General features: G+C 52.2%; 4 protein-coding genes across 4 annotated transcripts in view; 1 reads left to right on the forward strand and 3 right to left on the reverse strand.

The window, feature by feature from the left end:
• Positions 1–6,298, reverse strand: part of LOC134154684 (transmembrane protein 209-like) — a 12,027-nt gene extending 5,729 nt beyond the window's left edge. The window contains exons 1-8 of the mRNA XM_062601365.1: positions 6,162–6,298; positions 5,987–6,045; positions 5,115–5,246; positions 3,891–4,129; positions 3,271–3,479; positions 2,627–2,798; positions 1,603–1,674; positions 370–466 (exon numbers count right to left, since the gene is read on the reverse strand). Of these exons, the coding sequence (XP_062457349.1) occupies positions 370–466; positions 1,603–1,674; positions 2,627–2,798; positions 3,271–3,479; positions 3,891–4,129; positions 5,115–5,246; positions 5,987–6,045; positions 6,162–6,298 (1,117 nt within the window). The remainder of the gene's footprint in view (positions 1–369; positions 467–1,602; positions 1,675–2,626; positions 2,799–3,270; positions 3,480–3,890; positions 4,130–5,114; positions 5,247–5,986; positions 6,046–6,161) is intronic.
• A 24,190-nt stretch (positions 6,299–30,488) lies between these two features.
• Positions 30,489–36,214, forward strand: LOC134154685 (uncharacterized). Its single transcript, XM_062601366.1, is given in 16 exon segments — positions 30,489–30,669; positions 32,265–32,361; positions 32,470–32,522; positions 32,525–32,631; positions 32,722–32,830; positions 32,969–33,085; positions 33,200–33,267; positions 33,299–33,344; positions 33,475–33,616; positions 33,698–33,881; positions 33,994–34,093; positions 34,178–34,296; positions 34,431–34,468; positions 34,740–34,852; positions 34,954–35,020; positions 36,088–36,214. Coding segments are annotated over 16 exon segments (1,668 nt in total).
• Positions 36,215–38,173: 1,959 nt separating this feature from the next.
• On the reverse strand, positions 38,174–41,177 carry LOC134154686 (uncharacterized). Its single transcript, XM_062601367.1, is given in 13 exon segments — positions 38,174–38,413; positions 38,454–38,572; positions 38,657–38,756; positions 38,869–39,052; positions 39,134–39,275; positions 39,406–39,508; positions 39,631–39,822; positions 39,942–40,037; positions 40,123–40,190; positions 40,305–40,421; positions 40,560–40,668; positions 40,759–40,863; positions 40,974–41,177. Coding segments are annotated over 13 exon segments (1,779 nt in total).
• A 2,456-nt stretch (positions 41,178–43,633) lies between these two features.
• LOC134154687 (transmembrane protein 209-like) lies at positions 43,634–56,391 on the reverse strand. The gene is made up of 16 exons (XM_062601369.1): positions 56,387–56,391; positions 56,136–56,188; positions 55,245–55,371; positions 55,069–55,127; positions 54,200–54,331; positions 52,976–53,214; positions 52,356–52,564; positions 51,712–51,883; positions 50,689–50,760; positions 49,456–49,552; positions 47,952–48,077; positions 47,429–47,526; positions 45,372–45,486; positions 45,174–45,271; positions 44,280–44,353; positions 43,634–43,688 (listed from the first exon to the last, which is right to left on the reverse strand). The coding sequence occupies exons 1-16, from the start codon at positions 56,389–56,391 to the stop codon at positions 43,634–43,636; spliced, it is 1,731 nt and encodes a 576-aa protein (XP_062457353.1).
• Positions 56,392–60,948: the final 4,557 nt, after the last annotated feature.

The following is a 60,948-nucleotide window of genomic DNA, read 5'->3' on the forward strand; positions in this document are numbered from 1 at the left end:
CGTAGACAGAGAGGGCTGACAGGCAACCATCCTTGCAACGTGTGATAGTTTTCTGACAGTTTAAGATACAAGGATGTTAATCTGAGCCTTTAACTCTCCAGGAATGAATTCAGAGGAAACAAGAGGCTTAAGAATTTTATGCTATTGCAGCATCAGCATGCCTTTATCAGTATTTCCAGAAATCCTATGAAGAATCCTTCCAGTTTAGTAAAATGCATTACATGAAGCAAAGATCACACCAATACAAACAGGAAACGGAACTGTAATTCTTAGCAGACTTGTTTTCTATACTACCTATGCAGTGCCCTGCTATGGGGTGGCCTGCTACCAACCACCACAGGGAACCCCCCAGTTACTCTATCATCATACCTCCAACCTGCATTTCTGGGTACCCCGTTCTTCTCAGCTGACTGCTCACAGACTCAGTCTCTTGTACAAGTGGCACTAAAATAGTCCCATTAATCCACTAGGAAAGAGAAATGCAAAAATTAAAAAGCTTAGAAGCAACAAGAATGTGACAAAAATGTTAGTTTACTCTCTAGTCAGCATCACTGTTACAATCACAAAGGAGTTTAACAACAGGAACTTTGAAGTCAACCAAGGAGGAAAAGTAATTAAGAGCATCAATTTAGATAGGGGTGATTGGCTCTAGAAAGACCCTCTAAAATGCCAAAAATTCACTATAGAGGACTTGGGAAAACAAATCTCCAGAAAGCAGTGATACTGATAAAGCTTTCCTGAACAATGAGAAAAGGGGTATTCTGAGGCACTGCACGTCACTCATAGTGGTAATTTAAACTTTCATGGGTCCACTCCCTCTCAAAACCCTTTCAGGAAATGAAGGGCCTGATAAACACAATATGTGACACTTGTATGTGACACGATTTGGGAACTGAAGCCAAGCTGCCTGTAGGTTTATGAACAGATGCTTAGGAATCTGGTACAGAACAGTCATAACCCCACATCTCATAGAAATCTTTTACTTTTCACTCGTCCCACTACTTAGAAGAACTACATACGTGATAGTTGCTGACTGAAGGGGTAATTCAAAGTTAGGCTTACAAATTATTTTGTCATAGTATGTGATTGTATTTCCTCTGCTAAAGCAATTGCCTAAGACCAAAATTTTCTTTTTGTTTTTTTATTACACTCCTCAAGGCTGTTGGAAAAAGTCAACGGGCTGGCATTTCCCATGCTTTATTTGAGTCCAGAAGGAGTTTGAAATACAGGAGAAAAAAAACAGGAAAAATTCAGAAAATTGGGTTGTAGAAAGAAAAAACAAGTCTTTTCACATCCACTGTGTGTTAAGATGCACGTGTCTTCATTCAAAGGTGGGTGAACTTTACAGCTGTAAAGTTTTCAGAACAGAAAACACCTAGGTCAGCAAGTGCAAAAGTTCAGGTTGAAAATGTGTCCTAATACTTCTTTGTTACAAGCATGCTGTTCTAGTCTCCATGTCCAAGCCCACCCTAATCCTCAAATAGACTCAAATATGTAATTCTTTTCACTTCCTTAGGTATACATGGAGCACTGAGGTACTTTTTCATTCTGCTGTACCTATTCTAACAGCAAGAACAGGCAGTTCATAGGGACCGGACTTACACTTCTGAACCTAGCGGTCCAGGAATCCAGGTAATCAAGCTGTCGTCGATTCACAATCACCCTTGCCCAAACCTATGGAAAGAACATTATTACCTACATACAGCAACCTAACAGAATACTAAAGAGTTTTTAGGGCCTACGACGTTTTCTGACCGCAGCCACACCACATAATTCAAATTGCATTTGTTCCAGAACTCTCATCTAATGGCTGTATCATGTGAATTCTACAGTAGCTTACCATACTACTCTCCTACTCTCTTTTCACAGTACACTAAATCTCCCGTGAGTCCAAACGCACAGTTTTGCGTTCCCTGCTCTGTTAGGATAAAATTGGTCCAAGTTGCAGGGTAGACTAAGTTAATGTACGACATAAAGAAAACAGATCAAATTTAATTAAAAGCTACGTTAATGACATTCTTTTGAATCAGACTTATTCCAGACACAAGTGTAAAGGAGAACAATTTTACACACCTTCAACTATTTCACTACATTAGGTACAGGTCAGTTTCCAGTCATTTTTTATGTCACAAGTTTATTTTATCCAGAGTACAAAATGGTAAAAAAAAGTTCCACAGCCACCATTCTTGAGTTGAACTCGAAGTCTGTCTGTTCTCAGACACACAGTAATATTAAACAACTTCAGATAAAATAATTCTGAAGAGTTGGCCAAACCAACAGAAGTTTCCAGCTTTCCACCGTGGCCTACACGGTGAGTATTAGTTAATTACAAAGACCACAAAGCATGAAACCTGAAATTCTCTCAGGAGTCAGTTTTCCACCTAAACACAGGTACCTTGTTCACCAAGGAAGAAATCATTTTACAATTTTACAATTGTAAAATTTTACAGTCCGGAATTTGAAATGTATACCCCTTGTGGCAAAAAGTCTTACAAGCTGTATGAAGATGGTTAAATGCTATAGGATTTCTCCCTTTCTAGCACCGTTGACGGAGTTCACATTTGGATGGAGCCACATATTTTAGAGCCCTGTTTTTCTCTCTTGGCTCCTTTGGTGCTGAGCTTACTTCTTCTGCAGTCAGTGGAGAGCTCAGACGAGCTTCGTCCTTGTGTGCTGATGGAGCTTGGGGCATGCAAGCCACCTGATACTGGTACTTTCTCAGCACCTGTGCTTGCTCTACTAAGGAACGGCTGTAGTTCCAAAAGGTTGGGCTGCTGGAAGGAGAGCTGGAACATGAACTTGCTGAAATGACATTGAACAGCCATAAAATTATCACCAAGTAATCACAGAAGCAACACTGCAGGCAATAGGTCACTATATTAAGGCTTTGACAGGAGAGATGTGCTCATGAATTATCATAAATACATACACCAAAATCTGTCTGCATAAACACTGATTTCATCTTTATATTAATAAGGCACTGTCCCTATCCCAGACAAAAACTGCCTGCAGGTAATTCACCACCTTTAGCTCAACTGCCTTCTCCACAAAATATCCCTCTCATCGAGGTGATAAAGCCCTTCAACTCATTGTAGTCCACTATACACAACAAATGCTACAGAGATTATTAGTATATCTATAATATAGACTAGTACTTCAGCAGCTCTCTTTCTGTGCAGGAATCTTTTCCAACTTTTCTCATCCACTCCTCATCAATAAAACCAACATCCCCTCCTTGCCAAGCTTTTCAGGCTACATGAAGTTATTTACGTACCCAACTGAAGTCTACGCTGTTTCTCTTCTTCGCTTCGAAGGTACTTTTGCAGTGACTTGCGGTCTGTGATTTCATCATCTTGACTCATACGGGAATTATACCGCATTGGTGAAAAGTGGCAACAAGACCTTAGCCCGGTGCTTTCCACTGGCCCAACACTTGAGGCATATGGTGAACCAGTAGGAGAAGAGCTGAAGCTGGAAAGCTTTGGGAAACAAAAGCAAACAGTTGTGTCACATGAGGAAAGTGAGAGTTCCATTTTGACTTTATAAACTAAATGAATAGATCGACTCAACATAAGAATTGATTACTCTGCTGATTGCTGCTATAAAATATGCTCTCGTTTGGGGGAAGGTTTTTGCTATTTTGTAGTTACATTCTAGTTTCTTATTTTTGCTGTGCTCTGAAACAAACTAGCTACTCTAAAACAAATAAATTAACACCAGGGAAAGAGGATGAATACTGACAAGACAAATTTCATCTGCTTTGCAAACAAAGCGAACACACACACAGGACCCTCCACTGCCGGCCGCACACCTCCAATGGCTTACAGCACAACACAAGGACACGATAAGCAAAGCCAAACCGTTCCCCTTGAAGCCACCTTGGTCATTACCTTACTGTAGCTGCTGCTTGGTGAATAGGTTAAAGCACTGCTATAAGAAGCGCTGTTGCTTGACAGAGCCTGCCGCTGAAGGCTGTACCCTGAGATACAACCAGAAGTAAATTTTGGACTGGCCCTGAAGGGCCGGGATGGGCTGTAACTCAGCACAGTTTGACCCTGGACTCTAGGAGAAGGCGTAGAAGAAGGGACTTTCTTCGCTGCCAGCTCATGTGCTGGAATTATTTGTACCGCTGCAATAAGCAAAAAAACCCACAATCAGCACTGTACATGCAGCAGCCCAGAACTCTCCTCCTCACTTTAAATACACAGCAAAACACACATACACAACTCTCTTCCCTTAAGGAAATTCTAGGACACTAAAAAGACTATTCTAGTCTGACCCCTACAGGATTCAGCAGTCAACCCCAAAGACATAAAAATCAGAAAACTGGGACACGTGATCATAATTCAATACAAATTCTACAATTTAAAATTTCAGTTAAATTCTACCAAGCACCTTTGCATAGCCCGAGGCAATTATTTAACTTATTTGGTCAGCTACTCTACCTGCCTGCTTCATGTGTCTTTAGCACATCTAATGTCTCATTTACCTGTGCAAACCCAGGTATTACACTCCTCAGCTGCGGTGATATAACCCTACTCCCGTATCTGCCGCTCTTTCTCTGGAGGCAGCCTAGTAGTATGTAACACATTGTACTAGCACCTTGCTTTTGCTGTATTTTCAAACTCTGCCAAGTTTTTCTATATTTGACAACATCACTTAGACGTTCAGAACTTTTCAGAGCAACTGCTCTCTAGCCTGTCATTTTCAGACTGCACACTAAGGTCTCTTTTCTCTTTCTAATTTGGCGCTCTCCAGTCAGTATGATGATAGTAGGATACCAAATTTAAATACAAACCTATACACTCTGCCTTGTTCTCAATCCCATTTATAGGTTACAAATTCCTTGTCCAGCTTCATAAAGTTTAAGTCTCTCTCACTGCCCTTTAACAGCCCACTCTCCTTTTCTCCTTTTGTATTGGTTGTTTCCTCTCCACTTCTCCCCTTAATTGCTCATCAATTTATCACTTTTATTTTGAATTTTTATAGGCTGCAGTTAGTTCATCTTACCGCTCTTGTCAGATGACGTAACTGAGAACTCACTTCACTAAAGATTCATGGGCTTGAGAAAGATATCATCTTTAAAAAAAGTATTTATAATTTATAACACCTACCTGCATTCTGCATCCCTAGAAGGATCTGCTGTCTACGAGTCATGACCAAGGTAGTTGGTGCCATTGTGTACTTGAAGTACATCCAAAAATCAAATAAGGCATTCAGACTGAACAGGGATACAAGCGCAAGCTCTAGAACAAACACAAAGGTTTTTATCATGCTAGGCACCATAAACAGGAGTGACAGTAAATGATCTGAGAAAACAAGTTTATACACAAATCAAGAATAGTTTATTGTTAGGGCTACCAATAACTGCCAGTCTGAGCACGGACGTAAGACAACTTCTCCTTTTCATGCAAGAACCATTAGAGATAAATTTCCTTTCTATATTGAAATTCATTTCTGTTGCTACAATATGTATTTGTAAAAGCGAAAGGTATTTTCCAGACAGGATACAAAGCACTGCAATGAAGTTTCATGCTATTTATCAAGTGTCTTCTGCCAAACCTTCTGTCACTCGTTACCTGACATTGCTCTCACTCTTCTTCCTTTTCATCCGCTAATAGTATTAGATACAATTACTTTTGAGCCTACTCATTTGAAACCAAATTTGATTATTTGGAAATGTCCTGCAGCCCTACAATACAACACAACGCTACTATTTCAACTATTCCCCAAAGCCTTATTGCACACATTAAACACATTTAAGGTAGGAAACCTGTTCTTCACACTCTTTCTTACTTGTCACTAAAATGATGAAATTCCAACAGCACCAAAAGGGATAAAGGAAAACAAAATGAAGCTTGGTTATTAAAAAACAACAACAACAACGAAAAACCCCAAACCTTAAAAATGCTTTCCCCAGCAAGAAGAATGAAGGCTGAAACCTTCCCTCCTCCCTAAAACTAATTCACATGCTGTGACAACTCACCAATATACCAGAGCGGCCAAAATGCGATGTTGTAATAGGAACTTATAAGTTTTCCAGTCCTAAAAAGAAAAGGAAGAAGCGATCAATTTAACAGTAACTGGGTCCTATGAAATATTTAAGCATATACAAAGTAGAATGCTTTACTTAGTTGAGTCAGATATAACAATCAACATACATGTCAGTATATATCATCCCCCCAACAGACATATTAAGGAGGCCCCAGGCCCAGACCACTTTCCGCTCTTCAGCCTCCCTCCTAATCTTCACAGTCCTGTCAAGGAGCGAAGCTGCAGAAATCTGTTCTGCCGCCATTGTCTGTAACAGGAAGCACACAAAGAAAGTTAAAGATTGAAAATTTATATACAGTTAGATTCTCACTCTGTACAAGACCTTTAAAAAAGTAAAAAAGCAAAAAGAAATTACATAAAAGGACTTCACATTGAGGTACCAAATCGTGTGTAGTGTTAAGAATGAGCTTCACTGGTTTAAAAACAAAAAACAAAAAACAAAAACAAAAAACCCAAAACAATATTCCTCTTATAAACTGCATAAGCACTGTCACCTCTTCACAGTGAAACAGTTTCCATTTTCTCCACTGAGGTACAGAGGACAGAAAAGAGAGCCAGATTCCAACAGCGTTTTTGAGAAATAGCATTTTTCGGAATGCTGAAGCAACACTGCCTTCTCCAAGCAAGGAAAAAAGACCAAGAAAACATCTTGCACAACCTGGCAGTTTTCCTACTGAAAACACCCACCTATCTCCTTCTGTCAGCTCAGGACAGCTCTGTACCCTCCCCACACCCTCCCCCCTTTACACCACAAAATGCCCTATGTAACAGAAATAACGCTTCCTACATATTCTACTCCTCTCATCACTCTAGCACACACCATGCCACACACACACACACACGCGCGGGCGCGCTTGTCACCCGCCGGCAGCCCGCCGCACTCCCAGGCCTCGCTGCCAGGCCCTGAGTCGGCAGCGACACCGCCGCTCCGCTCCGCTCCGCCCCCGAGGGCGCCGCGGCCCAGGCCCAGGCCCAGGCCCCGCCCGCCGCCCCCACCGCAGCCGCCTCCAACGATTGGTCGCGCGGACGTGACGTCACCGGAATCAGTTCTGCGGGGGGAGGCGGGGCGGGGGGGAACGCCGTTGCCGGGGAGATGCCGTTAACGGCGGGGGGGAGGGGGGCGGGGGAGACGACTCCGCTTTTGAAAAACAACGTTCGCCCGTGCACAGCCCGGCCGCTTTCCTACTGAAAACCCCCGCCCGTGTCCGTCTCCAGACCCTCCGCACACCCCCCCGCCTTTACGCCACAAAATGCCGCACACAACAGCAGTAACACTGGCCACTTTCCCTGCTCCTCCCATCAGCGCAGGAAACTGCCACGCCTCCCCCGGCCACAGGCTTCAAAACCTCTCAGCTACTTCGTCGCTGAACACAAACATACAAGAGTTACCTCAGAGAACACGCGGTTTAACTGAAATGACAGGATTTCACACGCACAGCCCTCTCCCACCTCCACCACCCTAGACCCTTCCCCACACCCCCCCCCCACTCTGGCACACACCACGACACGCACGGACACTTGTCACCTGCCAGCGGCCCGCCGCGCTCCCAGGCCTCGCTGACAGGCCCTGAGCGCGCACTCCCCGGCTCCCCTGCAGCCAAACCCCGCCGACCACAAGCAGACTCGGCCCCGCAACCAGCAGGCGCCCCGGGAGGGCGGCGACACCACCGCTCCGCTCCGCTCCGCCCCCGAGGGCGCCCAGGCCCCGCCCCAGGCCCAGGCTCCGCCCGCCACCCTCACCGCAGCCGCCCTCACCGCAGCCGCCTCCAACGATTGGTCGCGCGGACCCGTGACGTCACTGGAGGCAGTTCCGCGGGGGCGGGGACGCCGTTGCCAGGGGGATGCCATTGCCAGGGGAACGCCGATCCCAGCCGGATGCCGTTGCCAGGGGGACGCCGTTGCCAGGGGGACGCCGTTGCCAGGGGGACGCTCGTGCAGCCGCCCCGGACGCCCCGGCCGATGGCGCCTGCCCGACCCGGCCGCAAGCGGCGCCAGGCGCCATGGCGGCCCCAGCGCGGCGGCCGCGACGCCCCCCGCACCCTGCCGCCCGCCTTGGCCGCCACCGGCCGTGCCCACACCCGGCCGTACCCTTCCCCTGCTCGGCTCCCACTACGGCCGCGTGCGGGCACACCCCCCGGCTGCCCCACGCCAGAGCCTGGCCAAATGTGTTGCTCCTGCCTGCAAACCTCACCACGAGGAGCAGGGAGGAATAAAAGCACCGCTGGCCGCTGAAAGGGAGCACAACGAGTTACAGCAGACCGCTCTGTGAGCGCGGGCCAGCGGACAACCTCAGCTGCTCCAAAACCCTTCCTGCCTTTGCCTCAGATCCCAAGCACCAACCTGAAAGTAAGAAAGCCTAAAAAAGGAGATTAACTACAAGCCTAGACTGCACAGTTATCGATAAACACAGTGTCTAACGCTTGGCCACTCTGTACAGTGTGCTGTAGGTGACCCTGCTTGAGCAGGGGGGGTTGGACGAGATGATCTCCAGAGGCCCCTTCCAACCTCCACCCTTCGATGATTCTGTGATGGGCGCTTTCTCTCGCAGCTCCTGCTGTGGGGGGAATGGAAAATGCGTGGAGGACAAAGAGGCTAGAAGCTGGTCTGAGGTGCGGATCCTTACCGAGGCTTGTCAGTCTGCAGAGAGAAGGGGACTCAATCCTCATGTAGTGCTGATGAAAGTCTCCCTGAGCAGGCGCTCAAGCAAAGCTCCTGCCTTTGCAGATGCGCACGCACCAGATGGAACGATGAAGCCTGGTCCTCCAGAATCGCCATTGCTAGTGAGGGGCCGCAGGCTTTGCCCTGACTTGGGCTTGCTGGAGTGTCAAGGTGGAGCAGAGTGGCACTTGGAGGAGGCTCTCCTTCAGCAGCTTAAAGGCCTGCCAGCTTTCTTGAGCTCCTTTGCCCTTCTGAGCTGCCTCCCCTGGCGTCCCCCTAGCAGGTCTCTGCAGAAGGGGAAGCCTGCTCGCCTCAAGGCCAGCCTCTGGGCTCTGCTGCTCTCCTTCCTACCTGCCCTCAGGCTCTGCAACTCCACTAGTTCCCGGGTGCTACAGCCCAGGTGGCCATGGACGCTGCTGGCACCAAGCCTCCGGGGTGGCCGCTTCCCCTTCTGGCCCTGGGCACCCGCCTTCTTCCCCTCACGCCCGCAAAAGCCCAGCACTCAAGGGCACCCAAGACACACACAAGAGCTAGCAGTTCCCTCCCACCATGCAGCCAGTGGACAAAGTCAGCCAGGGCTCAAAGAAGGGCACTGGAAGGGCTCTTGTACAACCAGCAACCACAGGACAATGCATTTGCAGAATGCAGGCTAGCACAAGAAGGACCCCAGTCAGGAACACTTACCACTCCTGTGTTCTGATGGCCTACATTCACAGGCTGTGTAGCACGTACCCTAGCTTCTGGACGTGGTTTCTTTCCACCTGCTGCTGCATTCTGTGCAGAGCACTGTGAGGAGACTGGGAATGGACTGCAAATATACACATGGGGAGGTGGTATGAGCACAGGGGGAGTAGGATCTCCACTCCCCCCTCACAAGCTGGGCACCTGCTTCTGCAGCAGAAGGCAGTGCTGCAGCAGAAGCACAGGGGTTCCACTGACTGCAGGTACATCAACAGCTGTGAAGACTACCCCCAAATAAAACACTCAGGGCTGCACATCATGCCCGAAAGAGAGCTCTAAGCTCGCCCACAGCATGACTTTCTCTCCATGCAGTGAGGATAGAAGCAGGGTCAGCTACAGGACAGGCTCCAACTCATACCACTACCCCTGTCCTGCCACATGCATTAGCCACTGCTCCATGGCCCCAAAGACTCTGTGTTCAGGGATGGGCAATGGATGGTTGCTGGGCTCCCAGTGTCAAAGAAAGAGAAAGGCATCAAGGCAGTCAAGCACAAAGCCTTTGGCAGCTGGGAGCCAGCACAGAGCTCTGAAGAACCCTTCCCCACAGACAGAGCCCATATGAAGGCGGAGCATGCGTGCAGGTCACTGGGACTCAGCCGCTGGGAAGCCTTGCTCCCAAAGCACTTTCAGAGCAGCCTGCCCCAGCCCTGGCAATGCAGCCCTAACCAACCTGTGCTGGGTGGCTGCTCCCTTCATCAGGCAGGGGGGAAAGAAGCAAGGCAAAGTACTCACGTTGGAAAAATACTTGGAAGAGGAGTAGAGGACAAAAAAGGAGCCGCTCTAGTGGCTGTGAACATTGATTCCCTCATCACCTTCATCTGCAAAGGTGAGAAAGAGAGGTGAGATGCTGCCAAGGAAAGGATCTTGCTGCTCACAAGGGCAGCCCATGTTTCCATGCTTCAGAGAAGAAGCTGCCTCTCAGAATTGCAGAAACAACCCTTGCTCTTGCTCTGCAGCCCCTCCATTCTACACAACAACAGCTGTGGGGGAATAGGGGAGAATGGCTAAAAGCTCTGGCAGGCTTTTGTCGAGGGCAAGAGTCGAGAGTCTGAGTTAAGAGAGCAGTTCCTGCCTATAGAGAATTCAAGGGAGGGAAGCCCAGGGGAAGGCAGCTCACTAAACTCTAGGGAAATGTGTCGGTCAGCCTGCTAGGGAGGATGAGAGAGAGCAGTGGGGGCTGCAATACATCTGTTTTACCAGGAGGAAACGTTTTTCTCAGTCCCTGCGCTCATCCTTTCCCTAAACCTTCCTGTCAGCACCCTTTTGCTCTGAAAGGCAGTTGAGCAAGGCTGAACATCCCTTTCTTGTTCAGACCAAGCATCTGAATAATCACACAGCTGAGCAAAAACTCTCCATCTCGTATTACAGAAAGGCTCAGTGCTTCCATGGCCACCAGAAAGAGCAGTGTGTTCATGGAGAGTGCAGGAGTTACAGATATATTGTAAAACTAGTGCACAAGTGGCATTTCTGAAAGCAAAGCCCCAGGGAAAGTCCGACAAGGCTAAGCAGAACCCATGGGAAGGGCCCTTCTACAGCCAGTGCCCAGAGCACAATGCTTTGGCAGAAAGCAAGCTGGCAAAAGAAGGACCTCCATCAGGAGCACCTACCTCTGTTGACTTCTGATGGCCACGTACAGGCCACGCAGCTGCTGCTCGAGCTTCTGGCATTTGCGTCCTCCTGCCCAGTAATTCCTTCTTCGCAGAATGTGAGTGAATTCCTGGAAGCATGCTGCAAATACACACCGCGGGGATGTGTGCCACAGGACACTCAGGACTGCACAACATGCCCAAAAGAAAACTCGAGGAGCCCACAGTTGAGACTTTTTCTCCAGGCACCAAGGAGAGCAGCAGCGTCAGCTCCAAGGACAGGCTCCAGCACACACCATTACCCACTGTCCTGAGCACTCCAGTAGCCACTGCTGTGTAGCCCCCAAGGACAAGCTTTCTTGGAAGCTTCAGAAATGGAACCGGGAATAACTGCTCCGTCCCTTGCAGTCCTTCTCTCTTCAGGCACTTATGTCCCTCCTTCCCATCCTCTTCAAAGAGCCCAAACAACCTGTCCTTGCCTCTAAGGGCTGCCTGAGCCAAGGGCACATCCTCTCGAGCCTGCTGCTCGCCACCCCTGACTGCTGCCTGGAAATGACCTTCCTTCCTCCTTGCTGCTGGCAGTCAAAGGAAGGGCATTGCCCAAGGGGAAACACCACAGCTTTGGGGAGATATTCACCCAAGGCACTCCTCCCCTCCAGCAGCATTCCTTGCAGCCCTCTCTTCCACCTCACTCCTCTCTACTAGGCTGCTCACCACAGCTCTACATGCCTGGAGACATTGTTGGCAAAGGATTCTGTGGCAGCAGGCACAGAGGCTCTCTCTCACCTGAAACAGGGCCCTCCTGCCTCTTCCAGGCCCTGCATGTATGTGCACACACATAGACTCCCCTTTGCATTCACATCCACCAACTCTGCACAAGTGTGTGTCATGCTTCAGTGACACACAGAGATGCCAGCCAGTGGGGTGTAGTCACACTCTGTTGGTGCCAGCCGCCAGAGGGGACTTCAAAGGAAGAAAAGGGCTCCTAGCTCCCAAAATTCATCCACAACTCTGCAAACAGCCTCTGCTCCTTGGCCTTGCTGCCAGCAGGGCTCCGATTTCACTTTGACATACAAAGCTCGATCCTGTCCTGGCCACAAAAGACATCCTCCGCCTTTCCTCCTGCCTAACTGCATACTCACAGGTCTGAGCAAACAACGCACACCCTGCGGCAAAGCTCACACCAACACCTCCCTCTTCACAAGGCTTGACAAGAGCATGCAGACTTTTCCTCAGCCTCCAAAATTGCCCTGAGACACCCAGCACTGCTCTCCGCAAATGAGCAGCATCCACATTTATTTCACCTACGCGCTAGGAGAAAAGGCCCTCCTCTTCCAAAAGGACCACTTACATTGACTTTCCCAAAGGTCTGGAAGCTGAAAGCAGAAGCAGCAGCGGAAAAAAGCCAAGAGCAGGCTCTGACAGGCACTTGCTCCGGGCTGCCCAGCCAGCAAGAGAGGCCTAGTCCTCATGGCAGAGTTTAAAAGGCATTCAGGCGGCACGGCTCCCTTCTGCCGGGGAGGGTGGCATGGCTGTGTGAGCAGGGTGTGCGTGCAGCCAGGTGTGCCCAGGGCTGTGGCTGAGAGCAGTGTCCTGGGAGGTCAGGGTGCCCAGGGCCATGCCTCTGCCACCTGCGATGGTCAGCACTCAGCCCGCCTGGGCAACTGCCTGCAGGGCTGCAGGGAGAAGCCGTGGGGGGAAGGAGCAGCAGCAGCTCTGCTGGCCCCAGGAGCCTTTTTGGAGCTGCTCCTTGGCACCTGCCAAGAGGTGCGTGCCCCGAAGCAGTGCCCTGCTGCTGGGAGGGATCTCTGGGGCACAGACAAGTGCCCCAGAAGTGGGCTGGTGTGTGTTGGCTAAGGCAGGCAATGGACGCAGGAGAGGGCATTTGGTGCTGACAGGAAAAGCTGCAGGCGGTGGAGCCATGGTGCGAGAAGGGGAGGAAGGTAGAGCAGAAGTGCGGTGGGAGGGAGAGTTAGGGAATTTAGCTCTCTTCCCCTCCAGTGCAGACGTTTTCTTCGCAGAAAACCCCACATGGCCTCTGCCAGCCCGCAGAGCCTCTGCCCCACAGGCCCCAGGGCAGGCACTACCTTCTCTGCAGACAGACCTCTGGCTGAGGAGAGGGTCTGACTCCAACGAGATGTTACTCCAGCCTAGGCCTCTCTTGCAAAGGCTGGAGCAGCAGCAAGTACACGGAGGTTCTGCTTGCAGACTGCAGCTCACTAAGTGCTTGAGGCCAGTGTTGCGAGAGCTGCTGGTGCTTCAGCACAGTCTTTCTAGCACAGGCTGGAACAGCAGCAAGTAAATGCAGAACCGCAAAGAATGCAGTGATTGCCCCAACAGGGTCTTCTTCCAGCAGCCTGGGGCCTGGGAGCTTCCTCAGCCAGACGCAGGAGCCACAAAGCCTTTGCCTGCTTGGTCCTTCCAGAAGCACACCCCCACCTTGGGCTGAAAGCACACCGTCAACCTGTGGCAGGGTCACATGCGCCTCCTTGCTTGGCTTCTCTCTTCCTCTTCAAAGCACTTCTGCTGGGCTTCTTCTCACCTCTGCAGGGCAAGGAGATGCGGCTTTCAGCAACCTCTCTCTTGCCTCTCCTTCCTGACCAAGAGCTGTTAGCTCACAGCCTTCCCCCGTGCATGCAAAGTTCAGATGTGGTCATTTACTCCCCAAGGGGCCTCACTCCTCCTGCAGCAAATACCCTCTGGCACTTTATTGCCCAGCCATTCCCTGTGCTTTGGTCCTTCTGTAGCTCTTATTTGGGGAGCCTAAAACATGGAGAGGAATGAGTGGTTCTGGTTTTGGTTTGTTTGAAAAGGTTGATCCCTACCAGAAGCAAGCAAGGCAGAAAGACATCTTGGGCTGGCGTTTTCCTCCAGACCACGATTGTCGCACCAGAGAGTCAGCTGCCTGTATGGGAGCATGATTTGGATCGGAAAAGGGCACGGGATCTCCTCATCACAAAGGCCTTAAGCCATACTGGGGAGCCAAAGCCCTCAGGGAAAGCCCACAATTTTCTCAGCCCGGTCTTCAAGTATGGCCTCAGAAGGCAAGTGGGCCTCTTGGCATGCTGGGCTGCCACCTTCAGCAGGAGCGCTCCTGAAGGGGTTGAATTCTTGCTTTTCTCTTTACTCATACAGTTTCAAGAAGAAAACAAGAACTCCCCGGCCTTGTCCCCTGCCACACTGAGATAACTGTGGCTCCTACAGGCTCCATTTGCACAACCACCCAGGAAGAGTCTGCATAGGTATTGTCAGAGAAGGAAAGCTCCTCAGATCCACTGGAGATGTGGGCCTTCCACTTGTGTATGCAGTGTGCTTCCCAGGCTCCGACAAAGGAAAGGCAGACTTTATGCACCCTGAGAGCTCCTGGAGAGACAACACAGCAGGGCCAGCAAGCAGACGGGCTCTGCTGGACCTCCTACTTAAAAAGAAGGGAAGGCTGCATGCGGATATCAAGACTGGCAGCAACCTTGGCTGCAGTGGCCGTGAGAGTGTGGAGCTGAGGATCCTGAGAGGATGGAAGAGCACAAAATGTGGGATGCCAACACTAGACTGCAGCAGAGCAGACTTTGGCCTCTACAGGCAGCTGTTTTCTAGGAGAACCCCATGCCAGAGGCTCCCAGAAGTAAGAGGGAAATCAAAGAAAGCTTCTTTGGAGTCCCGGAGTTCCTCCTCCAGGCTGTGTCCAATTCTGGGCTCCACAACACAAGAGAGATGTGGAGCTACCAGGTGGAGTCCTGCCCCAGAAGGGCTACTAAGATCAGGAAGGGAGTGGAGCATCTCTCCCACAGGGAACGGTGGAGAGAGCTGGGCCTGTTCAGCCTGGGGCAGAGAAGGCTGAGGGGGGGAATCTCAGCAATGTGTATAAGTATCTGCAGGGTGGGTGTCGAGAGGATGGGGCCAGACTCTGTTCAGTGGAGCCCAGCGATAGGACGAGAGGCAACAGGCCAGAGTGAAACCCAGGAAGGTCCATCTGAAGACAAAGGAATAAGCCTTTTCCCTGGGAGGAGTGACAGAGCACTGGAACAGGTTGCCCAGAGAGGCTGTGGAGTCTCCATGCCCGGAGACAGTCAGAAGCCGTCTGGACAGGGTCCTAGGCAAGCTGCCCTAGGTGACCCTGCGTGAGCAGGGCAGGTGCACTAGAGGCTCTCCAGGTCCCTTCCAACCTCAAAGAGCTCTGTGATTCTGTGGTTCTGAGAGCTGAGGCCAGGTCCTGCACAGGGCCGTGCAGGGAGAGCTCCTGTCATGCCAGGGCTGGCTGAGTCTTGCCATGGCCCTGGCATCACTGCAGCTTCTGCTCACATGCTGCGTGGGATGGAAAGCAGAGAGAGCCTTTGTGGAGGCTCTGTGCAGGTGTTTGGGCTGCTTGATGGCCTGGTCAGGTTGCTGTGTCCACCTGTAGATGAGGTTGAGGTGAGACTTCAGCCCAGGCTTAGCCCAGGTAGAGCAGGGCTGCAGCCTGGGTCATTGCAGGCTGCTCAGGTGCTGTCCTGCCACTGGGGCCAGGCGTGGACCCTTGTCTCTGGCACGCAGCCCTCCCCGGCGAGGCCCATGCACAGCACCCACAAGCGGGCAGTGCCAGGCCAGCGTGCACCTGACACCTTCATGTTCACCATCAACCCAGCTGTCCCTGCCCTGCCTCGGAGCAGGGATCTCGCCCCAGGCACCGGGGCTGCAGCTCGGCCGCCTTCCCCTCAGCACGGTCACACGGCAGCTCCTGGCCTGGCAGCAGCGCCGGCAGCAGCCGCTCTCCCAGCCCCCGGGGCTCCGCACGCTCCAGCTGGGGAAAGACGTGGCTGCGTTTGCAGAGCTCGCGGGGCTTTAGTCTCCTGGGGCTCCAGCCAGAGATGTCTGTTCCCGAGGTGCTGGAGCAGGTCAGGCTGCTTCCCGCAGCAGGAAGCCCAGCTGCAGCTGGCTCCAGCGCTGCGCCTGGCACAGCTGCATCCCAGCCCGGGGCAGGAGCTGCCAGCAGCGGCGGTCTCAGCCACAGGGGCCTCAGCTCTCCCTGCCTACCCGTAGGGCGTAGTCAGCAGGAAAGCATAGCACAGGCACGTTCTGTGAATATGATAGTGCTTGATGTTTGCCACAGCTCTTATCCATTGCTAAGCACGAGCAGTACTGACCAGGCCAGAAGGTGGGCTTTCTTGAAGAAAAGCCGAGCAGTCTTTAAGCACTGCCAGCCCCCTTGGACATCTTCAGATACTGCAGGCTCTTGTAGATGGAAATTCATCATTCAAAGGTCATTTCTCCAGAGACTAATTCAACCTCTTTCACAACAATTGCTCCTCTGCAGTCCCTGCTTTGGGACAGGACTATTTCAAAGCAGCGAGCTCATCAGAGCAGTGCTTTTTGCTCCAGGATCTTTTGCTTGCCCAGCACTGAGCTGTTCTTCTACAGCTTTTGCCAGTTGCTGGAATGTCCACAAACCTATTGCCTAACGCTGGCATTTTTGAATGTCATCCCATGCAGTGTCATTTATTGGCCTCTGAGAATTTATCAGATCATGTGGGATGGAGGAAGACAGTGAGGGTCTTCGTGGTTGGTTTAAATACTCCTGTAGATGAGCTTTCCTGGAAGCAAGGCTGTTTCGACAGGGCAAGTTATGTGTGTGTGTTCTAAGCTGACCAACGGCGTAAGAAGATGTTGTCTCTGGGTTTAAACAAAATGTGTGGTGCATATCCAGTGGAATTTCCTTCACTCAAGAGCCCATTGAGTGATAATCAAACACAAAAAATCAAATGTCTTCCTCTGTATGGGCCCCTTTCATTTTGAGTTCCTCTGAGGGCTTTACATCTCTCTACATTTTTGCACCATCCACTCCCAAGTACTATTTATTTCCACAAACGTTTTGGGCTGTGTGTGCTGTAAAACTAACATTGGATCTTTTTCCCCTCTCCCAGGTGCAGGTGAAGTTGGAAGTGCATGTGTTGGCCTCCACGCATCTACTGAAGGATCTGCAGCAAATGCAGATGTACCCCAGGACTCCACTTTCCAGGGCAATACAGAGGAATCGTGATATTCTGAGCAGAAAGGATGTGGCTTGCACAAAAGACTATGCAAAGCTGGTGAAAAATATTTGCTTTACACAGCACGGTAATGGTTTCCCACTAAGTGGTCTGGCTGTGAGAAATCCTTGCCGCAGGCTGAACCTAAACTCCAAGGGGTTTCAAAAGTTGCCAGGCACACTGCACTTCCCTCTAACAAGCCTGCAGGGATATGGAGCTTGTCTGGCACCGTAAAGTCCATGTCCCTTCTCGTGCGAGTAACCAACTAGCTAACCTTTCTTCTGCAGCTTGATGGAGCTGCCTAAGTATTTTGTATGGAAGCACATGTGTGGTCTTGCTCAAGTCAGGTGCTGCCTTTTATCCACAGCAGTCCCTCTGCTCCCTTCCATTCTCGTCCTGCTACAGACATGTAGCGTTTTCAGTGTTCTCTTAGCACTGAGCACATTGCTCTTGGATCTGTTCTGTGTCCCCTACTTCAGTCCTCATGCACTGGAAAACCCTGTAGTGAAGCCGAAAGCTTTCCGAGGGCTCAGCCGGCAGCGCTGGGCACTACAGATTGCTGCTGCTTCCGTGTGCCTCTGGAGGTGGCTGTAAAAGCACGGTCGAGTGAGAGGAGTGCCAAGACAACTACAGTGTGGTTTTGTTATACGAGTTTCACTACGCCACGTTGGTTTGGAGATACCTTAATGTTGCAGCTCTAGAGGCTTTCAGGCACTAGACTAACCACGCTGCCACTCCGGGGACACTTCCTCTGAGAAGTCCAGGGATGTTAAGATACAGGTGTGTCTGTCCCCGCCTCCTCATTCCTCAATCCTTTCTAGAAGCTGGCCTGACAGATGAGCCAAGCTTTCGGTTACTGTGACTTGCTGGTCACGCCAGAGCTGTAGCCCTGCTGAAGGGCAGAGTAAAGGGTGTCTCAGTAACACGAGTTTCTCAGCGAGTTCTCTGCCGTCATCGAACACCTGCATTTGTCATCCCACAGCTGCACGCGTGCCCCTTGGAGGGCAGTGATCCCAGGCTGCTGGGACAGGGGAAGTTCCTTCCAAGGGCTGCTGAGGAAGAGCGGTTGTACTGCGGGGAAGAAAGAGCTCGGAAATTCTCTTCTACCTAGGATTTCTCAGTCCCTGAGAGGCAGGAGCCGTCACCTGGCTTCAGCGGTGCTTGGGAGGTGACTTGCGCCTCATCAGCTCCTAGGCCAGCAGCAGGCACGTGGATTTCCTCCTGGTTCTGATGCCACTTCTCCCGAAGAACCACCAGCACCAGGCCCAGTGCCCCTTTGGGAGCTTCCGAGGTCACTTCTGGTAGGCCAGGAGCAGGCCCACTGCTGCTGCTCCACTTCAGGAGGTCACTTCTGCCTCAGGACCTGACAGGTCAGTGGCAGGCCCAAGATGGCAGTGCTGACTGCGAGGCCACTACTCCCTCAGGCCCGGAGAGACCAGTGGCAGGCAGAAGGCTTTGATGCTGAGTGTGAGGGCACTTGTGCCTTGCACCCGGGAGCCTCGCAGCAGGAAAATGGTGTCAGTGCTGACAGGGAGGTGATTCCAGCCCCACCCACCTGGAAGCCAGGAGGAGGAACCTTGCTGCTGCTTCTGCTAGTGAGCTCACTTGCGCCTCAAGACCTGAGAGGCCACCAGTGGCCACAAGGCTGCTGTTAGTGCCTGGGAAGGAGCAACCAGCCTGGGGAGGCAGCAGGGGTGTTGGCAAGCTCAGTGCCGGAGGGGAGAGCAGCAGGTGTTGTGCAGCTGCCTCCAGGAGGGCTCCACGCTGTCTCCCATTGCTTCTTCATCAATGTCCTGATGAAGCAGGGACTTGGTGCATAACCAGGGAGGGGTGCTGATACCTGGCTGTGCTGGAGAGGAGCTTTTCAGAGAAGGACCTGGGGGTTGTGGTGGGCACCAAGCTGACCATGAACCAGCAATGTGCTCTGGTGGCAAAGAGCAGCCATGGTATCCTGGGCTGCATCAGGAAGAGCATTGCCAGCAGGTGGAGGCAGGTGATCCTTCCCCTCTGCTCAGCACAGGTGAGGCCGCACCTGGAGAGCTTGGTCCACCAGCACAAGAGAAACATGGACCTACTGGAGTGAGTCCAATCACAAAGAAGACTAAGGGCCTGGAGCATCTCCTGTATGAGGAGAGACAGAGATAGCTGGGCCTGTTCAGTGTGTAAGGGGAGAAGGCTCAGGGCAATTTGAATGTACAGAAGTACCTGATGGGGACATGGCATAAAGAAGACAGAGACAGATTCTTCTGTGACAGCCAGTGGCAGGATGGGAGGCAACAGGCACATGTAGAAATACAAGAAATTCCATTGAAATATAAGAAAAGACTTTCTACTGCAAGAGCGATGGAAGACTGGACCAAGTTGCTGAGCAGGACTGTGAGTCTCCATCCTTGCTGCTGCTCAAAACCCAACTGGACACGGTCTCAGTCAGCATGCTCCAGGTATACCTCCAGGTATAAAAGAAAAGAGGGTGGAGGCAGATGTTCTCCAGGGGTGCTTTCCAACTTCAGCAATGCGTTGATTCAGTGATTTGGTGATGCTGCCATTTGTGAAGTCACTTGTGAGCTGCCTAGAGGAACTTTGCTTCTCCATGGAAGAACTCCTCTGTATCACAGAGCAGTCAGTGCCTCTGCAAATTACTTCTCAAGGGCTTCAACAAGGGGTGGGGGCTTTTTCTTCAGGGCCTCGTACAGGCGATCCTTGCACCAGGGAGTCCAGCTCAGCAACAGCCTGAACAGCTCACGCATCATGGTGTGGGATGTTTTCTCCGCCAGAATTCTTTGGTATTGCTCAAAGTCCAGAATGTCCCCGAGCAGGAGGTCCAGGACACCTTTCACTTCAACAACACGTTCAATCAGCTCCACTCGGTGCCTATCAACAAAGTGTTCCCCTGGGGAAGACAGAAGCAAAGGGTTAGTCATCTGTGGACACACTGGTGCTCCTTCAGCTGCTTCACAGGTCATGGAGCAGCAGCCACTTCACAGCGGGGTTTGCCTGAGCTAGCACGACCCAAGGAGGAAATGAACGGCACCACAGAGCACCCAGTCCTCTCTGCTATTAGTGGGTGATAGTGGCACCGTCTAGCCGAAAGCCGAAAGCATTCTAGTGTGAATGTCTAATTCAAACTGGGGCTGTGCCGGGGCCAATGCTGTGTTTTAGAGTGGATGTTTGAGCCGCAGCCCCTGGTTTTGAGGCGTTTCACCCCCAAAAGTCTCACCTGTCACTGCAACATTTGAGCAGATTTGGGGATTTGTTCTCTGCCCCTAAAGCCTGTGGGACAGCAAAACAGAAAAGAAATGAGAGGGGAAGCAATGGGAGGGAGCTCCAATCTTGCACAGTCGACGGGGCGCTGCAGAAGGGAGGGACAGAGCAGACACCTTTCCAAAGGAGGCTCCTTCCCTTAGGGGACCAGGACTCCCAGGCCACCTCCCAGCCTTGCGGGTGACCCTCTCTCACGGCTGCTCCCATCCCCAGCGAGCCAGTGCCATCAAGTGACAGCACAGCTAATTACAGCCCTATCAGAGACCACCACTGCGCGGTGTGAACTGGCCATGGGAAATGCTGGAGCTACGGATGATGTTCCATGAGCATGAGCACCTCTGACAGGGAGGAGACATCCCATCACCTGGTTCAACCCATATGTCTTGCTGGGAACTCACTGCATTGGAGTTTTAAGCTAATTTCAGACAGTGTCATGGCAAAAACAGTCAATCGAGCTCATCACCCTTGGTTTGTTCTGCAGCAACCACACACATGCCAACATGGCTGCCCCAATAACACGCCAATGACACACACACGCCAACGACACGGCTGCCCCTTTCACAGGCAAAGACATGGACACGGCAGCCCCACGCACACGGCAGCCCCACGCACACCCATGTGCAGGGCAATTGGGACCAGTGGGACAACATCCCCCCTGCCCCCCTTACACCCCGGGGGCCCAGGTGTCCAGGCACCCCTCAGCCCCCCACCCTGGGGGGCATCCAAGACCCCGCTGGGCCCCACCACCCCAGGGACCCAGCATCCGGACACCCCACTGCCTCCCCCCACACCAGGCGTCCAGGCCTCCCGACAACCCTCTGCCCCCCTCACACGAGGGGTCCAGGCGTCCGGGCCCCTCCTTCCACGTGCCCAGGAAATCCCCATCCCTTCCCACGCCAGGGGCCCAGGTGTCCGAGCACCCCCCCTTCCCCCCGCCCCCCGTCACCCGAGCGCCGGCTCGGACGCCTGGGCCCCTCCCCGCGCCCCCTTCCCTCCCCCAGGCCCAGCGATGCCGCTGCCGCCCCGCGCCGGGAACTGCAATCCCAGCAGGCAGCGTGGCCGCCGAGCCCCGCCCCCTCCCTGGCGCCTCCTCGAGCCCTGACAGAGGGGACGAGAGAGACACGGAGCTGCTGGAGAGAGGGCGGCGTGGGGCTGCGAAGGTGGTCGGGGGCTGGAGCAGCTGCCCTCCGAGGAACGGCTGCGAGAGCTGGGGCTGTTTAGCCTGCGGAGGAGAAGCCTGAGGGGGATCTTATCAGTGTGTCTAAGTACCTGAAGGGAGGGTGTCAAGGGGACGGGGCCAAACTCTTTTCAGTAGTGCCGTGCGACAGGACTAGAGGCAGCGGGCACAAACTGAACCAGCGGACGCTCCGCCTGAATATGAGGAGGAATTTCTTCACAGTGACAGTGACCGAGCACTGGGAGAGGTTACCCAGAGAGGTGGAGGAGTCTCCTTCCCTGGAGAGATTCAAGGCCTCTCTGGATGCAGTCCTGTCTACGATGGTCTAGGTGACCCTGCCTGAGCAGGGAGGTTGGACTAGATGATCTCCACAGGTCCCTTCCAACCTTCCTGATTCTGTGATTCTGCTGAGCCTGCTCGCCTCAAGGCCAGCCTCTGGGCTCTGCTGCTCTCCTTCCTACCTGCCCTCAGGCTCTGCAACTCCACTAGTTCCCGGGTGCTACAGCCCAGGTGGCCATGGACGCTGCTGGCACCAAGCCTCCGGGGTGGCCGCTTCCCCTTCTGGCCCTGGGCACCCGCCTTCTTCCCCTCACGCCCGCAAAAGCCCAGCACTCAAGGGCACCCAAGACACACACAAGAGCTGGCAGTTCCCTCCCACCATGCAGCCAGCACTGGGCCCCAGCAAGGGGGGCCCAGGCTCAAGCACTTCCTCCCCTCAGAGGCGTACAGCAGCTTTTTCCTCCTCTCCCCACAGGCCCCCTGGCCCCAGGACATGCGTTGGCCATGGCACGGCCCTCTCCACGCCTCTCCCCAGCACCAACAAGACGCAGCACACCCCTAGGCCACAGCCACCGCAGCTGCAGCCAAAGAGCCACAGCACGACCGCGGTGGAGAGCTGCCCTGGCAGCAGCCCCCAAGCCCTGACTCCTCAGCTCTGCTCTTCAGGCCTCTCCAAAGTTCCCATGCTGCAAACGCACGAGCTCACTGCACACCCAGCCAAGAGCCACCTGACTTGGGGCAGTTGGTTTAATTCAGCATCAGAGAACTTCCTGTGTGCTCGCATGGCTCACAAGCAGTGCTGCTGCTGCCGTTGCTGCCGTTGTCAGGCAGTTGCGCCGTTGCCGGTCAGCGCCACTGCTGGAGAGGGCCACTCTCCAGGCTCACAGCACTTGCTGCCCATTAAAGCTCCAGCGAGCAGAAGAGGTTTGGGTGCAGGTAGGTGGGTACCATGTCATGGTGAGCTAGTGGTAAATAGGTACCTTGCAAAGTCTTCCCCAAGACCTGGTCCCCTCCCACCTCTGCAACACTGAATATGGTGCAGTTCAAGTGTTGAAGACAGAATTAAGAAACTATGACAGAGGGAGAAAGCAGCCAGACATGTGCCCTGGCAACAGAGTGAGAACCTAACACCTTTCCTCTCTGCTTTGATCCTGCCTTAACACAACAGCGGTGTGGCTGTATTCCAGCTTAGGCTGTCCCTTGTAGGATGACCTCGTAAGGCCACCGGACCAAGGAAGACAGGCAGCAAACCATTGCCCATCCTGGAACAGAGTCCCTGGGGCCACAGAGCAGTGGCTAATGTAGTCGGCAGCACAGTGCGTAATGCTGTGCCTCGGAGCCTATCCTGCCAGATGACCCTGCTGCTCGCCTTCCTGCATGGAGAGAAATTTTCACTGTGGTTGTGTCCAGAGCTCTCCTTTGGGCATGATCTGCAGCCCTGGGTGTTTTGTTAGGGGGTGATCCCCGTTCCTGTGGATGTGACCCCAGTCAGTGGGACCCATGTGCTTCTGCTACAGAACTGCCTTCTGTGGCAGAAGCAGGTGCCCAACTTGTCAGGCTGAAATGGGGACCCTACTGCCCCTGTGCTCATGCCACCTCCCCGCGGTGTGTATTTGCAGTCCATTCCTAGGCACCCCAGAGTGCTCTGCCCAGAAGGCAGTGCCAGGCGGGAGGAAGCCATCTTCAGAAGCTGGAGCACCTACTGAGTGGCTTGGGAATGAAGTGGACGAGAATGCCAGAGCAGTAAGTGTCACTGTTGGAGGCCCTTCTTCTGCCGGTGTGCATCCTGCAAAAGCCCTGTGCTATGGGCGCTGGCTCACAAGAGCCCTTCCCATGGGTTCACTGAGCCCTGCCCGACATCGCCCAGTCCTGCCTTCAAAGGCGCCGGTGGTGAATGTAGTTGTGGAATGCACACGCTGTTGCACCTTGCTCTCCGTGAACACACCAGCAGAGCCTCTGGGGCCCTCCTGCTGGTGGCACTGGAAGTGCTGGGCCTTTCTGTGATAGAAAGTGAAGAGTTTCTGCTCAGCTCTGTCATAATTCAGATGCCTCATTCAAAGAGAATGGGATGTTCAGCCTTTCTGGGCTTCCCTTCAGGGTAAAAGGGTGCTGACAGGAAGGCTCCCGGGAAGGCTCAGAGCAGAGGCTGGGGAAGAACCTTCCCTTCTGCAAAATGGAGCTGCCATAGCCCCCCCCCTACCCCCTCCTGTCCTCCCTAGCAGGACTGCCCTGCACATTGCCCTAGAGTTTAGTGAGCTGCCTTCCCCTGTGCTTGCCTCCCTTGACTCCATGCTCTTCTGGATCAGCCTTTTGGCTCTTCCCTTGACAAAAGCCTGCCAGAACATTTAGCTCTTTGCCCATATTCCCCTGCAGCTGCTCTTGTGTGGAATGGAGGGGCTGCTGTGAGCAAAAGCAATGGGTGTTTCTGCAGTTCTGAGAGGCAGCTTCTTCTCCGGAGCATGGAAACATGGGCTGCCCTTGCCAGGAGCAAGAGCCTTTACTTGGCAGCATCTCACCTCTCTTTCTCACCTTTGCAGATGAAAATACGCAGGGATTCAATCCCGACAGCCACTAAAGCAGCTTCGATTGTGTCCCTTGAACCTCTTCCAAGTATTTTTCCAACGTGAGTACTTTGCCTTCCTTCTTTCCCCCTGCCTCAGAAAGGCAGCAGCCTCTCCGCACAGGTTTGTTAGGGCTGCAGTGCCAGGGCTGGGGGAGGCTGCTCTGAAAGTGCTTTGGGAACAAGTCTTCCCAGCGGCTGGGTCCCTCTTATAGTTAGATTCCCGGGGGCCATATGCCCAGGTTGGCAAGCCGGCACAAACTCACTCACACACACACACACACACAAACACTCTTTAGGAGCAAGCAGTTTATTAGTAGATACTTACGAACAGACCGACCCAATGGTAATCTCGAGGACCACCTCAATGCTTGTCCCAATCATCTGCATGATGAGAGAGCGAGAATCGGCAGGTACAATCTTTTCGGATGTCCCCGAGGAGGCAACGTGGTCCTCTGTTGTGTAGCAGCCTCTCTATCCTTCAGAAAAACTCCGGTATTTATGATTACTTTGTGGTAGGCGGGAGTCCCGGCACCTGGGGCCAGCAAGTGCAGGGAGTCTAGCCCAACTCCACCCCGGTTGCATAACCAGGCTATGATACTGCGCACGCGTGCAGACTTATTTCGGGGGCCACATTTGGCTTTGGGGGTCGCTATTTCACTACTCTTCAGCTTCTGACCTTCATGTTGACTGCTTCTCATGGTGATTCTGTAGCTGGAAGCCACCGAATCTACATGTAACCAACCACTGTTCTTTCTCACAGATTCCCAAGACCTTGTCAGTTACTTATTTGCATCCCGCTTAACACAGCGGTATTGTTCAGGCACTGAAAAGTTACAACACTAGACTATTCCCACCAAGTATCAGGTAGTACAGATACAAAAAGTTACAACACGGACCATTCCCATCAAGTGTCAGGTAGCAGGGATACAGTCGCAGTGACCTGCATGCATGCTCTGCCTACATCTGGGCTCTGAGGGTGGGGAGAGGGTTCTGCAGAACTCTGTGCTGTCGTCCACCTGCTAAGGGCTTTGTGTGTAAATGCTTGATGCCTTTCTCCTTCTTTGACACTGGGTGCCCAGCAACAACCTATTGCCCACCCCTGAACACAGAGTCTTTGGGGCCACAGAGCAGTCTTGTGTAGTTGGCAGGACAGCAGGTAATGGTGTGTTTCAGAGCCTGTCCTGGCAGATGACCCTGCTGCTCTCCTCACTGCCTGGAGAGAGTCTCCCTTGGGCTCCTGGAGCTCTCCTTCAGGCATGACGTGCAGCCCCAGGTGTTTTGGTGGGAGGTGATGCTCTGATGTGGCCCCAGTCAGTGGAAGCCCTGTGCTTCTGCTGCAGAATTGCCTTCTGCTGCAGGAGCAGGTGTGAAGCTGGTGAGGGCCAGGTGGGGACCCTACTCTCCCTGTGCTCATATCACCTCTCCGCGGTGTGTATTTGCAGGCCGGTGCCAGTCACCTCAGAGTGCTCTGCACAGAGTGCAGCAGCGGGCAGGAAGAAGGAACGGAGAGAAGCCCGAGCACTAGTGCATGTCCTCTGAGCGAGGACCGTCAGAGGTCTGGAGTGGTAAGTGCTCCTCATTGAGGCCCTTCATGTGCCAGCCTGCTCTCTGCCCAGGCCTTGTGCTATGGGTGCTGGTTGTACAAGAGCCCTGCTGGGCCCTGGAAGGCTTTGCGCAGGGCTTTGTTTTCAGAGATGCCAGCTGTGCTCTACTTCTGCAATGTATCTGCCTCTCCAGCGCTCTCTGTGAGCAACCCAACAAAGCCTCTGGGGCTCTCTGCTTGGTGGCTGTGGAACTGCAGGGCGTTTCCACGCTAGAAGATGGAGAGTTTCTCTTCAGCTGTGTGATGAGTAAGATCTTTGGTGTGAACAAGCAAGGGATGTTCAGCCTTGCTGGGCTTCCCTTCAGGGCAGAAGGGTGCTGACAGGAAGGCTCACAGGAAGAGTTAGGGAACAGGCCTTTCCCTTGCGGGAAAAGAGACCGGCTCTGGCCCCCACTGCACACCCCTGTCCTCCCTAGCAGGACGGCCTTGGCCTTTCTGCCGCAGGAGGGCACAGCCTGTTCCTTTCTGCCTCCTTCTCCAGGGGGAAGAAGAGCCATGGGCGGAGACAGGGACAAGCAGGAGAAAGAGCAGCAGCAGTGGCAGTGTCAGCGGCAGACCTGGTGGCAACAGAAGACAGAGCAGCAGTGGCAGGGGCAGTGTCAGCATCAGTGGCAGCCACAGTGCCGGCAGCAGCCCCACTGGCAGTGGCAGTGGGAGCCCCAGTGGCAGACACAGCGGCAGCCCCACCGGGAGCCCCAGTGGCACTGGGAAACCCACTGTCAGACAGAGCGACAGCCCCAGTGTCAGCAGCAGCCTCACTGGCAGTGGCAGTGGAAGCTCCAGCTGCAGGCACAGCGGCAGCTCCAGTGCCAGTGTCAGACAGAGCGGCAGCGGCAGTGGAAGCTCCAGTGGCGGGGACAGCAGCAGATCCACTGGCGGTGGCAGCAGCAGTGGAAGCCCCGGTGGCAGGCACAGCGGCAGCCCCAGCGGCAGGCGCAGTCGAAGACCACATGTCAGACAGAGGGGAAGCGGCAGTGGGAGCCCCGGGGGCAGCGGCGGTGGCCACAGCAGCAGCCACAACGGCGGCAGCGGCGGCAGCAGCAGCAGCAGCTCTGCTTGTGAGCCGCGCGAGCACCCAGGAAGTTCTTGTGTGCTGAATTAAACCAGCTGCCCCAGGCCGGGTGGCTCTTGGCAGGGTGTGCGGCGCGCTCGCCCGCCTGCAGCGCGGCAGCTCTGGGGAGGCCTGAGGAGCGGAGCGGAGCAGCCGGGGCTCGGGGCCAGGAAGGCTCCTCCTCACAGCGGCTGCTCCCGCGAGGCGCCAGGGAGGGGGCGGGGCTCGGCGGCCGCGCTGCCTGCTGGGATTGCAGTTCCCGGCGCGGGGCGGCAGCGGCATCGCTGGGCCTGGGGGAGGGAAGGGGGCGCGGCGAGGGGCCCAGGCGTCCGAGCCGGCGCTCAGGTAACGGGGGTGGGGGGAGGGTGCTCGGACGCCTGGGCCCCTGACGTGGGAAGGGATGGGGACTTCCTGGGCACGTGGAAGGAGGGGCCCAGACGCCTGGGCCCCTGGGGTAGGGGGAGGCAATGGGGTGTCCGGATGCCTGGGCCCTGGAGTCAGGGCGGGGCAGAGGGATGCCCGTACGCCTGGGCCGCTCGCGTAGTGGGCAGAAGAGAGGTGCCCGGACACCTGGGCCCCTCGGGTAGAGGCGGGCAGGAGAATGCCCAGATGCCTGGGCCCCTGGGGTGCAGGGGGGCAGAGGGGTGCCTGGACCCCTGGGGTGGGGGGGAGCAGGGGGGATGTTGCCCCAGTGGTCCCCATTGCGCTGCATATGTGTGTGCGTGGGGCTGCCGTGTGTGTGTCTTTGCCTGTGAAAGGCCCAGCTGTGTCGTTGGCATGTGCGTGTCGGCGTGTTTGTGGGGCAGCCATGTTGACGTGTGCATGGTTGCTGCAGAACAAGCCAAGGGTGATGAGCTCGATTGAACGTATTTGCCATGACACTGTCTGAAATTAGCTTAAAACTCCAATGCAGTGAGTTCCCAGCAAGACATACAGGTTGAACCAGGTGATGGGATGTCTCCTCCCTGTCAGAGGTGCTCATCGTACATCATCCATAGCTCCAGCATTTCCCATGGCCAGTTCACACTGCGCAGCTGTGGTGGTCTCTGATAGGGCTGTAATTAGCTGTGCTGTCACTTGATGGCACTGGCTCAGTGGAGATGGGAGCAGCCGTGAGAAAGGGTCACCAGCAAGGCTGGGAGGTGGCCTGGGAGTCCTAGTCCCCTAAGGGAAGGAGCCTCCTTTGGAAAGGTGTCTGCTCTGTCCTTCCCTTCTGCAGCGCCCCATTGACCATGCAAGATTGGAGCTCCCTCCCATTGCTTCCCCTCTCATTTCTTTTCTGTTTTGCTGTCCCACAGGCTTTAGGGGCAGAGAACAAATCCCCAAAGAATCTGTTCAAATGTTTCTAAGTAGTGGGACGAGTGAAAAGTAAAAGATTTCTATGAGATGTGGGGTTATGACTGTTCTGTACCAGATTCCTAAGCATCTGTTCATAAACCTACAGGCAGCTTGGCTTCAGTTCCCAAACTGTGTCACATACAAGTGTCACATATTGTGTTTATCAGGCCCTTCATTTCCTGAAAGGGTTTTGAGAGGGAGTGGACCCATGAAAGTTTAAATTACCACTATGAGTGACGTGCAGTGCCTCAGAATACCCCTTTTCTCATTGTTCAGGAAAGCTTTATCAGTATCACTGCTTTCTGGAGATTTGTTTTCCCAAGTCCTCTATAGTGAATTTTTGGCATTTTAGAGGGTCTTTCTAGAGCCAATCACCCCTATCTAAATTGGAGCTCTTAATTAGTTTTCCTCCTTGGTTGACTTCAAAGTTCCTGTTGTTAAACTCCTTTGTGATTGTAACAGTGATGCTGACTAGAGAGTAAACTAACATTTTTGTCACATTCTTGTTGCTTCTAAGCTTTTTAATTTTTGCATTTCTCTTTCCTAGTGGATTAATGAGACTATTTTAGTTCCACTTGTACAAGAGATTGAGTCTGTGAGCAGTCAGCTGAGAAGAATGGGGTACCCAGAAATGCAGGTTGGAGGTATGATGATAGAGTAACTGGGGGGTTCGCTGTGGTGGTTGGTAGCAGGCCACCCCATAGCAGGGCACTGCATAGGTAGTATAGAAAACAAGTCTGCTAAGAATTACAGTTCCGTTTCCTGTTTGTATTGGTGTGATCTTTGCTTCATGTAATGCATTTTACTAAACTGGAAGGATTCTTCATAGGATTTCTGGAAATACTGATAAAGGCATGCTGATGCTGCAATAGCATAAAATTCTTAAGCCTCTTGTTTCCTCTGAATTCATTCCTGGAGAGTTAAAGGCTCAGATTAGCATCCTTGTATCTTAAACTGTCAGAAAACTATCACACGTTGCAAGGATGGTTGCCTGTCAGCCCTCTCTGTCTACGTTAGTATGTGTCTTTCCAAACTTCCTTAAAATCAGCTACTTCCTGAAAAACCTATTGCTGTTACTTCCTTAAATTGTTACCTGCTATCTTGTCTGAAAGCAAACAGGCCACAAAAAGTTTTATGAAAACTTAGATGTGATACATTGTATCCAAATAGTGTTTAAGAACTGAGAAGTCATCTTATGACTGTGATAATAATAAATCTATAGACCTAGGAAGTATTTATTTATTTATTTATTTTAACTTAAATTAATTCTGTTATCACAGGCGATTAATCGTTTGCATTTAAGATCTAAGATCATTTTAAGGTTAAGATACATTAAATTTTATTTATTTATTTATTTTAACTTAGAATAATTCTATTATCACAGATAGGTTATTAATCATTTGCATTTAAGATCTAAGATCATTTTAAGATTAAGATGCATTAAAGATTATTTAAGTACTAGGTGTAGCACTAAGTGGGGCTGGGGAGGATAATCTCAGGTGGATTTTGGAGAGCTATGGGCATTAGAAGAAAAGATCTTTTGGTTGGGGCAGTTGGTTTTTGCTGTTTTGGGGTCCCCCCCCTCCTTTTTAAGCATTTTGATGAGCTAGAATTCTAGCTAAAATTTCATAGTGCAACTCTGAAGGAACTCCTTCTGTTGCCCTATAACATGCATATCCCCCTCAATCAAGTGCAGGATTTGATATGCTTCATTTAAACAAAGCCTACTTTTTTTTTTTTTTTTTTTTTTTTTTTTTTTTGGCCTGTTTGTAGTCTGTCCTCAAGATCTGCATCTGTTGTGGTGCCTGTGAAAAACTGATCACTTACTGACCTCATCTCCACCTTGCTGCTCTCCTACTGCTCTTTAAAATGGATGTTACTTCTTCCCTTTTTCACACCATATGTTTCTGTTTTCTTATGGAATGCAAGCCCTTCAGATAAGGGTCTGTCGTCTTTTGCGACCGCACAGTGCTGCATAGCGTTTATGTTGTGTGGTTTAAGGGAGACAGCTAGTACTTCACTGGGATTGGAAACAAACATTTGGAGTATTGGATAAGCTGTTAACTGTGTATAAATCTTAGTAAATTATCTTAGTAAGTTACCTTAGTAAATAGTGAGACAAAAAAGCCAGTTCCTCCTTGTAACATTGCATTTGTTAACGTCTTGTAAGGGAGGATGTTCAAATTTCTGTCGTGGATGCAGATGTCGTGCTGGCTCTTGTCGCATGCAGAAGCCAGCATCAGCAATCTGAAACAAGCAGCGCTTGTTAAAGCTCCAGTCATGCCAACTCTGTACGCTATAGTGCAGTATTTGGATATTGCAGCGAACCAAGAGTATTTGGTGGAAAGGATCAAAGGTATGTGGTCAACCATACTGACTTTAAAACGTTTCCGTTAGCTGGGTCAAGCGTCGGCGGTGTCAGATACCCCGTCAATTAAGAGGTTTGAACTACAGTCACAGCGGGGAGAAGAGCTGCTTTTCAAGTAGCAGAGGCAGTTTTTGCAACTTCCTCTTTTCAGACCGATGTAATGATGTGGGACTTGGCATGGAAGTTTTTATTTCTTCTCTCAGTTTGGGGTGTGAAGTGTCCTATTTAATCCCTTCATTAATTACCAATAAAAATTACCTTGTAAACTCCACTCCCCTAACTTTATATCCTCTCCAAAGCTCCCACGCTGCAAACGCACGAGCTCACCACACACCCAGCCAAGAGCCACCCGACTTGGGGCAGTTGGTTTAATTCAGCTTCAGAGAACTTCCTGGGTGCTTGCGTGGCTCACAAGCAGAACTGCTGCTGCTACTGCTGCTGCCGTTGTGGCTGCTGCTGTGGCCACTGCCGCTGCCCCTGGGGCTCCCACTGCCGCTGATAGTCTTTCTGACACTGGGTCTTTGTGTGCTGCTGCCACTGCCAGTGGGGCTGCTGTTGAGTCCAGCATTGGATCTTCCACTGCCACTGCTGCTACGAGCGGGTTTCCCGCTGTGTCCAACATTGCAGCTCCCACTGTCACTGCCGCTGTGTTTGCCGCTGGCACTTGGGCTGCCGCTGTGCCCGCCACTGGGGCTCCCAGTGACGCTGCCACCGCCAGTGGATCTGCTGCTGCGTCTGCCACTGGGGCTTCCACGGCTGCTGCCGCTGGGTCCAGCACTGCCACTGCCGCTGCCACTTGGTCTGACAGTGGGGCTTCCAGTGCCACTGGGGCTGCCACTGGGGCTGCCACTGTGTTTGACAGTGGGGTTTCCAGTGCCCCTGCCATTGACACTGGGGCTGCCGCTGTGTCTTACAGTGGGGCTTCCAGTGCCACTGCCATTGACACTGGGGCTGCCACTGTGTCTTACAGTGGGGCTTCCAGTGCCACTGCCATTGACACTGGGGCTGCCGCTGTGTCTTACAGTGGGGCTTCCAGTGCCACTGCCATTGACACTGGGGCTGCCGCTCTGTCTGCCACTGGGGCTCCCACTGCCACTGCCACGCTGCCTGCTACTGACACTGGGGCTGCCGTTCTCTTTTGCAGTGGGGCTTCCACTGCCGCTGCCTCTGGGTCCCTTCGGGGTGCTGCACCCAATGGGAGGGGTCCTGAGCCTTGCACTGGGGGGCTTTCCACGGGGGGGCATTGCATGGGGGGGGAGGGGAGGAAGGTCCCTTCTGGGTGTTGCACCCACGGGGAGGGATCCTGGACATTGCACTGGGGGGGGGGGTGGCTTTCCATGGCGGGGGTGTTGCACCTGGGGGACGATTTGCACAGTGTGCGGGGGTCCCTCCTGGGTTGGGCTGCAGCGGGTGCTGGAGTGCATGAGCCTGGGAAGGGGGTGGGGTTTTTTTCGGGGGGGGGGGAAGCAGGGGCTCCGGTGTGGCGCCAGGGCCGCAAGAGGACGAACGCGCGGCGCCTCCCAGGCTCGGCTTGGCGCGGCTCAGCCTGGCCCGGCCCGTCCTGGCCGCTGCCTCTCTTGCAGCCGCTGCCGGGGAGCCGGAGGTGCGGGGCGAGGGCCCGCGGTGGGGCTCGCTCTGCGACCGCCGCTGCGCCGCCATTAACGACCAGCATGGCGACCTGCCCTCGGCCTCCCACCCCCACGGCGTCCTCGCCCCCCGCATCCTCGCCCTCCGCATCCTGCCCGGTAGGGAGCCCGGCGGCGGCAGCAGCGAGGGGGGTCCGCGCAGGGGGTCCCTGTGCCACCACCCACACCCGCTCGCCTCTCGCCCGCAGTCGTCACCCACCAGCAGCACTTGAACGAGGTGCCGGCGTGCGAGAGCTGCGGGGCAAAGACCACGCTGACGGCCGAGAGCGCGGTGGAGGCCAACAAGCTCTCCAACGACGTCAAGGTGGGTCCGTCCCCCCGCGGCCCATGCCCATCCTGCTGTGCGGGAGGGGAGGGGGTCTTTTCTTTGGCCGCAACCTTCTCCTCTCTGCAGTTCGGCTTCAAGAAGTGGAAGAGCCACGCGACCGCCCGGCCCTGGGAGGACCGCTCGGAGATCAGGAAGGAGCTCTACTCCAACCTGAACGTCATCCGCGGCTTTGGAGGTGGGCGGCCGCCGAGGCTCTAGGGTCCGCGGCAAAACCCTGTTGGGAGGAGGGAGCCTGGTTAACACCCTCCCTCCCCCGCCGTGCACGTGGCGAAGCGGCTGGCGGAGCAGCGGAGGGGCCGGTCGCTGTCTGCAGGCTCCACGGTGACGTTGGGCAGCGTCCTCTACGCGCTGCTCTTCGGCTGGTGGCTGGCGCTCCTCTACGTCCTGGTGGCCGCCGAGATGTTCCTCACCGTCGTAGGGGCTCCTTACGGTGAGTCTTCCCCAGGTGCCTGTCCCCGGTGCGACCGGGCCGGGCTGTCGTGGTGGGAGACGGGACGTGCGCGTTGGGGTCCTGCCCCGCGTCCCAATGCCGCTGTCCCCGCAGGGCGGCTCTGCAGGGACCTGGGCGTCTACTTCCTCTGGCCCTTCAGCAAAGTGATCCAGCGGGTGGAGGTAACGGCCGGGTGCCGTCCGTACGTCCGTCTACTACTACAAGTACGCCGTGGATGGCATCAACGTCTTCGCTGTCAGTGTCCTTTTCCCCCCTGCTTCCTTTTTGTGTATAGGGGGGGACACGTCAACTGGGCACCTCCTTGAGGAACCACCCCTCAAAAACCACTGCCCCCCCCACTTCGGACATGTCCTTGATGGCCGCCGCAGACCTGCTGCTGCTGGTGGTGGTGATGCTGGTGCTCGGCTACGTGGACGGGCGCAGCCGGCTGACGAGCTCGCCCGTGAAGTTCGCCCTGGCACTGCTCTCCATCATGCCCCTCTCCGACTACATCAGCATGGCCATCGCCAGGTGAGCAGCTGCCTGGTGCCGGGGCCGCCCCGCGGCGCTGCTTCCCGCCCCGTTGACCCTCTGCGCTTCCCGTCCCCGCAGCATCTCGGCGCAGAGCAACGTCGCGGTGGGGGCGGTGGTGAACACCACGTTCGGCTCCATCACAGAGCTCACCTTCTACATCACGGCGCTCATCAAGGGCGCCCGCAAGGGCAGCAAGTGCTACGAGGAGATCGTCAAGGCGGAGCTGACGGGCACCCTGGTGGGCTGCGTCCTCCTGGTCCCGGTGAGCCCGGCGGGGAGGAGGCGCTTGTGTCACGAAAGCCCCCGTCCTCCAGCGTGGGAGGAGGAGAGGACCTCCTCGCCGGGGTCACACTGACAGCCACGTTCTCTCCGAGGGCTTGTGCACGGTCATAGGAGGCATCCGGCACCAGGAGCAGAGGTTCAACAGCTGCTCGGCGGGTGTCAGCTCGGCCCTGCTCTTCCTCTCCGTGGGAGGTGAGTGCCCCGGTGGCGGTGCCAGCGGGGGGAGGATGTCCCGCGCCGCGGCCTGGCGCCCACTTCCACCTCTCCCGCCGGCAGGCGTCTTCGCCCTGATGCTCTTCTCCAAGGTGTACGGGAGGCTGGTGTGTGGCGAGTGCCACAACGTCACCCAGAACGTGCTGGGCCACTACCTCTGCCAGAGCTGCCACTTCGACCTGGTAAGACCCCAAACCGCGGCACCCACGGGCGCCCGTAGCCCGCCCGGCTCCTCACCGGCGGCCCGCAAAGGGCGCTGCAGGGTGCCCAGGGCACGGCCATGGCGCTCGCTCCGCTGATGGGCTCTCCGTTGCAGGTGCAGAACAACAGCATGCTCTACTACAGCCACATCCAGTGAGTGTCCTGGGGTGGACCCGGTCCCCGTGTCGGGGTGGCACTTCGTGGGTTGGCTCACAGGTCCTCGGGGAGCTGCCTGGTCGTGGGCAGGGCGTCCTCCCTCCTGGGGATTGCACCGCTGTGCCTGTCTGGTCCCAGGGCTGGACCACGCTGCGTCCATCTCCCTCTGTCCTGGGACAGCCGCCGGTGTTCTCAGCCCTGTGGGGTGCAGGGGAACGCCGGGGCCTCCAAAGGGCTCTCGCGTGGGGCTGAGCGCCGTGTCCCGCAGGCCCCCGGTGTACACAGTGTCCCTGCTGCTCCCTGCCGCCTACCTCATCGGCCTCTTCTTCACCCTGAAAACTCACTTGCACATCTATGACATCCACATCAGCAACTGTCACAGTGAGTGCCGCCCCGGCTCCGCTCGGCGAGTCCCCTGCTCCCCTTCCCACGCTGGGAGGCTCACATGGGGTTTCTGACTCATCCCTGCTCCTTTCCCCCAGGGCCCAGCCACCACCACAGCGCCGTGGACCACTGGTCTCGGTGGAGGGCACTGGTCATCCTCCTGCTGTCCATACTGAACATCCCTTTCCTGCTTGAAACAAGCATCTGAATTATCACAGAGCTGAGCAGAAATTCTTCACTCGCTCTTCACTTTCTATCACAGAAAGGCCCAGCACTTCCAGTGCCACCAGCAGGAGGGCCCCAGAGGCTCTGCTGGTGTGTTCACGGAGAGCAAGGTGCAACAGCGTGTGCATTCCAAAACTACATTCACCACTGCTGCCTTTGAAGGCAGGACTGGGCGATGTCGGGCAGGGCTCAGTGAACCCATGGGAAGGGCTCTTGCAAGCCAGCGCCCATAGCACAAGGCTTTTGCAGGAAGCACGCTGGAAAAGAAGGGCCCCCAGCAGTGACACTTACTGCTCTGGCATTCTCGTCCACTTCATTCCCAGGCCACTCAGTAGGTGCTCCACCTTCTGAAGATGGCTTCCTCCCGCCTGGCACTGCCTTCTGGGCAGAGCACTCTGGGGTGCCTAGGAATGGACTGCAAATACACACCGCGGGGAGGTGGCATGAGCACAGGGGCAGTAGGGTCCCCATTTCAGCCTGACAAGTTGGGCACCTGCTTCTGCCACAGAAGGCAGTTCTGTAGCAGAAGCACGTGGGTCCCACTGACTGGGGTCACATCCACAGATATGGGCATCACCCCCTAACAAAACACCCAGGGCTGCACGTTATGCCCAAAGTAGAGCTCTGGACAGAACCAGAGCACAAATTTCTCTCCATGCAGGAAGGCGAGCAGCAGGGTCATCTGGCAGGACAGGCTCCAAGGCACAGCATTACGCGCTGTGCTGCCAGCTACATTAGCCACTGCACCGTGGCCCCAGGGACTCTGTTCCGGGATGGGCAATGGTTTGCTGCCTGTCTTCCTTAGTCCGGTGGCCTTACGAGGTCATCCTACAAGGGACAGCCTAAGCTGGAATACAGCCACACCACTGTTGTGTTAAGGCAGGATCAAAGCAGAGAGGAAAGGTGTCAGGCTCTCACTCTGTTGCCAGGGCACATGTCTGGCTTCTTTCTCCCTCTGTCATAGTTTCTTAATTCTGTCTTCAACACTTGAACTGTACCATATTCAGTGTTGCAGAGGTGGGAGGGGACCAGGTCTTGGGGAAGACTTTGCAAGGTACCTATTTACCACTAGCTCACCATGACATGGTACCCACCTACCTGCACCCAAACCTCTTCTGCTCGCTGGAGCTTTAACGGGCAGCAAGTGCTGTGAGCCTGGAGAGTGGCCCTCTCCTACAGCAGCAGCTGCTGGTGCATCCATCAACTGCTCATAGCTCACCTCTTCAGTAGAGCCACCCTGCTGCCTTCAAGTGTTTTGCTGGCAGAGCTCTAGCCATGCGTCATAGCCTGTGTTACACATCAGGGCTGCGAACATTACAGAGCAACAGTCAGTGACTTGCTTTGCTGATAAAAGGTGATACAAATCTTTCCTAGTGATGGGAGGCACCTTTCTGTCTTCAAAAGCATCCCCCAAAATAAGCTGCAGCCATCTTCAGGGCGGTGGTGGTGGGGTGCTGCTAACAGTGCAAAGCCAAAATCATGTGTGCATGAACACACAGCAGCCTCTAAGCCTGTGTGTGGGGCAGGTCATCCCTCCCCTCCCAGAGCCCTGGGGTGGCTGCTGCAGCATGGGGACAAGTGTTTGAAGGCTGAGTAAAGCGCCTTGCTGCTTCACCCCACAACTGACTTGTTTTCAGAGGCAGCGCTGAAGAGCATGCAGCTCTGGTTTGAGGGCTTGCTGCTAGGTAAGGCAATGCTTTTGTGCATCTTGACTATTTGAATGATTCAAGGTTCCTGCTGGCGCACATGAGCTGGGTGACCTTTGCCACTTTGGGACCTAGCTCTGCCACATAGCTGGAAGGGGGATAAATTACTCCAGGCTTTGCTTGCCCGGGCTCCTGCTTGGCTTCGGCTGCCACTGCTGTTGCTGGAGGCCTGGCTCCATCATCTTCAAACAAGGCTGTCTTAAAGTACTAGTTTCTCCTTTCTAAGAGCAAATCTGCCTTTTAAAAAGAAAACCTTCCATGATGTCAGCGTGTTGCTACCTTTGCCAGAGCAGGGCTGGTTTCCTAAGGAGAAGAGGCTTTTGCTAGTTACTGCTACTACCTTGGCCCCATAATTGGCTCTGCTCTGAGCGGCTTGCAGAGCATCAGGGAGCTGCGCAGCACCGAGCTCCCCTCCCTGTAGACACCTGCAGGTGCTGCTCAACTCATCTTGCCGCCCAGCAGTGCCAGACACTGGTGTGTTGAAGTGCAGCATTAGCCCTACCCCCTCCTCTTCCTCGCTGCGCTGCCAGCGCCCTTCTTTTTAAAGCACTCAGGCTGGCTCCATTTCCAGAGTGAAGCCTAGCTTTCTGTCACACCAGTTCAGCCCAAGGCAGATGTTTCCTGTTCCGCCTCAGATGAGCTGCTTAGCTGCTATCACATTCCTCTGTGTCTCCGCCACACACACTACCCCCATTTTCTTTTTTTCTCCTTTTTAATTAATGCTATCTACTGCCCTGTGCTCTTGAGGCTATCTTGCTGCCATCAGGCAGCTCTTGATACCTGCACAGGAATGTTCCCAAACGAAGAGCTGCATTAAAGACAACAGCATTGTCCGTAATGCTGCTATACTAGGGGAGGAAGGGAAAAATAAATCAATAAGTAAGGCTTAAAAAAAAAAAAGAAATTGCTAAACCTTTACTCATGAATGAGCCGATGTCCTCGCTCGAGCCATGGCAGAGGGACCCTGGCTGCTGCTTGTTGCCTTCCTGCCTTTAGTTTGTAAAGCTTGTCCTGTTTCTCTGATTGCTGCGGGTCCTTTTTGCATCCAGTGTGCATGTTGCAACATGTGAGCTTCGTTTCCTCCCTTGCTTTTTATGATGAAGGACTTCCCCATGGAGCGAGGAAGGGCTGGGGAGGGAGAAGGGGGCCAGGAGCTGTACTTGCTTGTATTTGTGTGTCCAGTGTTCTTTGCTTTCTTTTTCTTTTTTTTCTTTTTTTTAATGCTCTGACCAATAAATCCATCCAAAGCACCTGCTTTGTTCTCCAGCCTTGCCCTTCTGCTGGTATCTACGCTGTATCAACTTTCAGAGCTGTCGTCACTGCCTGTCCTCAGCAGAGGAAGAGGAGAACGGTGGCTTTTGTACTTTGTGCCCGGCGAGCCTGAAAACTACCAGAGAGGAAAGTATCCCAGAGTCGTTTTTAGTGCCCCCAACATGCAAAGCGTGGACAGCAGGAGGATGACCAGTGCCCTCCACCGAGACCAGTGGACCACGGCGCTGTGGTGGTGGCCGGGCCCTGGGGGAAAGGAGCAGGGAGGAGTCAGAAACCCCACGTGAGCCTCCCAGTGTGGGAAGGGGAGCAGGGGACTCGCCGAGCGAAGCCAGGGCGACACTCATCGTGACAGTCGCTGATGTGGAAACCACGGGTGCTGCGGTTTGAGGTCTTACCAGGTCGAAGTGGCAGCTCTGGCAGAGGTAGTGGCCCAGCACGTTCTGGGTGACGTTGTGGCACTCGCCGCACACCAGCCTCCCGTACACCTTGGAGAAGAGCATCGGGGCGAAGACGCCTGCTGGCAGGAGAGGTGGAAGTGGGCGCCAGGCCGCGGCACGGGACATCCTCCCCCCACTGGCACCGCCGCCGGGGCACTCACCTCCCACGGAGAGGAAGAGCAGGGCCGAGCTGACACCCGCCGAGCAGCTGTTGAACCTCTGTTCCTGGTGCCGGATGCCTCCTATGACCGTGCACAAGCCCTCGGAGAGAACGTGGATGTCAGTGTGACCCCGGCGAGGAGGTCCTCTCCTCCTCCCACGCTGGAGGACGGGGGCTTTTGTGACACAAGCGCCTCCTCCCTGCCGGGCTCACCGGGACCAGGAGGACGCAGCCCACCAGGGTGCCCGTCAGCTCCGCCTTGACGATCTCCTCGTAGCACTTGCTGCCCTTGCGGGTGCCCTTGATGAGCGCCATGATGTAGAAGGTGAGCTCCATGATGGAGCCGAACGTGGCGTTCACCACCGCCCCCACTGCGATGTTGCTCTGCGCCGAGATGCTGCGGGGACGGGAGGCGCAGAGGGTCAACGGGGCGGGAAGCAGCGCCGTGGGGCGGCCTCGGCACCAGGCAGCTGCTCACCTGGCGATGGCCACGCCAATGTAGTATGAGAGGGGCATGATGGAGAGCAGCGCCAGGGCGAACTTCACGGGCGAGCTCGTCACCCAGTTGCGCCCGTCCACGTAGCCCAGCACCAGCATCACCACCACCAGCGGCAGCAGGTCTGCGGCGGCCATCAAGGACGTGTCCGAAGTGGGGGGGGCGGTGGTTGTTGAGGGGTGGTACCTCAAGGAGGTGCCCAGTTGACGTGTCCCCCCCCATACACAAAAAGGAAGCAGGGGGGAAAAGGACACTGACAGCGAAGACGTTGATGCCGTCCACGGCGTACTTGTAGTAGTAGGCGTTGACGGCGCGGTAGCAGCACTTGATCACCTCCGCCTCCAGCTGCACGTCCGTCTGCGGCGGCGGCAGCGGGGCGATGGAAACCAAGCGGGTGACACTGGTCTGGGTGTCCCACCCTGCCAAAAGCCAGCCCATCGAGAGGGGACCCTCCACCCCCAGCACCAGGGGCCACCCACCATGCGCAGGCGCCGGATGCGCACCCACTCCGGGGGTGGCAGCAGCACCTGGTGGGCCGTGCGGGTGCTCATCTTGGCGATGGGGATGAGGAAGAAGAGGAGCCAGGCGACGAAGCAGACGAGCCCGTGGGCCAGTGCCAGCGCCGGGTAGCCCAGGCAGAGCCACGCGGCGGAGGCGGCGGCAGCGCGTTGCTGCAAGGACGGCCGGTGGCGGCAGGTTTTTAGGGTAGAAAAACCCGAACGGGAGCAGCCGGGCTCTCAAAGAGCCGCCCCTCGGGCCCCGTCCAGCACCTCCCGCGCCGGGCGCTCACCCGGTAGCCGGGGTCCGCGGGGCACCAGCGGCCGGGCGCTGGGCCGCCGAGCAGGGCCGAGGTCTCCCGGGTGCCGTCGGCCTCCGCGGTGGGACCCTGGCGGAGATCGAGGAGGTTGGGGCCGGGCGCGCGCCCGCCAGGGCTGGCGGGGATGGACGTACGGACGGCGCCCGGCCGTTACCTCCACCCGCTGGATCACTTTGCTGAAGGGCCAGAGGAAGTAGCCGCCCAGGTCCCTGCAGAGCCGCCCTGTGGGGACAGTGGCATCGGGACGCGGGGCAGGACCCCGACGCGCACGTCCCGTACACCACCACAACAGCCCGGCCCGGTCGCACCGGGGACGGGCACCTGGGGAAGACTCACTGTAAGGAGCCCCCACGATGGTGAGGAACATCTCGGCGGCCACCAGGACGTAGAGGAGCGCCAGCCACCAGCCGAAGAGCAGCGCATAGAGGACGCTGCCCAACGTCACCGTGGAGCCTGCAGACAGCGACCGGCCCCTCCGCTGCTCCGCCAGCCACTTCGCCACGTGCACGGCGGGGGGGGGGGGGTGTTAACCGGGCTCCCTCCTCCCAACAGGGTTTTGCCGCGGATCCTAGAGCCTCGGCGGCCGCCCACCTCCAAAGCCGCGGACGACGTTCAGGTTGGAGTAGAGCTCCTTCCTGATCTCCGAGCGGTCCTCCCAGGGCCGGGCGGTCGCGTGGCTCTTCCACTTCTTGAAGCCGAACTGCAGAGAGGAGAAGGTCGCGGCCAAAGAAAAGACCCACTCCCCTCCCGCACAGCAGGATGGGCATGGGCCGCGGGGGGACGGACCCACCTTGACGTCGTTGGAGAGCTTGTTGGCCTCCACCGCGCTCTCGGCCGTCAGCGTGGTCTTTGCCCCGCAGCTCTCGCACGCCGGCACCTCGTTCAAGTGCTGCTGGTGGGTGACGACTGTGGGCGAGAGGCGAGCGGGCGCGGGCGCTGGCACAGGGACCCCCCGCGCGGACCCCCCTCGCCACTGCCGCCGCCGGGCTCCCTACCAGGCAGGATGCAGAGGGCGAGGATGCGGGGGGCGAGGATGCCATGGGGGTGGGAGGCCAAGGGCAGGTCGCCATGCGGGTCGTTAATGGCGGCGCAGCGGCGGTCGCAGAGCGAGCCCCACCGCGGGCCCTCGCCCCGCACCTCCGGCTCCCCGGCAGCGGCTGCAAGAGAGGCAGCGGCCAGGATGGGCCGGGCCAGGCTGAGCCGGGCCATGCCGGGCCTGGGAGGCACCGCGCGTTCGATCCCCTGCAGCCCTGGCGCCGCACCGGAGCCCCTGCTTCCCCCCCTCGAAAAAAACCCCACCCCCTTCCCAGGCTCATGCACTCCAGCACCCGCTGCAGCCCGACCCAGGAGGGACCCCCCCCCATACTGTGCAAATCGCCCCCCAGGTGCAACACCCCCACCATGGAAAGTCCTCCCCTCCCGGTGCAATGTCCAGGATCCCTCCCCGCGGGTGCAACACCCAGGAGGGACCTTCACCCCCCTCCAGTGCAGTGCCCAGGAGTGACAACTCCCCCACCCTGCAACCCGCCCCCCCCCCCCGGTGCAATGCCTGGGACCCCTCCCTTTGGGTGCAACACCCAGGAGGGACCTTCGCTCCCTCCCCCCCCCGGCCCCACAGTACTCAGTGTCACCCTGTCGCGCCCCCCCCGCCCCAGTGCACAGCCCAGTTCCGTCCTGCCGCCCAGGGCGAGGCCTGAGAACCCCCCCGACCCCGGCGCGATGCTCGGGGCCCCCCGGCGTGGCGCAACGCGGCGCTCACCCAGTGCGTCCTGCGGGCAGTGCCTGCGGCGCCCGGGCTCGCCCTCGCCCTCGCCGGCCATGGGGGCGCCGGTAGTGCCGCACCGCCACCGCTTTTGACGGGCGGCACCGTGGGCACGCGCAGGGTGCCCCACGCCGCCCTCCCCCCCGCCCACGCGGGGCACCCCACGCGGCCCCGCCCCCCCCATCATCGCCACGCAGGGAAGAGCCTCACACGGGCTTGACAAAACACAGTAATTTAATAAAAAACCCCAATCACCGCTGTGATCCCACCCGCTTTACACACGGTTACAGCGGCGCCCCGGGCAGCGAGACTCTCCCTTCCCCACCGGAGGAACGCGCGGCACAGAGGGGCCGCGGGGAGGAAGCCGCGGCGCAGGCGCGCTCGAGGTAGCTGCCAGCAGGCCGCAGCGACACGAGAAGGTCCCTGCTGCTCGCAGAGAATCCCCGAGGGAAAGGGCGCTGGCACCTCACCTTAACCTCACGTATTACACACACATCCTTCGTATCGCAGTTTTATACCTCTGTTTAAAAAAATAAACCACATCAACTTCTAACCCCCTTTTCGATTTGCCTGAATTTGCAAGGGATGCCCCCCCTTAAAAAGTGGGGCCCGCTCTTTGAAACAAAGGCAAGTGTTTTCCCCCAAAAGCCAATTCCGCAGAAGGGGAACGGCGGCACGTGCAGGCGTGGTGAGACGCTCGCGCAGGCATCGTTCCGCAGCGGGGACGTTCCACTGCTGCCCGAGCTTTGAGACCGTCACTGCAACGGGAACCGCAGCTTGGCCGGCGGCCCCAGAGCTTGACTCGTTCCCGAGAAGCCGGAGGCTCTGGCCAGGCGGCGGCCGCTCGCCCCCAGGGAAGAAAAAGAGAAAAAAGCCATTTCTGGGCACGCTCTGGCAAGGCAGCAGGAACTTCGGGATGTTCCCCGAAGTTCCTGGGATGAGCCCACGCAGGTGTATCCACTCTGGTTTCATGTGGGGATGCTGAAGCCACATGCCAGTCTGCAAGGCCCTAAAAGTAAGGAGCTGCTAGCAGAAAAGCTAACGTGAGAAATAAAAGAATTTTTAAAAAATTAAAAAGCAAAGGCAGGGTAACGTTCTAGTCGTACTCAATCACCCACAACATCTTCTGTCTCGTAAGATGGTCACATTTGAATGGTATGCTTATTTTGTTTTGGTTTAAATCTATCTTATAAACACCTACTGAAACCAGCAAGTCAAAAAGTTTTCTCTTTCCCTTATATCTGCAGTGGAGACACCTGAAGCATCCAGAGAGGTCACAAAATCCAATTATTCCAATGAGCAGGGATAAAAGACAACATCCTTTCAGATCGCATCTAATTAAATTAACCAAAAATCAGTGTAAGCGCTAACTTGGCGCCTGTTATGCCCATCTGGAATCTCTTGGATCTTGTGAATCCAGCAGTTGGCCGCGTTGCAGTAACTGTCTTTTCAAGGGACTGCTCGCCAGCGAGCGGCTGGGTACAACTGCGGGAGACACGTCCCAGCTGCGCTGCTGCATTCCACCCTCAAACGCGGCAAGCGCGGGTTCATTGCTGAGCCCTGCGGTCAGTTAAGCTCTTTAGAGTGCTTGAAGAGTAAATGCAAGAGAAATAGCAAGGGGGGTTTAAATACGATTTGTTAAGGTGAGGAGCCAAATAGAAAAGACCTGCCTGGAGTTCCTGTTTAGATACATTTCATCAGTAAAAAACAATACAACGTTTTACAGAGTATCCTCCCCAAAACTGTACAGAAATTACAAACATTTCCCCTCTGTCCATAAAGCAGAGTTTAAATTATCCCATTTCATAGTCCATATTCAAGGCAACAAGTGAAACGATGCTGCTCAGTTCGTCTTGTCGGAGAAGCAGGATCGTTCTTCTGAGCTGCAGTCCTGCTGGAGATGTTACTCTCCAAACACCCCTAGAACGTTGACTCCTGATGCACCAAAATTCACGTGCCTGCAAAAACAGCATTATAACGATAAGACACAAGTAAGTTAAAGCTCCTATTTAAAACAAATCTTCATTACAAGAAAAACTGCCAATCCCGCACATCAGCATTTTAACATTTATGTAGGTATCGTGTTTCACCTCGAATTAAAGACAGCTCTTTCAGAACAAAAAAGTCCGGACATTGCTTTTATGTCAGTGCAGCTTTCACTGTGCACTCGAAACTCCTCTTGTTATGCCAAAACCAAGAGATTACAGCACTATGGCAGTGTCTGTCTCCTGTTTATAAATAGCACAGTACTTCTAGCAAGAAGGTAGCAACCTGGTTGTCTGGCCAAGGCCACTATTCCGCAGCATGGACTCCACAGGATTTTTCAGCCAGCACAAGACCAAAGAAAAGCACAAAACATTTCCTGCACGCTCATGCACACAAAACTGACATGATTTTGTAAAAAGGCTGCCATTACTTAAAATGAGAAGACCATTTTAATTCCATCAGTATCGTCCTATGATAGCAACTTCAGTTACGGTATTTCAAAACAGAAAGCTCCTGCTCAGATCTCGTGCGCAGCGCAATGATACGGAACGTTTGACACTTACCCAAGCATCCCAGATTCTTTTGTCTTTATGATGTACAGAAACATAAGCAATGTATGGAACATGTTGTTTCTGCCCTGAATACCACGGGAAGAGAAAAAAACTTGGAAATGAAATCACATGCAAACAACCACACTAATATCTTAGAATGTCTTATTTAAAACAACTGTCATCCCCTGTCCTGATCTTAGGTGGAGCAGCACAATTTTTCCTTCAAAACTTTTTGCAAGATACATATACTGCAGTGTGCGCCCTGTCGGCCTGTTATATCATCAGAGATGAGAAAAAACTATAACAGAGACCTCGCGAAATGGTATTACAGCTTAGACTGCTGGGGTTTTGCCTCAATTCTTATCTTTCAATTAGGCAAACACCAGAAAAAGACCAAGCTTGTTTTCTAGATGGATTATCACCCTCAAATATTTTTAAATGCTTTTTAAAAGAGCTTTTCTGAAATCAGAAAATCAAGTCACAATCGGGGCTCAATCATAAAATCAAGATGTACAGGAAAAGTCTAGTATTTTGATATTGAGATTAGATGTTTCCCTCCAAAAGCTCGTACAGACAAGCATCAGTCTCGTTGGCACTGAGGAATAGCAACACACCTCAGAGCTTACATAAATTAGGATTTTAGAATAAATCATCAGAAAATAAACAACAAGAGGAAGCTGCTGCCTGGGCACTGATGTACCTAAGCTAGGCACTGAAGCTATCATTCAGCAGCAGACTAAATACCACATGATGGTCAAAGATCGTGGTAACATTTGCTTTCTGCACTGAGCCAGCCTACATATTCAATGGATGTGGCTAGTTCCAAAGGAAAAGGAAGAATGAAAAAGAAACCAATCAGGTCTGCTCAAGGTTTCCTGACAGCAGAAAAAACTAACACGATCATACCTCGGGCAGATTGTAGACCTGGCAGTGGTAGATCAGCTCATAGTGGGGTGGATTGATGTTGCTTTGGTAGATGCAAAATACATTTTCATTTGTAATGTCTGTGAATTAAAGTTTTAAAATAAGATAGGGATTTTAAGAGCGCTGATGGGATCCAAGCAGTAAACAGCAGCTAAACAAGCAGTCCAAGAATGCCAATACCTGGTTTATCTGGTGTTTGAACAAAGTGTTGGGCAGTGAAGATTCTGCCATCGGGGTATTTGGGGCTAGGGGGCAGTCTGGCATCGAGGTAAGTGCAGAATATGTGCATAAGGATCTGTGCAAACAAAAACAAATCTCATTTTAGTATCATTAAGAAGACTGACAGTACAGCAGCTTTCTTTCCATAATCTCAGACATTAGTTAGGGTATTTGAGAGTCTGTTGCTGCATCATGGACTTAATTAATCCCACCATGTTTAGAAGCCCAAGGCAGCTTAACACTTAGAGCACTGAATTCAATGGTCCAGGGCACGCCACAGACATCAAGACAAGTTTATTCTTCCTGTAAATGAAACCCTTTCAGTCACAACACTATCTTCACATCTCACAGAAGTTGCAAAGTCACAGATCTGAATAGCATGTATAGGACAAACTACAAGATACCTGATTTCATGATGGTTTCTACGCTAGCTGCAAAGATTTGGCTTAGAGAGGCCGATCCGATCTAATGACAACTTTTCCAAACACTACACTTACCCAGCAAGTTGCTCATCTCTTGTCAAAAATGGCAAAACAAAATCAATGGACAAACTTGAACTGCTCATGAATCTTACCAGCTTTCAACATTTTGGAAGAAAGTCCTAGAACAAGTATCTTCTTAGCTAACAGCGAGAAAATCGCAGTACTGCATGTTGTGTTTTAACTCTTACAGTAGACTTCTCAACATTCTTTGGGTGCAGCGTGACCAAATTACTCTGTAGTATGATACCTCCTGTGTTCAACATAGGATTTGTTTGGCAGACAGAAGAATTTCTATGGGCTAAATGCCCAAAGCCTCAAAAGGTCTAGCGGAAATTATTGCTTTAAGTTGCATGCAATGAGACTAACATTACCGTTAAAAACTCTTCATTTGGCACTTATTGTCTTAAGTTAATGCCAAAGCTTCGAGACAATGTTTAATATTAATTTCATCTGTTATATCAGAACTTCTTTTCCAGAATCTTTACAAGTTTAGTACATTGTCCAATACTACCTCTCTTAGCTGGTTTCATTAAAAGACAATGAATTCAGGGTGTGATGGTCTGTGTTACGGTCTTTAATACTTTCAAACTGCTCAGCTTGCTGTCTACCAAGATAGCTAGAGCTGCTTCCCAGCTTGTCAGTCCCAAATATTTAGTCATCTTCACAACTAGAAAATCAAATCTTATTTCAAGACAGATTTTGCTCAGCTTTAGCTTCCAGCAATTCAATCTTGTTGCATCTTTGTCAGCAAGGTTGTAAAACTTGCATATGAATCTTCTTTCTGCTTCTCCCCAGTAACTGAACATCTATAGAGGGAATCAAATCACCTGAACTCTCCTTTCAAATACAGAGTTCAACTGAAGAGTCACACGTGAAGCTTGTTCTCCACTCCCTGGGTTATCTTGTGGCCTTTCTTTTAACTATTTCAGTTGAATTTTCAAGTCACTGTATTCACTGAAGTGCTTTCTCCTGACCTTTTGCATTAATTGGCTAAGCATGACTACAAGTCTGTTCTCAAGTAAGATAATGTAATGCCTGTGGATCTCTCAAGAAATATTACTGAATTAAATAAACATCAAGACACGCCACTTAATAATCCGTTTGTTCTTCTAACCATTACAGCACAGGAAAATTTTAAGGTTCATCTTGCATGAGAAACTTGGTTAAAGCAGACTTTTTTTTTTTTTTTTTTTTTTTTTTTTTTTTTAATAAGGTAAGAATATTGCTCTAACAAATCCGCAACCTTCTGTCAGGTTGCTCCCAAAACAGTTACCTGACTGACATCTCAGGTGGGTCTAAATAAGAGACTGGCTTAAGACTAAGACATGAAATCGCATTTTTGTGATCTGCACAATGTCCAATCCCATTGGCATTATTCCTTGCATAATTTCACTGACTACAATGAGAATATCAGGATAGGGAGGCAAACAGGATTTTGACCATGTTCCTCAAAAGACTTAATTGCTACCACACACAAAAATCTACCCTGAAAGACACACTTTAGGAAGTTATATTAAGCCTTCTTTGAAAACTTACAGCACAGTCAGTGGGCAAGTCAGCATCCCACTTACGGCCTTTGAAATCTCCTCCTCTGTTCCATCGGAATGAGCTCATGTATCCTCCCTGAGAAAGCTCTGAAAAAACAAAATTTATTCAGCTACTGGAGGTTGAAGGTGCAAGAAGGACATATTTGACACTAGCTTCAAGAACACTGCATGTATTTTCAGTGCACAAAATAGGAAAAATTAAACTAAGGAATATATAAAGTTAGGGGAGTGGAGTTTACAAGGTATTTTTTATTGGTAATTAATGAAGGGATTAAATAGGACACTTCACACCCCAAACTGAGAGAAGAAATAAAAACTTCCATGCCAAGTCCCACATCATTACATCGGTCTGAAAAGAGGAAGTTGCAAAAACTACCTCTGCTACTTGAAAAGCAGCTCTTCTCCCTGCTGTGACTGTAGTTCAAACCTCTTAATTGACGGGGTATCTGACACCACCGACGCTTGACCCAGCTAACGGAAACGTTTTAAAGTCAGTATGGTAGACCACATACCTTTGATCCTTTCAAACAAATACTCTTGGTTCGCTGCAATATCCAAATACTGCATTAAGGCGTACAGAGTTGGCATGACTGGAGCTTTAACAAGCGCTGCTTGTTTCAGATTGCTGATGCTGGCTTCTGCATGCGACAAGAGCCAGCACGACATCTGCATCCACGACAGAAATTTGATCATCCTCCCTTACAAGGCGTTAACAAATGCACTGTTACAAGGAGGAACTGGCTTTTTTGTCTCACTATTTACTAAGGTAACTTACTAAGATAATTTACTAAGATTTACACACAGTTAACAGCTTATCCAATACTCCAAATGTTTGTTTCCAATCCCAGTGAGGTACTAGCTGTCTCCCTTAAACCACAGAACATAAACGCTATGCAGCACTGTGCGGTCGCAAAAGACGACAGACCCTTATCTGAAGGGCTTGCATTCCATAAGAAAACAGAAACATATGGTGTGAAAAAGGGAAGAAGTAACATCCATTTTAAAGAGCAGTAGGAGAGCAGCAAGGTGGAGATGAGGTCAGTAAGTGATCAGTTTTTCACAGGCACCACAACAGATGCAGATCTTGAGGACAGACTACAAACAGGCCAAAAAAAAAAAAAATTTTCTTCTAATGCCCATAGCTCTCCAAAATCCACCTGAGATTATTTTCCCCAACCCCACTTAGTGCTACACCTAGTACTTAAATAATCTTTAATGTATCTTAACCTTAAAATGATCTTAGATCTTAAATGCAAACGATTAATAGCCTATCTGTGATAACAGAACTATTCTAAGTTAAAATAAATAAATAAATAAACTTTAATGTATCTTAACCTTAAAATGATCTTAGATCTTAAATGCAAACGATTAATCGCCTGTGATAACAGAATTAATTTAAGTTAAAATAAATAAATAAATAAATACTTCCTAGGTCTATAGATTTATTATTATCACAGTCATAAGATGACTTCTCAGTTCTTAAACACTATTTGGACACAATGTATCACATCTAAGTTTTCATAAAACTTTTTGTGGCCTGTTTGCTTTCAGACAAGATAGCAGGTAACAATTTAAGGAAGTAACAGCAACAGGTTTTTCAGGAAGTAGCTGATTTTAAGGAAGTTTGGAAAGACACATACTAACGTAGACAGAGAGGGCTGACAGGCAACCATCCTTGCAACGTGTGATAGTTTTCTGACAGTTTAAGATATAAGGATGTTAATCTGAGCCTTTAACTCTCCAGGAATGAATTCAGAGGAAACAAGAGGCTTAAGAATTTTATGCTATTGCAGCATCAGCATGCCTTTATCAGTATTTCCAGAAATCCTATGAAGAATCCTTCCAGTTTAGTAAAATGCATTACATGAAGCAAAGATCACACCAATACAAACAGGAAACGGAACTGTAATTCTTAGCAGACTTGTTTTCTATACTACCTATGCAGTGCCCTGCTATGGGGTGTCCTGCTACCAACCACCACAGGGAACCCCCCAGTTACTCTGGGTATCATCATACCTCCAACCTGCATTTCTGGGTACCCCGTTCTTCTCAGCTGACTGCTCACAGACTCAATCTCTTGTACAAGTGGCACTAAAATAGTCTCATTAATCCACTAGGAAAGAGAAATGCAAAAATTAAAAATCTTAGAAGCAACAAGAATGTGACAAAAATGTTAGTTTACTCTCTAGTCAGCATCACTGTTACAATCACAAAGGAGTTTAACAACAGGAACTTTGAAGTCAACCAAGGAGGAGAAGTAATTAAGAGCATCAATTTAGATAGGGGTGATTGGCTCTAGAAAGACCCTCTAAAATGCCAAAAATTCACTATAGAGGACTTGGGAAAACAAATCTCCAGAAAGCAGTGATACTGATAAAGCTTTCCTGAACAATGAGAAAAGGGGTATTCTGAGGCACTGCACGACACTCATAGTGGTAATTTAAACTTTCATGGGTCCACTCCCTCTCAAAACCCTTTCAGGAAATGAAGGGCCTGATAAACACAATATGTGACACTTGTATGTGACACGATTTGGGAACTGAAGCCAAGCTGCCTGTAGGTTTATGAACAGATGCTTAGGAATCTGCTACAGAACAGTCATAACCCCACATCTCATAGAAATCTTTTACTTTTCACTCGTCCCACTACTTAGAAGAACTACATACATGATAGTTTCTGACTGAAGGGGTAATTCAAAGTTAGGCTTACAAATTATTTTGTCATAGTATGTGATTGTATTTCCTCTGCTAAAGCAATTGCCTAAGACCAAAATTTTCTTTTTGTTTTTTTATTACACTCCTCAAGGCTGTTGGAAAAAGTCAACGGGCTGGCATTTCCCATGCTTTATTTGAGTCCAGAAGGAGTTTGAAATACAGGAGAAAAAAAACAGAAAAAATTCAGAAAATTGGGTTGTAGAAAGAAAAAACAAGTCTTTTCACATCCACTGTGTGTTAAGATGCACGTGTCTTCATTCAAAGGTGGGTGAACTTTACAGCTGTAAAGTTTTCAGAACAGAAAACACCTAGGTCAGCAAGTGCAAAAGTTCAGGTTGAAAATGTGTCCTAATACTTCTTTGTTACAAGCATGCTGTTCTAGTCTCCATGTCCAAGCCCACCCTAATCCTCAAATAGACTCAAATATGTAATTCTTTTCACTTCCTTAGGTATACATGGAGCACTGAGGTACTTTTTCATTCTGCTGTACCTATTCTAACAGCAAGAACAGGCAGTTCATAGGGACAGGACTTACACTTCTGAACCTAGCGGTCCAGGAATCCAGGTAATCAAGCTGTCGTCGATTCACAATCACCCTTGCCCAAACCTATGGAAAGAACATTATTACCTACATACAGCAACCTAACAGAATACTAAAGAGTTTTTAGGGCCTAAGACGTTTTCTGACCGCAGCCACAGCACATAATTCAAATTGCATTTGTTCCAGAACTCTCATCTAATGGCTGTATCATGTGAATTCTACAGTAGCTTACCATACTACTCTCCTACTCTCTGTTCACAGTACACTAAATCTCCCGTGAGTCCAAACGCACAGTTTTGCGTTCCCTGCTCTGTTAGGATAAAATTGGTCCAAGTTGCAGGGTAGACTAAGTTAATGTACGACATAAAGAAAACAGATCAAATTTAATTAAAAGCTACGTTAATGACATTCTTTTGAATCAGACTTATTCCAGACACAAATGTAAAGGAGAACAATTTTACACACCTTCAACTATTTCACTACATTAGGTACAGGTCAGTTTCCAGTCATTTTTTATGTCACAAGTTTATTTTATCCAGAGTACAAAATGGTAAAAAAAGTTCCGCAACCACCATTCTTGAGTTGAACTCGAAGTCTGTCTGTTCTCAGACACACAGTAATATTAAACAACTTCAGATAAAATAATTCTGAAGAGTTGGCCAAACCAACAGAAGTTTCCAGCTTTCCACCGTGGCCTACACGGTGAGTATTAGTTAATTACAAAGACCACAAAGCATGAAACCTGAAATTCTCTCAGGAGTCACTTTTCCACCTAAACACAGGTACCTTGTTCACCAAGGAAGAAATCATTTTACAATTTTACAATTGTAAAATTTTACAGTCCGGAATTTGAAATGTATACCCCTTGTGGCAAAAAGTCTTACAAGCTGTATGAAGATGGTTAAATGCTATAGGATTTCTCCCTTTCTAGCACCGTTGACGGAGTTCACATTTGGATGGAGCCACATATTTTAGAGCCCTGTTTTTCTCTCTTGGCTCCTTTGGTGCTGAGCTTACTTCTTCTGCAGTCAGTGGAGAGCTCAGACGAGCTTCGTCCTTGTGTGCTGATGGAGCTTGGGGCATGCAAGCCACCTGATACTGGTACTTTCTCAGCACCTGTGCTTGCTCTACTAAGGAACGGCTGTAGTTCCAAAAGGTTGGGCTGCTGGAAGGAGAGCTGGAACATGAACTTGCTGAAATGACATTGAACAGCCATAAAATTATCACCAAGTAATCACAGAAGCAACACTGCAGGCAATAGGTCACTATATTAAGGCTTTGACAGGAGAGATGTGCTCATGAATTATCATAAATACATACACCAAAATCTGTCTGCATAAACACTGATTTCATCTTTATATTAATAAGGCACTGTCCCTATCCCAGACAAAAACTGCCTGCAGGTAATTCACCACCTTTAGCTCAACTGCCTTCTCCACAAAATATCCCTCTCATCGAGGTGATAAAGCCCTTCAACTCATTGTAGTCCACTATACACAACAAATGCTACAGAGATTATTAGTATATCTATAATATAGACTAGTACTTCAGCAGCTCTCTTTCTGTGCAGGAATCTTTTCCAACTTTTCTCATCCACTCCTCATCAATAAAACCAACATCCCCTCCTTGCCAAGCTTTTCAGGCTACATGAAGTTATTTACGTACCCAATTGAAGTCTACGCTGTTTCTCTTCTTCGCTTCGAAGGTACTTTTGCAGTGACTTGCGGTCTGTGATTTCATCATCTTGACTCATACGGGAATTATACCGCATTGGTGAAAAGTGGCAACGAGACCTTAGCCCGGTGCTTTCCACTGGCCCAACACTTGAGGCATATGGTGAACCAGTAGGAGAAGAGCTGAAGCTGGAAAGCTTTGGGAAACAAAAGCAAACAGTTGTGTCACATGAGGAAAGTGAGAGTTCCATTTTGACTTTATAAACTAAATGAATAGATCGACTCAGCATAAGAATTGATTACTCTGCTGATTGCTGCTATAAAATATGCTCTCGTTTGGGGGAAGGTTTTTGCTATTTTGTAGTTACATTCTAGTTTCTTATTTTTGCTGTGCTCTGAAACAAACTAGCTACTCTAAAACAAATAAATTAACACCAGGGTAAGAGGATGAATACTGACAAGACAAATTTCATCTGCTTTGCAAACAAAGCGAACACACACACAGGACCCTCCACTGCCGGCCGCACACCTCCAATGGCTTACAGCACAACACAAGGACACGATAAGCAAAGCCAAACCATTCCCCTTGAAGCCACCTTGGTCATTACCTTACTGTAGCTGCTGCTTGGTGAATAGGTTAAAGCACTGCTATAAGAAGCGCTGTTGCTTGACAGAGCCTGCCGCTGAGGGCTGTACCCTGAGATACAACCAGAAGTAAACTTTGGACTGGCCCTGAAGGGCCGGGATGGGCTGTAACTCAGCACAGTTTGACCCTGGACTCTAGGAGAAGGCGTAGAAGAAGGGACTTTCTTCGCTGCCAGCTCATGTGCTGGAATTATTTGTACCGCTGCAATAAGCAAAAAAAACCACAATCAGCACTGTACATGCAGCAGCCCAGAACTCTCCTCCTCACTTTAAATACACAGCAAAACACACATACACAACTCTCTTCCCTTAAGGAAATTCTAGGACACTAAAAAGACTATTCTAGTCTGACCCCTACAGGATTCAGCAGTCAACCCCAAAGACATAAAAATCAGAAAACTGGGACACGTGATCATAATTCAATACAAATTCTACAATTTAAAATTTCAGTTAAATTCTACCAAGCACCTTTGCATAGCCCGAGGCAATTATTTAACTTATTTGGTCAGCTACTCTACCTGCCTGCTTCATGTGTCTTTAGCACATCTAATGTCTCATTTACCTGTGCAAACCCAGATATTACACTCCTCAGCTGCGGTGATATAACCCTACTCCCGTATCTGCCGCTCTTTCTCTGGAGGCAGCCTAGTAGTATGTAACACATTGTACTAGCACCTTGCTTTTGCTGTATTTTCAAACTCTGCCAAGTTTTTCTATATTTGACAACATCACTTAGACGTTCAGAACTTTTCAGAGCAACTGCTCTCTAGCCTGTCATTTTCAGACTGCACACTAAGGTCTCTTTTCTCTTTCTAATTTGGCGCTCTCCAGTCAGTATGATGATAGTAGGATACCAAATTTAAATACAAACCTATACACTCTGCCTTGTTCTCAATCCCATTTATAGGTTACAAATTCTTTGTCCAGCTTCATAAAGTTTAAGTCTCTCTCACTGCCCTTTAACAGCCCACTCTCCTTTTCTCCTTTTGTATTGGTTGTTTCCTCTCCACTTCTCCCCTTAATTGCTCATCAATTTATCACTTTTATTTTGAATTTTTATAGGCTGCAGTTAGTTCATCTTACTGCTCTTGTCAGATGAGGTAACTGAGAACTCACTTCACTAAAGATTCATGGGCTTGAGAAAGATATCATCTTTAAAAAAAGTATTTATAATTTATAACACCTACCTGCATTCTGCATCCCTAGAAGGATCTGCTGTCTACGAGTCATGACCAAGGTAGTTGGTGCCATTGTGTACTTGAAGTACATCCAAAAATCAAATAAGGCATTCAGACTGAACAGGGATACAAGCGCAAGCTCTATAACAAACACAAAGGTTTTTATCATGCTAGGCACCATAAACAGGAGTAACAGTAAATGATCTGAGAAAACAAGTTTATACACAAATCAAGAATAGTTTATTGTTAGGGCTACCAATAACTGCCAGTCTGAGCACGGACGTAAGACAACTTCTCCTTTTCATGCAAGAACCATTAGAGATAAATTTCCTTTCTATATTGAAATTCATTTCTGTTGCTACAATATGTATTTGTAAAAGCGAAAGGTATTTTCCAGACAGGATACAAAGCACTGCAATGAAGTTTCATGCTATTTATCAAGTGTCTTCTGCCAAACCTTCTGTCACTCGTTACCTGACATTGCTCTCACTCTTCTTCCTTTTCATCCGCTAATAGTATTAGATACAACTACTTTTGAGCCTACTCATTTGAAACCAAATTTGATTATTTGGAAATGTCCTGCAGCCCTACAATACAACACAACGCTACTATTTCAACTATTCCCCAAAGCCTTATTGCACACATTAAACACATTTAAGGTAGGAAACCTGTTCTTCACACTCTTTCTTACTTGTCACTAAAATGATGAAATTCCAACAGCACCAAAAGGGATAAAGGAAAACAAAATGAAGCTTGGTTATTAAAAAACAACAACAACGAAAAACCCCAAACCTTAAAAATGAATTCCCCAGCAAGAAGAATGAAGGCTGAAACCTTCCCTCCTCCCTAAAACTAATTCATATGCTGTGACAACTCACCAATATACCAGAGCGGCCAAAATGCGATGTTGTAATAGGAACTTATAAGTTTTCCAGTCCTAAAAAGGAAAAGGAAGAAGCGATCAATTTAACAGTAACTGGGTCCTATGAAATATTTAAGCATATACAAAGTAGAATGCTTTACTTAGTTGAGTCAGATATAACAATCAACATACATGTCAGTATATATCATCCCCCCAACAGACATATTAAGGAGGCCCCAGGCCCAGACCACTTTCCGCTCTTCAGCCTCCCTCCTAATCTTCACAGTCCTGTCAAGGAGCGAAGCTGCAGAAATCTGTTCTGCCGCCATTGTCTGCAACAGGAAGCACACAAAGAAAGTTAAAGATTGAAAATTTATATACAGTTAGATTCTCACTCTGTACAAGACCTTTAAAAAAGTAAAAAAGCAAAAAGAAATTACATAAAAGGACTTCACATTGAGGTACCAAATCGTGTGTAGTGTTAAGAATGAGCTTCAGTGGTTTAAAAACAAAAAACAAAAAACAAAAACAAAAAACCCAAAACAATATTCCTCTTATAAACTGCATAAGCACTGTCACCTCTTCACAGTGAAACAGTTTCCATTTTCTCCACTGAGGTACAGAGGACAGAAAAGAGAGCCAGATTCCAACAGCGTTTTTGAGAAATAGCATTTTTCGGAATGCTGAGGCAACACTGCCTTCTCCAAGCAAGGAAAACAGACCAAGAAAACATCTTGCACAACCTGGCAGTTTTCCTACTGAAAACACCCACCTATCTCCTTCTGTCAGCTCAGGACAGCTCTGTACCCTCCCCACACCGTCCCCCCTTTACACCACAAAATGCCCTATGTAACAGAAATAACGCTTCCTGCATATTCTACTCCTCTCATCACTCTAGCACACACCATGCCACACACACACACACACACACGCGGGCGCGCTTGTCACCCGCCGACAGCCCGCCGCACTCCCAGGCCTCGCTGCCAGGCCCTGAGTCGGCAGCGACACCGCCGCTCCGCTCCGCTCCGCCCCCGAGGGCGCCGCGGCCCAGCCCCAGGCCCAGGCCCCGCCCGCCGCCCCCACCGCAGCCGCCTCCAACGATTGGTCGCGCAGAGGTGACGTCACCGGAATCAGTTCTGCGGGGGGGGGGGCGGGGCGGGGGGGAACGCCGTTGCCGGGGAGATGCCGTTAACGGCGGGGGGGGGGAGGGGGGCGGGGGAGACGACTCCGCTTTTGAAAAACAACGTTCGCCCGTGCACAGCCCGGCCGCTTTCCTACTGAAAACCCCGGCCCGTGTCCGTCTCCAGACCCTCCGCACACCCCCCCGCCTTTACGCCATAAATGCCGCACACAACAGCAGTAACACTGGCCACTTTCCCTGCTCCTCCCATCAGCGCAGGAAACTGCCACGCCTCCCCCGGCCACAGGCTTCAAAACCTCTCAGCTACTTCGTCGCTGAACACAAACATACAGGAGTTACCTCAGAGAACACGCGGTTTAACTGAAATGACAGGATTTCACACGCACAGCCCTCTCCCACCTCCACCACCCTAGACCCTTCCCCACACCCCCCCCACTCTGGCACACACCACGACACGCACGGACACTTGTCACCTGCCAGCGGCCCGCCGCGCTCCCAGGCCTCGCTGACAGGCCCTGAGCGCGCACGCCCCGGCTCCCCCGCAGCCAAACCCCGCCGACCACAAGCAGACTCGGCCCCGCAACGAGCAGGCGCCCCGGGAGGGCGGCGACACCGCCGCTCCGCTCCGCTCCGCCCCCGAGGGCGCCCAGGCCCCGCCCCAGGCCCAGGCTCCGCCTTCCGCCCTCACCGCAGCCGCCCTCACCGCAGCCGCCTCCAACGATTGGTCGCGCGGACCCGTGACGTCACTGGAGGCAGTTCCGCGGGGGCGGGGTGCCGTTGCCAGGGGTACGCCGTTGCCAGGGGAACGCCGTTGCCAGGGGGACGCCGTTGCCAGGGGGACGCCGTTGCCAGGGGGATGCTCGCGCAGCCGCCCCGGACGCCCCGGCCGATGGCGCCTGCCCGACCCGGCCGCAAGCGGCGCCAGGCGCCATGGCGGCCCCAGCGCGGCGGCCGCGACGCCCCCCGCACCCTGCCGCCCGCCTTGGCCGCCACCGGCCGTGCCCACACCCGGCCGTACTCTTCCCCTGCTCGGCTCCCACTACGGCCGCGTGCGGGCACACCCCCCGGCTGCCCCACGCCAGAGCCTGGCCAAACGTGTTGCTCCTGCCTGCAAACCTCACCACGAGGAGCAGGGAGGAATAAAAGCACCGCTGGCCGCTGAAAGGGAGCACAACGAGTTACAGCAGACCGCTCTGTGAGCGCGGGCCAGCGGACAACCTCAGCTGCTCCAAAACCCTTCCTGCCTTTGCCTCAGATCCCAAGCACCAACCTGAAATTAAGAAAGCCTAAAAAAGGAGATTAACTACAAGCCTAGACTGCACAGTTATCGATAAACACAGTGTCTAATGCTTGGCCACTCTTTACAGTGTGCTGTAGGTGACCCTGCTTGAGCAGGGGGGTTGGACGAGATGATCTCCAGAGGCCCCTTCCAACCTCCACCCTTCGATGATTCTGTGATGGGCGCTTTCTCTCGCAGCTCCTGCTGTGGGGGGAATGGAAAATGCGTGGAGGACAAAGAGGCTAGAAGCTGGTCTGAGGTGCGGATCCTTACCGAGGCTTGTCAGTCTGCAGAGAGAAGGGGACTCAATCCTCATGAAGTGCTGATGAAAGTCTCCCTGAGCAGGCTCTCAAGCAAAGCTCCTGCATTTGCAGATGCGCACGCACCAGATGGAACGATGAAGCCTGGTCCTCCAGAATCGCCATTGCTAGTGAGGGGCCGCAGGCTTTGCCCTGACTTGGGCTTGCTGGAGTGTCAAGGTGGAGCAGAGTGGCACTTGGAGGAGGCTCTCCTTCAGCAGCTTAAAGGCCTGCCAGCTTTCTTGAGCTCCTTTGCCCTTCTGAGCTGCCTCCCCTGGCATCCCCCTAGCAGGTCTCTGCAGAAGGGGAAGCCTGCTCGCCTCAAGGCCAGCCTCTGGGCTCTGCTGCCCTCCTTCCTACCTGCCCTCAGGCTCTGCAACTCCACTAGTTCCCGGGTGCTACAGCCCAGGTGGCCATGGACGCTGCTGGCACCAAGCCTCCGGGGTGGCCGCTTCCCCTTCTGGCCCTGGGCACCCGCCTTCTTCCCCTCACGCCCGCAAAAGCCCAGCACTCAAGGGCACCCAAGAAACACACAAGAGCTAGCAGTTCCCTCCCACCATGCAGCCAGTGGACAAAGTCAGCCAGGGCTCAAAGAAGGGCACTGGAAGGGCTCTTGTACAACCAGCAACCACAGGACAATGCATTTGCAGAATGCAGGCTAGCACAAGAAGGACCCCAGTCAGGAACACTTACCACTCCTGTGTTCTGATGGCCTACATTCACAGGCTGTGTAGCACGTACCCTAGCTTCTGGACGTGGTTTCTTTCCACCTGCTGCTGCATTCTGTGCAGAGCACTGTGAGGAGACTGGGAATGGACTGCAAATATACACACGGGGAGGTGGTATGAGCACAGGGGGAGTAGGATCTCCACTCCCCCCTCACAAGCTGGGCACCTGCTTCTGCAGCAGAAGGCAGTGCTGCAGCAGAAGCACAGGGATTCCACTGACTGCAGGTACATCAACAGCTGTGAAGACTACCCCCAAATAAAACACTCAGGGCTGCACATCATGCCCGAAAGAGAGCTCTAAGCTCGCCCACAGCATGACTTTCTCTCCATGCAGTGAGGATAGAAGCAGGGTCATCTACAGGACAGGCTCCAACTCATACCACTACCCCTGTCCTGCCACATGCATTAGCCACTGCTCCATGGCCCCAAAGACTCTCTGTTCAGGGATGGGCAATGGATGGTTGCTGGGCTCCCAGTGTCAAAGAAGGAGAAAGGCATCAAGGCAGTCAAGCACAAAGCTCTGAGCAGGTGGGAGCCAGCACAGAGCTCTGAAGAACCCTTCCCCACAGACAGAGCCCATATGAAGGCGGAGCATGCGTGCAGGTCACTGGGACTCAGCCGCTGGGAAGCCTTGCTCCCAAAGCACTTTCTGAGCAGCCTGCCCCAGCCCTGGCAATGCAGCCCTAACCAACCTGTGCTGGGTGGCTGCTCCCTTCATCAGGCAGGGGGGAAAGAAGCAAGGCAAAGTACTCACGTTGGAAAAATACTTGGAAGAGGAGTAGAGGACAAAAAAGGAGCCGCTCTAGTGGCTGTGAACATTGATTCCCTCATCACCTTCATCTGCAAAGGTGAGAAAGAGAGGTGAGATGCTGCCAAGGAAAGGATCTTGCTGCTCACAAGGGCAGCCCATGTTTCCATGCTCCGGAGAAGAAGCTGCCTCTCAGAACTGCAGAAACAACCCTTGCTCTTGCTCTGCAGCCCCTCCATTCTACACAACAACAGCTGTGGGGGAATAGGGGAGAATGGCTAAAAGCTCTGGCAGGCTTTTGTCGAGGGTAAGAGCCGAGAGTCTGAGTTAAGAGAGCAGTTCCTGCCTATAGAGAATTCAAGGGAGGAAAGCCCAGGGGAAGGCAGCTCACTAAACTCTAGGGAAATGTGTCGGTCAGCCTGCTAGGGAGGATGAGAGAGAGCAGTGGGGGTGCAATACATCTGTTTTACCAGGAGGAAACGTTTTTCTCAGTCCCTGCGCTCATCCTTTCCCTAAACCTTCCTGTCAGCACCCTTTTGCTCTGAAAGGCAGTTGAGCAAGGCTGAACATCCCTTTCTTGTTCAGACCAAGCATCTGAATAATCACACAGCTGAGCAAAAACTCTCCATCTCGTATTACAGAAAGGCTCAGTGCTTCCATGGCCACCAGAAAGAGCAGTGTGTTCATGGAGAGTGCAGGAGTTACAGATATATTGTAAAACTAGTGCACAAGTGGCATTTCTGAAAGCAAAGCCCCAGGGAAAGTCCGACAAGGCTAAGCAGAACCCATGGGAAGGGCCCTTCTACAGCCAGTGCCCAGAGCACAATGCTTTGGCAGAAAGCAAGCTGGCAAAAGAAGGACCTCCATCAGGAGCACCTACCTCTGTTGACTTCTGATGGCCATGTACAGGCCACGCAGCTGCTGCTCGAGCTTCTGGCATTTGCGTCCTCCTGCCCAGTAATTCCTTCTTCGCAGAATGTGAGTGAATTCCTGGAAGCATGCTGCAAATACACACCGCGGGGATGTGTGCCACAGGACACTCAGGACTGCACAACATGCCCAAAAGAAAACTCGAGGAGCCCACAGTTGAGACTTTTTCTCCAGGCACCAAGGAGAGCAGCAGCGTCAGCTCCAAGGACAGGCTCCAGCACACACCATTACCCACTGTCCTGAGCACTCCAGTAGCCACTGCTGTGTAGCCCCCAAGGACAAGCTTTCTTGGAAGCTTCAGAAATGGAACCGGGAATAACTGCTCCGTCCCTTGCAGTCCTTCTCTCTTCAGGCACTTACGTCCCTCCTTCCCATCCTCTTCAAAGAGCCCAAACAACCTGTCCTTGCCTCTAAGGGCTGCCTGAGCCAAGGGCACATCCTCTCGAGCCTGCTGCTTGCCACCCCTGACTGCTGCCTGGAAATGACCTTCCTTCCTCCTTGCTGCTGGCAGTCAAAGGAAGGGCATTGCCCAAGGGGAAACACCACAGCTTTGGGGAGATATTCACCCAAGGCACTCCTCCCCTCCAGCAGCATTCCTTGCAGCCCTCTCTTCCACCTCACTCCTCTCTACTAGGCTGCTCACCACAGCTCTACATGCCTGGAGACATTGTTGGCAAAGGATTCTGTGGCAGCAGGCACAAAGGCTCTCTCTCACCTGAAACAGGGCCCTCCTGCCTCTTCCAGGCCCTGCATGTATGTGCACACACATAG

The sequence above is a fragment of the Rhea pennata genome, unplaced genomic scaffold (genome assembly GCF_028389875.1).
Source record: "Rhea pennata isolate bPtePen1 unplaced genomic scaffold, bPtePen1.pri scaffold_33, whole genome shotgun sequence".
Taxonomy (NCBI): domain Eukaryota; kingdom Metazoa; phylum Chordata; class Aves; order Rheiformes; family Rheidae; genus Rhea; species Rhea pennata.

Bases quoted from the DNA above. Each gene is read 5' to 3' on its own strand.
- LOC134154687 (XM_062601369.1), bottom strand. The intron at 50,761-51,711 runs GTAAGCTCAGCA...TTCTTTCCATAG, and splicing joins CTCCACTGACTGCAGAAGAA to GTTTGGGCAAGGGTGATTGT. The intron at 48,078-49,455 runs GTATGATGATAC...TGTCGCATGCAG, and splicing joins CCCAGAAATGCAGGTTGGAG to AAGCCAGCATCAGCAATCTG.